Raw genomic sequence first — 72,089 nt, forward strand, 5'->3', positions numbered from 1 at the left:
CTACACTGGATAATATTCTCTACTTTGTAAAATCTTCTGTAATTCATAGAATCCTACAGTGCAGAAGGAGGCCATTTGGCCCATCGAGTCGGCACCGACCACAATCCCACCCATGCTTCTCAGCGCCTATCCCCATAACCCTACTTATTTAACCTCCTAATCCCCCGACACTAAGGGGCAATTTAACATGGCCAATTAACCTAAGCAGCATGTCTTTGGACTGTGGGAGGAAACCGGAGCACTAGGAGGAAACCCACACAGATGTGGGGCGAATTTGCAAATTCCACACAGTGACCCAAGCCGGGAATTGAACCTGGGTCCCTGGCGCTGTGAGGCAGCAGTGCTAACCACTGTGCCATCATGCAGAGCATTACTGTGAGAGGAGTCAGCAGAAACTTTGTAGCTATATGAAAGTGTATATTGTCTGTTCATTGCACCTTTCCAGCATGTGTGAAGTGTCACATTTCGGGGAAAGGTGAAAGCAAAGGTAGTTATGTCTGAAAAAGTGGAAATATCTAGAACTTTTTAATTGATTGTAGCAGTCTACTTCTCAAAAGACTAACACTTCAGGACCTTTAATGTGAACAGCAATTGAATTTGCCCAGTGATTACTTAAGAGTCACTAGACTCCAGGCCTTAAAGACACTCACCTTAATCTTAATCACCAAATGATGAAGTCTGGGTTACATGGTTGTGATCCCCATAACCTCATAAAACAGCAAATAGTTCGATTTAATTCCAAGTATATGTAAAAGCTTTGAATTTGGCATGACAAATTAACAAGGGAAACCAAGTATTTTCCTGTCATGCTTCATGTTCTGTGCCATGTGAGATTCACTAGTAGTTAAAAAATTCTCCTTGATCCGAGCTTTTGCTTGATGCAAAACATTCCTCAGCTATCTAAGTTTATAGAAGTTCCTACTTTTCGTCATTTAATCTATACTGGAAATGCCGGTTTCAAAATGGATGCTTTCCACTGAATCGGCTTCGCTTCCCAGACAGCTTCCATCTTACTTTTCATTCTGGTGGCGTATTTTTTTCATAAAAATAGCTTTGAACTGATGATTGAATAGAAACATTTTTCAGTGTGTAAGTGGATCAAAGGAGGATACACATATATTTTAGACATCAGAAAGTAACATAGCATCGCAGCCTGGCACAAAAGGCAGATAAATTCATTTGTAGGCGACTCACTTTTAATTTTTCTTAGTATTCTTGTCCAGAGCCCAGTGTTTCTCTTTAAAATATTGATTCTTCTATTTGCAATTCAAATTCATCTGCATCAACCTATGGTTGTTGGACAGTTTTCACCATGGATCGCAACTCCCAAGACTGCTGATAAAACATTTGAAAAGTATTAACATTTCCATAAAAGAAGTGGGAACTGTGGCACAGTGGTGAGCACTGCTGCCTCTCAGTGCCAGGGACCGGGTTTAATTCCCGGCTTGGGTCACTATCTGTGCAGAGTCTGCACCATCTCCCCGTCTCTGCATGGGTTTCCTCCCACAGTCTGAAAGACGTGCTGGTTAGGTGCATTGACCATGCTAAATTCTCCCTCAGTGTACCCGAACAGGTGCCAGAGTGTAGGGGATCTTCATAGTAACTACATTGCAATGTTAATGTAAGCATACTTGTGACCCTAATAAATAAAGCCATGTTGTGTGCAGCACAAAAGCCCAAAACGTCGGAACAAACTGTGGCATTGTTGTGATGTGCAAGGTATTGATGCAGTGAAATTTGATTGTGCCAGCCCTCGACATGCTTATTCCCAACAAAATTAGCAGTTTGTCACTAGTGAATCCACCGAGCAGCTCAAGTGGCACATATTGGCAGCATTTTACAACTTTTTAAACTTAAAATATGAAATTTTAAAAGATTTTGGGGCTGTAACCAAGACAGTGTTTGCATTTTTATAGAAATTTCAAAAAGCTAATGTTTTTCTGGCAGTCAGAGGCCCGATGGCTCGAGCCATGTACTGGCATTTAAGATTTTTAAAATCCTGCTCTCAGTTTAAGAGCAATGCAGGTGGATAATATAGCCATGGTGTTTTTAGACCCTTCTTAAAAATGCTTGATAATGCTCCATTTTCAGTGCGATAACCTTATCACATTTATCTAAGAACTTACACTTTGAAGTGTCATCGCTCTTCTCAGGTTAAACGTAGCTGCTGTTTTGCACAAATCACAATCTTACAAACAGCCACTAGGTGTCCTAGGCTAGTTGGAACTTTAGGGGTTTTCAAAATGGAGTAATTGGATAAATCAAAATCGGTTAAATATGATCAAAGGTTGCAAGCCATTTGTAAAATGCTGCGAGAGGTTTGGTTCGATCTGAAACCTGGATGAACTGCAGTGGTAATGTTTAATGAGTAGAAAGAGCTTTTCTGATTGTTGCTCCTTTTATTAAGTTATGGGGAAAGCTGAAGGATCAGTGGCGAGAGAGGAATGGCATGGGCACGTAACGGCTTTATCAGTTGCTCCAGAATTTAGACGCTTGGGATTGGCAGCTAAACTAATGGAACTACTGGAGGAAATATCTGAAAGGTTGGTCTATCGATTTTAACAGTTAATATATATGAGATATAAGGCATCCATATTGCAATTGTCAGAAACTGATGAATACTTTGTGTCTTTCACTGTAGAAAGGGTGGATTCTTTGTGGATCTATTTGTCCGAGTATCCAATCAAGTAGCAGTCAACATGTACAAACAGCTTGGCTATAGTGTCTACCGAACGGTGATAGAATACTACTCAGCTAGCAATGGAGAACCTGATGAAGACGCTTATGGTATGATTGTGAATTTCTGTGGAATGTATTTTGATTTGATTTATTATTGTCACATGTATTAGTATGCAATGAAAAGTATTGTTTCTTGCACACTATACAGACAAAGCATACCATTCATAGAGAAGGAAACGAGAAATTGCAGAATGTAGTGTTACAGTCACAGCTAGGGTGTAGAGAAAGATCAACTTAGTGCGAGGTAGGTCCATTCAAAAGTCACATGGCAGCAGGGAAGAAGCTGTTCTTGAGTTGGTTAGTACGTGACCTCAGACTTTTGCATGCTTTTCCCAGCGGAGGAAGGTAGAAAAGAGAATGTCCAGCATGCGTGGGGTCCTTAATTGTATTGAAAATACAACACCGGTAACTCTGCAATGATTATGGAACAGATTATACATGTGGGCATTGCATAGATCAGTTTATTAGTTTAAAATGGGGTATGAAAAAAATCTGGATTTATCAGAGTCCATTTATGAAGCTTTCCATTTTCGTGAGGTTCCTTTTTCTTTCGATTGAGGCTACTTCTCTCACTCGCTAAGTTACAAGTGTGAAAGATAGTTGGAAGTTACCAGTAATGATGTCCCTTCCATAGGAAACAGCCACTAGGGGCGGCACAGTGGTTAGTACTGCTGCCTCACAGCGCCAGGGCCCAGGGGGTTTTCACAGTAACTTCATTGCAGTGTTAATGTAAGCCTACTTGTGACACTAATAAATAAACTTAAACAGGTAGAACTTTTGCTGCAGTTTGCAATTAAGAAAATATTTTTAACGACTTGTCAAGAAACCTGCATTTTTTTTAATAAGCACTTTTTTCTTTCTATAACAGATATGCGGAAAGCCTTATCAAGAGATACAGAGAAGAAATCAATAATACCCCTTCCTCACCCAGTCAGACCGGAAGATATCGAATAACTGTAAGCTGTGGCTCTTGGGCTGTTGTAAACTAAAAGAAAACTATTTTACTTTAACTGTTTTAATATGAGAATGCTGAGCAGAGTTGCAAGGTAAGTTTGAATGTTTTATAAAAAGGACAGAGTATTCCCCAGTGCGGATAAACGTTAAATTTATATTTTAAAAAGAGATTTGAGGCCCTGTATCCCACATTTGGTTTATAGTCCTAAGAGCCACAGCTTTATCGGGAAATGTTTGTTTGGCATTTTTTCCCCCAGCAAATAATAATTAGCCCTTGAAGTACATTATGTATATTTGTATGCAAAAAGATCTTGTATCTACATCGTAAGTGTTTGTGTAAAATTTGTTACTTTTGTGATATACGCGATCTGTTTGAATGCTAACCCTTTGAGTCTGTGTTTCTGTTTGGCTGAACAGTTGCAGGCAACTGCCTGTTGAGGAAGATGACAGTGTTTCTGGGACGCTGAGAGCGGAATTGAATTTGCCACACTGATGTTGCAAACAAGCGCTGTGAAGAACATCATTGCATTTATGTTAATCACTGGGAAAAGTACTATCTAATGGATTTATACTGATAATGCTGGTACTTTAAACTCTCAAGGTCTTGAGTATCTTTATGGAGTTTTTTTCTGCTATTAACTAGAAAGCAGAACAGAAAGCAGCAATTATTTTCATTTGCTGTTAGTCCAGCTATATCAGCCAATTCACCTGGGGGCTTGGGGGGGGGGGGGGGGCGGGGGAGTGGGAAGAGAAGATGAGAAAGTTCTATAGTCTTGGCAGTCCAACCTTTTTGATGGGTCACAGTGGGGATAGGGTTAAGAAGGGGGCAGAGAATCTCATATATTGATCCAAATCAGGAGTTATTCAAAAGTTTAATATTTGTTCAGTTTTAATGTGATATTCCCAAGGTGCTGCAATAAACTGTCAAGAAAAGTTTCAAGCAATCCTTTTAGTATAAAGTGTTGAGATCTTGTAATTATTCCACTCTCGTGGTGAAACAAAATCCTGAATTTCTGTGCCACACAAAGTTCTCGGTTGCAAAATGGGCAGGAAATGTTATGGGTCCATTTTAATTTTTGCATTCAAAAGAAAACCTCCCAGGACAGCGGGAGGAAACCGGAGCACCCAGAGGAAACCCACACAGACACAGGGAGAACGTGCAAACTCCACACAGACAGTGACCCAAGCTGGGAATCGAACCCGGGTCTCTGGCACTGTGAGGCAGCAGTGCTAACCACTGTGCCAAGGTGGATTCCCCCCCCCCCCCCCCCGCTCCCCCTCTGAGAACTAACACCTAACCACCCAAAGAGGAGTACCTCACCCCATAATCTGTAAAAGTGAGTGAGAAGTGGTACGATCTGCTCTTCAGCAATTTTTAATGGTTAAATCAAAATAACTCCCTGACTCTCTAAAATCAACAAGTAACACTTTATTTATCTAACAGTAAACAAGTTAACTAAACTATTAACAAACAGGTTTTCGTGGAATGTTGTTTAGACAAATACAATTCCCATTCATTAACAAAAGAATAGAATTTTAGTCACTCTCTAAATTACAACCAAGTTTGGCGTCTTCCAGAATATTCTGGGCTTTCTCTGTTGATTCTTCTATCTGGAACTTCTGTTGTCTTTGGTACCTTTTCTATCGAGATGAGGCTTTCTTTTAAGACATAAATGAGGCCATTAAAGCCAGTAGTTCTCTCTCTCAGCTGAAATAAGCTGTTACTCTGGCAAGTGGCAGTTTCTCTTTTGTACCAGTGCCTCCCTTCTTTTATACCTATGATGACATCAATATTTCCCACAATATGATTGGTCCTAGGTTGTCAAAAACATCAAATTTAATAGGTATCTAAGTGCCTATAACATTAAGAGCATTCAAATGGTTATTGGATAAACATATGGATGATATTGGAATAGTGTAGATTAGAGGGGCTTTAGATTGGTTCCACTGGTCGGCGCAACATCGAGGGCCGAAGGGCCTGTACTGCGCTGTTATGTTCTATGTTCTAATTCAAATTTGATTGGCTAAATTCAAAAGCCTGTTTGTTGTCTTGGTAAAACTGCTGCCTAGCCCTTCAATACAAATGTTTCAATCTGAGAAAAACTAAACACAAAAAAAGCACCACCTTTTAACATACAATCTTACAAATACCAATCTATAATTACTCTACCTGACTTCACAACACTAAATCATGTATATAGTAAGCGAGTGCCTTGACAGACTCTGAGCCTATTAATTGACTTGGAAACCAAATAGGTTATTTCCCCCAACTCAGAACCTACAGACAAGGGGACTTGTTCACAGTGAAGTGAACTACACAAGAGCAGTTCATGGGTGGATTATACATGGAGAGTGGAAGACAAGGTGAATTTCTAGGGACAGGGTCAGAGCTGGGATGGAGATATATTCTGGGAGGATCCACTTTTTTAAAATACATATACAGGAATCCTAAAATCCACCTTCATTACCTGAAGCAGAAGTGAATTTATAGAGTTTCACATTCCACAAGGAGCACTGGTTCTGACTGTCCTGATATACTGTCACACCACACTTGCCCCAATTCGACAGCTCAACCAGCTCCCTCCAAAGTTCATAGAATCCCTACAGTGCACAAGAGGCCATCCAGCCCATAGAGTCTGCACTGACTCTCTGACAGAGTATCTCACCCAGGGCCTAACCCCTGCCCTATTCGCCATGGCCAATGCACCTAACCCGCACATCTTTAGAGTGTGGGAGGAAACCAGAGCACCGAGAGGAAACCCACGCAGACATGGAGAGAATATGCAAAGTCCACACTGTTACCCTAGGCTGGAATTGAACCTGGGTCTTTGGTGCTGTGAGGCAGCAGTGCTAACCACTGTGCCACCGTTCAATTAATTCTCCTCCAACTCTGTACCTGGACTTAACCTGCTGTTTCCTTCACCTATGCTTCACCTTTTGTGTACATTAGAGAGAATGTTCAAAACCTTTTAACAAAATTTCAAGGACAACATACCTGTAAGACTTGTATTAAACTGACACTATTGTATCTGCTCCAACACTTGCCTCTATCAATCTCCCTCTGCTGGTGTGTCTGTATCACTGCACTCAGTCATGTCCATCTCCAACATTTGATGTTCCACAAAGCTTGTCTTGAAAACCATGCTTCCTATAATGTGGAAATAGAACCATAGAACATTACAGCTCAGAAACAGGCCTTTTGGCCCTTCTTGTCTGTGCCGAACCATTTTTCGCCTAGTCCCACTGACCTGCACTTGGACCATATCCCTCCACACCCCTCTCATCCATGAACCCGTCCAAGTTTTTCTTAAATGTTAAAAGTGACCCCGCATTTACCACTTTATCCGGCAGCTCATTCCACACTCCCACCACTCTGCGTGAAGAAGCCCCCCCCTAATATTCCCTTTAAACTTTTCTCCTTTCACCCTTAACCCATGCCCTCTGGTTTTTTTCTCCCCTAGCCTCAGCGGAAAAAGCCTGCTTGCATTCACTCTATCTATACCCATCAAAATCTTATACACCTCTATCAAATCTCCCCTCAATCTTCTACGCTCCAGGGAATAAAGTCCCAACCTATTCAATCTCTCTCTGTAACTCAGCTTCTCAAGTCCCGGCAACATCCTTGTGAACCTTCTCTGCACTCTTTCAACCTTATTTACATCCTTCCTGTAACTAGGTGACCAAAACTGTACATAATACTCCAAATTCGGCCTCACCAATGCCTTATATAACCTTACCATAACACTCTAACTTTTATACTCGATACTCCGATTTATAAAGGCCAATGTACCAAAGGCACTCTTTACGACCCTGTCCACCTGTGACGTCACTTTTAGGGAATTCTGTACCTGTATTCCCAGATCCCTCTGTTCAACTGCACTCTTCAGAGTCCTACCATTTACCCTGTACGTTCTTCTTTGGTTTGTCCTTCCAAAGTGCAATATCTCACACTTGTCTGCGTTAAATTCCATTTGCCATTTTCCAGCCCATTTTTCTAGTTGGTCCAAATCCCTCTGCAAGCTTTGAAAACCTTCCTCACTGTCCACTACACCTCCAATCTTTGTATCATCAGCAAACTTGCTGATCCAATTTACCACATTATCATCCAGATCATTGATATAGATGACAAACAACAATGGACCCAACACCGATCCCTGCGGCACACCACTAGTCACAGGCCTCCACTCAGAGAAGCAATCCTCCACAACCACTCTCTGGCTTCTTCCATTGAGCCAGTGTCTAATCCAATTTACTACCTCCCCATGTATACCTAGCGACTGAACCTTCCTAACTAACCTCCCATGAGGGACCTTGTCAAAGGCCTTGCTGAAATCCAGGTAGACAACATCCACCGCCTTCCCTTCATCCACTTTCCTGGTAACCTCTTCGAAAAACTCTAATAGATTGGTCAAACATGACCTACCACGCACAAAGCCATGTTGACTCTCCCTAATAAGTCCCTGTCTATCCAAATATTTGTAGATCCTATCCCTTATCACACCTTCCAATAACTTGCCCACCACCGACATCAAACTTACTGGCCTATAATTTCCCGGATTTCTTTTGGAACCTTTTTTAAACAACGGAACAACATGAGCCACCCTCCAATCATCCGGCACCTCCCCCGTGAATACTGACATTTTAAATATGTCGGCCAGGGCCCCTGCAAGTTCAACATCGAAGTAGACTTTGGGTTACATTGGGTCTTTTTAGTGAGAATTCTAGAATACGTCAAAATAATGAAAATTCTAGAAAAAGTTAAAATAGGAACTGAAAACGTAGACTGAGATTTCTATGGTTTATGATCTAGCTTTCAATTTTTGGCTGCTCAGGTAGAGCCCAAGCTGAGCATAGAGACAGTAGGTCTGATAACTTACTTACTGCCCTAAGACAAACTTAATTCCAGCCATTCTCTCCATTTACCAGGAAATCTGACGCTTGTGTGTCACTAATGGTCTGGGCTGTCTACTGCACACTGCCAGAGAGATAAACAGCGAAGCAAACAGTCTACTGGTTTATATAAACAGAACTATATTGGGATGGACTGACTATGCCATGTTCTGAGAAGCAGCTAAATAAAATCCAGAGCTCTAGCTTCAGCCTTTATATGCCAGATACTAGATTTCATAGAATCCCTCCAGTGCAGGAGGCAGCCATTTGGCCCATTGAGCCTGCACTGACAATAATCCCACCCAGTTCCTATCCCTGTAATCCCACGTATTTACCCCACTAATCCCCCCTGACAAGGGACAATTTTAGCATAGCCAATCAACCTAACCCATACATCTTTGGACTGTGGGAGGAAACCGAAGCACCCAGAGGAAACCCACGCAGACACGGGGAGAATGTGCAAACTCCAGTCACCTGAGGCTGGAATTGAACCCGGGTCCCTGGTGCAGTGAGGCAGCAGTGCTAATCACTGCGCCACCGTGCCACCTATTTCCTTCAGATGCATCTGGCAATTGGCAGCAACTTGGGACATGAGCCTTGGTGAAATGCTTTTAATGATATTGTCCCTTCAAACATGGAAAAGTCGGAAGAGTCAGATTCTGACTAGGGTATGACTAATTTTTATTTGAACATAACACCAAGGGAAAGGAGTATTTGCCAAGGTGATGTACACCAGGCCAGTCACAATTACTTGGAGCTGGAGAAAAGAAAGGAAGGTGGAATTTATCATCCAACAGTGTACTCTCTCCCTTGAGAACAAGGACAACCAAAGAGGAACTCTGCAACATAACATGGTTACAAATAACGATTTAAGGAGACTGTGAAACATTGCTAAAATGGATGATGACTCTGCTGATTGATAACGTTTCCTGGCCCTATTGACTGGCAATGTGATCACAGCATACTCCCACCTTCACAACAGTTTGCTGTTTCTTAGCGTACCCTTGGAATAAAGAAAGTAAGAATGACAGAAGTTTTAAGATGTCTGGTGGGAAATTAATACAAACCTTTTTCCAGAGGGTGGTAGGTATCTGGAAATCGCTGCCCGGATTAGTGGCTGAAATTGAACCCTCACCTCATTTAAAAGGTACCTGGATCTGCACCTGAAGTGCTGTAACCTGTAAGGTTCTGGACCAGGTGCTGGAAGGTGGGATTAGAATAGGCAGCTAGTTTTTCACCAGTGCAGACATGATGGGCTGAATGGTCTCTTAGTGCCTTAACTTTTCAACAGTTTTACCTGAACCTTGGAACATTGCTGACGTGGCCATTAACTGTCTCTTCTCTGTATCAGGGAGAAGGTGCTCCTGCTCTGAGGCTTCCTACACAGTCTGGGATAGGGATCCATTCAGCAAAAGTGAAAGCAGCACGATGGCACAGTGGTTAGCACTGCTGCCTCACAGCACCAGGGACTAGAGTTCAATTCCCGGCTTGGGTCACTCCCTGTGCGGAGTCTGCACGTTCTTCCCATGTCTGCGTGGGTTTCCTGCAGGTGCTCCGGTTTCCTCCCACAGTCCGAAAGACATACTGGTTAGGTGCATTGGCCATGCTAAATTCTCCCTCTGTGTACCCGAACAGGTGCCGGAGTGTGGCGACTAGGGGATTTTCACTAAAGCTTCGAGTATGGGGTAAGGATTCACAGCGTTAGTCACTTTTCAAAGCAGTCCAACATCCAGATTTAATTGATTGGGGACATTCTCATTCCAAATGGGAATGGCAGCATTATGGTTATGCTACTGGACTAGTAATTCAGAGGTCTAGGCATTATGTTCCTGAGACAGGAGTTCAAGTCCTAGCATGGTGGCCAGTCAAGTTTGAAGTACAGATGAATCAGTAGTCAGGTTTAGGACAGTTGTGGCAGCAAATGAGCCAGAGTTGTTTGAGAGACATCACCCAAAGACTTTCCAGCAAAAGTCCCTGCAATAGTGATTATAAATACTGATCAATTTCATCCGGGCTGTAGCTTACCATGATCTGTATGGTCCACTATATTGTATCAACATTTACAAGCAAAATATCATTTTATTTTTAAACAGGACTATTTATCTTGAGACACAGGCTGTCATCAGCTGGTTGACAGAGAATGCCTTAGTTATCAACTTTAGCAAAGTATTTAGCTTGGTAACTTATTCTGATCTCAACTGAGGATAGTGTAGGAGAGATCTTTACAATAGCACAAGAAATTGCAGAAAAACAAACCTTGGGTACAAAAACTTATTTAATAAGCACTTTGTAGACAGTTCTTTCTGGCTGTTCAAATACTGCATTAAAAAATTAGAAAAGGTCCTGAAATAAGTGGGAAAATGAAATATAACAGCAACACAGTGGGGAAGGCATCAGCAAAGATTGTCCAGTCATCAGGATTCAGTCTCATTCTCATCTGTCTCGTTGTCAGGGTTATCTTCTGGTTCTTTCTCATCACACAATTGCTTCTTCCAGAGCTTGGCCATAGCAAGCAGCTTGAGGTTTGGCTGATTTGCAGCATCTTCTGGGAAGATGTAATCGTAATACTCCTCCCAACCAGCATCTGTCTGTAAGTTGAGAAAATTATTGGAAAATGTTACTTGGCGAAACCACAACAATTTTAGGAGATATTCACAGTAACTTCATTGCAGTGTTAATGTAATCCTAACTGTGACACCAATAAATAAACTTCAAATTTGTTATCCTAAAGCCAGGAGTCCAAAGTAGTGAACCAACTTTTACATTTTTCTTGAAAAAGAGGTGAATTTCCCTAGCATTAAGCTTCCCTGCAACCCGAACTGGTTAAATTCCAATTGCAAAACAAGGTAGGTAAACAGCCTGTAAGATTTCAAGGGCATTTATTTTTTTTATTGGAAGTAAAGAATGTCTCATTCTAATGTTTAATTTTTCATCAGTCTTGTAATTCTACAATACTTCAGCCGATCTAGTCAAGGATATAGTTGGCTATTAGTTTATCAGCTATGAGTTTAAATTTCAAAGCTACTCCTTTATCACTAATTAATACAAGCAACTTTATGTATGCTTTGGAAAGCGTCCTTACCCCATCTTCTGCTTGAAGCTTTCTCCTCTTCTTGACACGTTCTGGCATGAGTTTCCGAACCCTATCTTGTGAAGACTCTGTGCCAAATTCTATCTCAAAGTCTCTCCAGGACTCCAAGAATATGAGCCGTTCTTCCTTTTCCTCGCAGTTCCGTAAAGATCTGTTGGCATCCTCATAGATCTGTCGGCATCGGGATATGCGTTCTGGCACATCCACAGAAAGCTCAAATTGAACATAACTAATCCATACCTATAGAAATTAAAAATAAAACATGCATTATCCTGCCAAAGGTGCAAGAGGATGGGAAACATTACTTCCATTCCCTCCAGTCCTACGGTGACATATGCCGAAATGTGAATGTGGGAAAGGTATCTATGTAGAAAATAACAGATAGTAGAGAATTGTAAAGTAATGTGGTAACCCTACAAGTGAGTTGAGATAGAATCAAATTCATAGAAGCTTCAATAGTAAACTTAATTACGAATATTCACCTGTGTCAGAAACTGAGATATTTGGTGGTTTTAATTTGACATTAGTGAGAGTTCCAATTATTGCTGTGCCCCTAACTTTATAAACATTCACCGAGACATTCTGATTAATTCTAATCGCCAAAAATTAATGTACTCAGAAATTCTGAAGTTGACACATAGGAATTACATTGTACAAAATGTTAACATAATTCGCATTTATAAAGTTTGTTACCCCAATCACCTTGGAGGGAGTGCAACAGTGGTTCACCAGTTTGATTCCTGGGATAAGGGGGTTTTGCAATCAAAAGAGATTGAGTAAAAATGTCCTATACTCCTTGGTGTTTAGAGGGATGAAAGCTGATCTCACTGGGAGGCCATTTCACTTGGCTAATAGTCTCGGGATAGTGGGTAGCCATTCCAGGCAGAGATATATCTTCATTCAGAGATTCATTCTCTACCACTGAGGGCAGTGTATAGTCAATCGTTGGGCATATACAAGACGGAGATCAATGGATTCTTGGAATCTAATGTAATCAAGGGATATGGGGATCAGATGGAAAAGTGGAGTTGAAGTCTAAAATCAGCCGAGACCTTAGTGAATGGCAGAGTCAGTTCTAGGAGCTGTATGGTCTATGTTCTTATAAAGTATGTCACAACTCTAGATAAGTATAATGTCTCTATGCATAAGTAGCGCACCTTGACATGCTGAGTACGTTGAAGTAAGCGTCTGTATAGGTTTCTTGTTCTTTCATATTCTTCCTGTTCAATTTCAAAGTCTATGTAGGACTTCCAGAGAACCTGAAAAGCATCACAGTTAACAAAATGACTCAACTTTTTCTTTTAAAATGTAAAACTTCTGGAAGTTGATAACATTCAAGATTGAGGGACCTCCAAAATGATGGGCTTTCAATGTATCTGGCATTCTTAGAGCCCAAAGCAAGACAAGGATTGAACTGGCTCAAGAGAAGCCTGCTAAATTGCTTAGCCCTGAGGCAAGATCTACAGATCTTCTCAGTCCTGTATCCCGAGTTATACTTGAGTTTGCTTTCTGAAGGCTGTTAGTGACTCCTAAAACAATGTTCGAGCATATTAGAATTTATTTCTGTGTTTTGCACCATTTTGTCAAAGTATAGACACGATGCTCCATTGCCCTGCATCCAAAATGAAAGGAGATCATACCCCTCAAAATCAGTGTAATATCTTTGGGAGTAACACTCTGAAGTAAAATTGATGAGGTAACAGAACTGGGGTTTTTATTAAGATACTCAATGTTTTGCATGACTCACAAATCAATCCTTATTATTTTTTCCCCATTCATTCATTGCCTTTTGCGAAAAAAAAACTTAAATACCACAATCCTGACTTTTATAATGGAAGAATTGCCTCCAGTAACTCAGTCACAGAACTTTTCCTTTTGTAAGAAAAAGTTTGCCCTCAGCACTTTTGGTTGCTACTATACAAAATTATTAGATTTTTGGTAAAGAAATACAAAATCAAAAAAATGAACTGGCATGCTCACCATCCTACAGAAATAGTATGTTATTTGCTTTTTAAAAACCAATATAAACGTACTCTGGAATAATCAGCTCTAATACAAATATGCCATTTCTGAAACCCATATTTTTAGATTAGTGCTAGTCATTTCAGCAGTTAAATTATGCCACAAATTAACTTAGCCCTATTTAAAGGACTAAGTTAGCAATCACAGCACAAAAATAACATTTTAATTCTATTTTCTATTAGTTTTATGGCAGGATCACACAAGTGCCAGGCAATGACCATCTCCAAAAAGAGAGAATCTAACCATTTCCCCATGACATTCAACAGCTTCATTGAATGCCCCACTACCAACATCCTGGGGGTTACCATTGACCAGAACTGAGCTGGAATAGCCAGATAAATACTGTGATTACAAGAGCAGGTCACAGGTTAGGAATCGTGCAGCAAATAATACACCCCCCGACTCCCTATAATCTGTCTATCATCTAAAAGCACATGTCAGGAATACTCTTTACTTGACTGCATGAGTACAGCTCCAGCAACACTCAGAAACCTTTACCCCATCCAGGACAAACCAGCCCACTTGATCGGCACCCCATCCACAAACATTCACTCCCTCCACCATCAGTGCATCATGGCAGCAGTGTGTACCAGTGTCCACAAGATGCACTGCAGGAACTCACCAAGGTTCCTCAGACAACGCCTTCCAAACCCACAACTACCACCTAGATGGACAAGAGCTACAGACACATGGGAACACCACCACCTGGAATTTTCTGTCCAAGTCACTCACCATGCTGACTTGGAAATATATTGCCATTCCTTCACTGTTGCTGGGTCAAAATTCTGGAACCCATTCCGAACAGCATTGTGGGTGTACCTACACCACGTGAACTGCTGCGGTTCAAGAAGCGGCTCACCACCACCTTCTCAAGGGCAACTAGGGATGGGCAACAAATGCTGGTCAGCCAGCGACGCCCATGTCCCATGAATGAATTTTTAAAAGCGCTAAGTATAAAGGACAGCAGCTGGCTGTATTTATCTTGGGTTTAAGGTTATCATGAGAGCCAAGCAAGGCCAGAGTGAACAGATGATTCCAGAGAGATAGCTGCATTACCGAAGTGGGTTGCTGCTTGATTGTTAAATATAGAACAATCTGAAATTACTACATTTTGAGAACAAGAATGAAAGGAATTATTGCCCATAGAGCAAAGGTCTGGTGGCACAGATACAGTAAGGGAAATGGGACTCTGGGGACTGGATATAAAATCACTAGGAGGATATTAAATGTGTATTAGACATTGGCCACAGTTGGAATATTGTGCACAGATCTGAATATGCTATTATTGGGAGAATTTTAAAGAGCCATGGAAAAAGTACAGTAAAAATTCACCAAAATAACACCATAAATGAAAGCTCTTTGTTTTAAAGATATAATTAAAGACTGGGATGTTTTCCCTCTGAAACAGAGTATATTTGGGAGATTAATAAAGCTTTTCAAGATTGTGCAAGGGAGAGTAAATACAGAAATTTGGGTTCCCTTGATCAAAAAATTAGAAATAGGAGGCATAAGAGTAACGATAGAAGATTATGGGGAAGTTGGAAGACTTTGAGATGTTAATTAGAATATGTAATGCTTTACCATAAGTGTTACTGATGTTGAGGGTGCAGAGATTTACCAGGATGCTGCCTGGCTTGGAGGGTCTGAGCAATGAGGGAAGATTGAAAAGACAAGGACTGTTTTCCTTGGAGCAGCAAAGGTTGAGAGGGGAGCTGATAGAGGCGGATAAGATTATGAGGGGCATGGATAGGGTGAATAGGAAGGCACTGTGTCCATCAATAGAGGGGTCAATAAACAGGAGGCATAGATTTAAGCAAAGAGGTAGAAGGCTATGAGGGGAGCTGAGGAGAAACCTTTTCACCCAGAGGGTGGTGGGAGTCTGAAATTCACTGCCTGATAAGGTGGTCGAGTCAGAGACTCTCGTAACATTAAAGTAATATTTAGACATTCACTTGTGCTGCCATAACCTCCAGGACTATGGGCCAAGCGCTGGAAAATGTGATTAGGGTAGTCAGATCTTTATGAGCGGCATGGACATAATGGGCCGAATGGCCTCCTTTTGTGCTATAAAAAAAAAATCAATAAATCTACGAATTTAAACCAGATTTGTATCTCAAAAGAAATACATATAACAAAAAGAGCAAAATGGAACTAGACTACTTGTTATAACATCCAATATTGGTAGAGCAGAAATTTCCTTGGATTAAATCCCTGTCACATATCTCAGTTCCCTCCACCCTGCTCGCTATCCTAACCATCTGAGGCTAAATCAGACTGTTCACAACCTCAGCATTATATCTGATCCTGAACTGAGGTTCCTACCACACAGCTGCATCATTACTAACACTGCCTATTTCCGCCTCCAGAACATTGTTCAATTTTGTCCTGGTTTTAGCTTACCTGCTGCAGAAACCCTCATCCATGCCATTGTTACCTCCAGGATCGATTATTCTAATGCCCTCTTGCTCTGTCTCCCACATTCTACCCTCCATAAACCTGAGGTCATTCAAAACTTGCTGTTCATGGCCTAACTCGCACAAAGTCCTGCTTCATTATCATCCCTGTGCTTGCTGATATGCACTGGCTGCCAGTCAAACAAAGCCTCGAACTTAAAATTCTCATCTTTGTTTCCAAGTCATCCCATGACCCCGCTCCGTCCTATTTCTAATCTCCTGCCCAAAAGCCACCCGCCCCCAGATCTATGTTCCACCAATTCTGGCCTCAAAAGCATTCTTGATTTTAGTCAATCCATGACTAGCAGCTGTGTCCTCAGCTGCCCAGATTTTAATAGCTGAAATTCCTTCTCTTTCCCTCTCTGCCCCGCTTCCCTCTTCAAGAAGGAACGTGCTTGACAAGCTTTTGGTCGTCTGGCCTAATAATGGCTTATTTGTTAAAAATGTTATCTATACCGCTCCTGGAAAGTATCTTAGAATCATAGAATCCCTACAGAGCAGGAGGCCATTTGGCCCATCAAGTCTGCACCGACCACAATCCCATCCAGGCCCTATCCCCATAACCCCATGTATTTACACTGCTAATTTCCCTGACACTAAGGGTCAATTTAGCACGGCCAATCAGCCTAACCTGCACATCTTTGGACTGTGGGAGGAAACCAGAAGACCCAGAAGAAATCCACGCAGACACGGGGAGAACGTGCAAACTCCACACAGACAAGCCGGGAATCGAACCCGGGTCCCTGGCGCAGGGTAATCATTTCAGGATGATTCCTTATGTTAAACAGACTATACAAACACAAGTTGCTTTGCAGACACCTCCAGTTCAGGAGCTAGCACCAGGTCAATGGGCTGAATGTTCTCCTATTATGGTGCAATTGCTATGATTTGAAAAGTCATGAAATGAGATATAATCAACATGCTTGGAGCTAGCTGAAGTGGGAATGTTCAATGTATTGTTTGTTTAAAATCGGGACGGTGGCACAGTGGTTAGCACTGCTGCCTCACAGCGCCAGGGAACTGGGTTCAATTCCGGCCTCGGTTAAAAACACAGAATGCAATTTCTCCCACTCCACTTCAAAGAAGTGATACAAGGATTAGCTAGAGTAATGCAGCTGTCACCACATATCCTAAAGCTGATCGCTGTTTATTCTAAGTGTTGAGCAACCATCTGATTCCTAAATTAATGTCATCTTTAATCCCTTAAAGTCAACTGTTTGGTGTTGCAAGTAATGGACTTGTTACCAAATGTGTTGCACAATGCATGCAATCGTGCTTGCGAAACTTTTGAATGACACTGGAGGACTGACTAGATATCTTACCTCCGGCATATCTAGTCTAGGTTGGCCAATTGCCAGTTCGTAGATGGCACGCGCACGTTCAACATCACCAAGGATGGTCTCCAACTCGGCAAACTTAATCCAGGTAGTGCAGTTCTCTGGAGAAAACTCCAGGTATTTCTCGTAGAGTTTCCTACACCGGTCAAACTCACGAAGCTGGAGCTCTAGTTCAATGTACCCTTTGAACAGCTTGTTCTTTGGACATTTTCCGATGCCAGTGCCCTGAAAGTGCACAAGAAGAAAAATTCTAACCTAAATAATTGTGCATTAATGTAGTTTTTCTAGATTCAAAATAAGAAATCTGTTTCAGTTGGCAGGCTGTTTATAACAATAAAGGCAGGCCTCTCAGTCCAGCATCATCTGGCACGTTGGGGAAGATAGACCATTTTATAACAGCCTTCAGAAATGGGAGGGATACACATTCTCATTTGACACGAAAAGGAAAAACAAACAATTCCACAAACTTTGGAAGTCTAAAAAAAATACCGTCAATTAACACCCAGAAAGAGAAAATACCAAAGCTTTTAGTGAAGGGTTAAGTGTGAAGTGTTCCCCATCTGTTTTCTCTTTAGATACTAACTGACCTACTGTGCATTCCCACCATTTTCTGTTTTTGCTTTTGTTTAAACAGGGATGTCGTCCAATTGAACTAATGTTTGATCTAAGAGGATTCCAATGTCAGCACTTTTCCAATCATCTGGTGGCAATACTGGAATTAAAATAAAGAATCGTAGAAACTTAGAATCCCTACTGTGCAGAAGGAGGCCATTCAGTCCATTCAGACAGCAACAACACCAATCCCACCCAGGCCCTATCCACGTAACCCCATGTATTTATCCTGCTAATCCCCCTGACACTGAGGGGCAATTTAGCCTGGCCAATCAACCTAACCTGCACATCTTTGGAGTGTGGGGACACAGGGAGCATGTGCAAACTCGACATGGACAGTCACCCAAGGCTGGAATTGAACCTGGGTCCCTGGTGCTAGGAGACAGCAGTGTTAGCCACCATGCCGCCCTAATAATTTTCTTTTAACAGCCAGAGGAAACTGGGAAGGTGCGAAGTGCTTTTACTTAAATGCACCCTTTTCCATTTTAGTAACCTCTTCTTTTTAATTTCTACATTCTGATGCAGAGGGAAAAAAAGATGATATTTGATAATGGTAAAATGTTGTACTTTGCTTCATAGAAACATAAAAAATAGGAGGTGGTCATTCGGTCCTTCGAGCCGACTCTGCGATTCATTATGATCATCCAACTCAATAGCCTGATCCCACCTTCCCCCCATATCCTTTGATCCTGTTCACCAGCGACTCATCAGTTTAGTCCATTTATAGCATAGCCGGGCCGGGCAATAACCTCACAGGTTCAATTTCCATCTGTACTGAGTTAAGCTGATCCCAGTCAGGGCAGTAGTAATGCTGCTGGAATTAACCTCATTGTCCTCACATAGGGGTCAGGAAAATTAACCAGTATTACTTCCTCTATTTGCCATCCCTTAGCACCTGCTGTAAGTGTGCACAGATGTGTGGATATTAAGCAAGAATCAGATATTAAGCAGAATCAGATGCAGGTTTGATACCCCCTCTGGTGAACAGCCTATTGACACTCATATTGTGTTAGAGGGCGTCCGGTACCTCACAAAGGAATTCACGTCTTCAGAACAGCAAAGGACTAATTTAATGATATCAAGTAATACATTTGAAAAAAAAAAGTCAATCAATTGCCTTGGCACCTGGCTTCTGCTGTTAGCGGTCACATATTTGTTAAGACCTGCCCTGTGATAAACAGTGGTTCATAAAAAGAGCACAATGCAGCAACAAAAACAAACATGTAAGTTCTGGGAGTCTACATTAACCATAAGCTAATAAAGATATATTTCATTAAGTAAAAATGAATGAAGGTGAGAGTCGCTTACCAAAGCCCTCCTGGCCAGTGACAGGTTCTTCTGTCGAACTTCAAACTGTGCGTACAGCAGCCACAATTTAGCAAATGTGAACTAAAAACATAAGATGTTAAGATCGGAACGTGAGAGTCTATACTAAAAGAGTATTTCAAGTTACTCTAAATTACATTGGAGTGAGAGACAATCATTCTGGATCTGGAGCCTATTGTGTAACAACATTCACCACCTTTGACTAATGACTAATCTGCACTGAACAAATTTAGCAGAATAGTTCTGGTTACAATTATTTCAGAATTAAATAATCTTCCCATTATTTTTGCTTCACTAAAGCTTCCTCCATTACTTGAGATCAATATTGAATAATCTTCATGTAAAACAAGAACTTTTATTTTGTCAGCTCTATCCAAAGGGAGAACAGTAAGAATAAAAAGATGAGAAATACCAAATATTTATGGATGCTGTGCAACTTTCAAAGACTGCATTGCCAGTTGCAAATTTGAAAGGCCTTTTTTAAACCTCAGACCTAAATAAATCTGAAATATTTTATTTCAGAGTAAATCTGACACTACTTGCAGTAAATGCCTCCAAAGATGTGTGGGTTAGGTTGATTGGCATGCAAACTTGCCCCTTAGTTTCAAAGGTATTAGCAGGGTAAATCTGTGGGGTTACAGGGCCTGGTTGGGATTGTGGTCTCAATGAACCAAATGGCCTTCTTCTGCACTATAGGGATTCTATGATAAAACCAGGTACAGAGCAAAGAAAGAACAAACTTGCATTTTCATAATGCCATGGATAGGGTAGAGATGGAGAGATTCTTTCCACTTAGAAAGGAAACTAGAACTAGAGGGCACAGCCTCAAAATAAAGGGGGGTAAGTTTAGGACAGAGTTGAGGAGGAACTTCTTCTCTCAGAGGGTGGTGAATCTCTGGAATTCTCTGCCCACTGAAGTGGTGGAGGCTACCACGTTGAATATGTTTAAATCAGGGATAGATGGATTCCTGATCGGTAAGGGAATTAGGGGGTTATAGGGATCAGGCGGGTAAGTGGAACTGATCCACTTCAGATCAGCCATGATCTTATTGAATGGCGGGGCAGGCTCGAGGGGCTAGATGGCCAGTCCTGCTCCTATTTCTTATGTTCTTATTCAAGATCTTGGGTGTGCAACTTAGAATAATTGAAGTATTGATGCAGTCACTCTTGTAGAGAAATGTGGCAATCAACTTGTACAAAGAAGGATCCCATGAACAACAATAACTTTGAAAGCTAAACAATGGCCAGGGCACTGGGTGAACGCCCCTTCTCTGCTTTGAATAGTGCCATGGAATTTTTTACATCCAGCTGAGAGCTGTTTGGGGGCGGGAGGGGCCTTATAGCCTTGATTTAACCTCTGATTCACAAGAGGGCAGATCCTACATGCAGCACCCTCCTGATACTGCACAGAGGTCTCAGCCTGGATTACGTGCTGACATCCTGGAGACTGACCTACTGACTCAGACAAGAATGATACACAGGGCCAACACTAACACCAAGTAATTTCTGGAGAAAAATCTCCAGGCCTGTAGGGTTTCAGTGGCAAGGCAATGTAAAGGGTTACCTTAAGTCTGCAATGACTACTGGGTATAAGGAGGAAATCAACTGTGTGGATATCATACGTCAAAACTCATTTAGGTCCAATTTAAGCAAGGCCACAGAATTACTATCATCAGTTCAGGACTGCACAGTTATACCTTCTTATGAGGGACGAGTTCCAAGCATGCTTGATACACTTGCCTAGTCTTCTCTGGATCCTGTTCAGGAAGAAATACTGAAGTTATGGAAAATATTTTCACAAATGCTAGAAGTACAAAAAATGATTTATTCCACAAAGGGCATCTGAGTCTAGACCAATTGTGAATTTGGAAACTGAGAATGATATATTTTTGTTAGCAAAGGTATTAAGGCAGATTTATGGAATTAAGTTGCAGATCATTTATGACTGGATCAATGGCAGAACAAGTCTTAAATGGCCTACTCCTGTTCCTATGTTTCCATGCATAGCCCATTGTCTGGAATGCATTACCCGAGTGTGCGGTGGAGGCAGGTTCAATCGAGGCATTCAAAAGGGAATCAGTGTTACCTGAAAAGGAGGAATGTGCAGAAGGTGAGGGAATGGCTCTAGGTGAACTGCTCTTTCGGAGAGCTGGTGCAGACACAATGGGTTGAATGGCCTCTTTCTGTGCTGTAAGATTTCTGAGAAATTAGAACTTAATTTTACCTCGAAAATCTTTCCAAGTCAACTGGTGAGACAGAGGCTGGAATTTTACCGCCTTGCCCGCCGCAGGAATTGGAGCGGGCGAGGTAAGGTCTGTTGACCTCAGATGGGATTTTATGGTTTTGGGATGAGCAAGGCCATAAAATCCCGCCCAGAGTGCGAAACTGATCTAGGCCAGCAGCAGATAATGATTTTGTAGCAAGCAGTGGGCCATTTTTTAAATTTCCATTGACTTGGAAAATATTGCCAAGATTTTTAATGTCAAACCAAGTAGAAGCAATAGATAGGAAAAGAAGTCACCCCCCAGAAAAAGAGTGTGAACTATTATTCTATGAACTTAGTTAGAAAGACAATTAGTCCTGGAGGAGATCAGCTGCTGATCCATTGAGTTTGTTTTGTGCTGCCAATTTCACCTCCCCAAGATCTTTTTTGACAGAAATCATGCAGTATTTAAAACTTTGCTCTAAAGTAGTCCTTCAGTTATCACAATATGGAGAGCGACACCATATTACAAGGCAGCCAACGTTACAAATTTCATTATTGCAGCTTATCAGATTGCCTTTAAGAGAAAAAGAAAGTTGGAAAAACTGCCTTCTTCAACCGTCGAAGTCCATGTATTGTAGGTACACCCACCGTGCTGTTAGGGAGTGAGTTCCAGGATTTTGACAAATTGAAGAAATGGTGATATGTCTCTAAGTCAGGATGGTGAATGGCTTGGAGTGGGGAACTTCCAGGTGGTAGTGTGTCTGCTGCCCTTGTCTTTCTAAATGGTAGTGGTCGCAGGTTTGGACAGTGTTGTCTAAGGAGCATTGGTGAATTCCTGTAGTGTATCTTGTAGATGGTACACACTGCTGACACTGTGCATCACTGATGGAGGGAGTAAACGTTTGTGGATAGAGTGCCAATCAAGCAGGCTGCTTTGCACTGGATGGGGTCAAACTTCTGATTGTCATTGGAGCTGGACTTCTCGAGACAAGGGAAGAGTATTCCATCACAGGCCTGACTTGTGCCTTATAGATTGTGTACAGGCTTTGGGGAGTCATGAGGTGAGTTACTCACCCCAGGATTTCCAGCCCTATGGCTAGTTCAGTTTCTGGTCAAAGGTAACCCCCAGGATCTTGATAGTGGGGAATGCAGTGATTGAATGTCAAAGAGAAATGGCCAGATCTCTTGCTGGAGATGGTCACTGCTTGGCACTTGTGTGGAGTTTCTCAGGAGGCCAAGGAACTTTGGCATGCCCGCTACGACTCTCACCAACCTTTACAGATGCACCATAGAAAGCATTCTTACTGGTTGTATCACACCTTGGTATGTCTCCTGCTCTGTCCAGGACCGCAAAAAACTACAAAGGGTCGTGAACGAAGCCCAGTCCATCACGCAAACCAGCCTCTCATCCACTGACTCTGTCTACACTTCCCGTTGCCTTGGAAAAACAGCGAGCATAATCAAGGACCCCATGAACCCTGGACATACTTTTCCATCTTCTTCCATCGGGAGAAAGATACAAAAGTCTGAAGACACATACCAACCGACTCAAGAACAGCTTCTTCCCTGCTGCCATCAGTGTTTTGAATGACCTACCTCGTATTAAGTTGATCTTTCTCTACACCCTAGCTATGACTGTTACATTCTGCACTCTCTCTCCTTTCCTTCTCTATGTACGGTATGCTTTGTCTGTATAGCACGCAAGAAACAAAACTTTTCACTGTACACTAATACATATAACAATAATAAATCAAATCATTACTTGTTACTTGCCAGCCCAAGCCTGGATATTGTCCAGGTTTAGTTGTATAATGGTGATCAACTTGTGCAATCATCAGAAAATGTCCTCATTTATTATGGAAGATTAAGCAGCTGAAGATTGTTGGGGCTAGGCCACTACCCTGAGGAACATTGACACATTGACATCTACAGAAGCCTTGTAGTCTCTGGAGACCAGATCACAGGAAAACGAGTGGGGAAATGCAGCTGTAATGTACCCGCACATAAAATGATTTGCCCCCATATTGAATAGTCTTAGCTGTACCTTTGCCTCCAGTTCTTCAAACAAAGCGTAGTTGATCCATAAGTAAATGTATCTCCTCCAATGCCGCTTTTCCTGAATGGGTGGTACGTTGGCTATTGCGCGCTCATACACTTCATGTACAGAATCAGGATCTCCGTCGCTTTCAACTAGTCGCAGGTAGTCAAACCAGGCATCATAATTATGTGGATTAGCCTGTCAGAAATATATACGATCTTAAAGTATTTAAATTACTTTGATGTGGAACTCAATATAAACTTATCACGATACCAATTTTTATTTTCATTCTGAAGAGCACTTTTGGTTCCCCTCACATACTGTCCACATAAACATGATTAGCTGTGCCATTAACTGTGCATCATTCCTATCCTTTGGATGCAAGCTAGATTTTTTCCTGTTCCCACCCTCCCCCCACCCTGCCCCCGCCATTAAACTGGCCACATTTCAGAAGAAAAAATGTTCAAGAGCCAGCACGCTGACAGCCTCCGAGCACAATAAGATTTCTTGATCTCAGCTGCCATGGTGCAGTGAGTTATTGAGTGCGATCACAAGTCTACTCATGCTAGTAGGCAGACATGACAGCGGCAGAGTTTTGTAGAAAGGGCATCCACTATATTGGCTGTATAGCATAATGTGAATAGAAAAATCAATAAAATGGCTATTAGAGAAAGGTTATTTGTATTAAGACACTGACTGCTTCAGAGGAACTTGACAATCCATAGCACTGTACTGCAAAAAAACTATATACGTAAAACGGATGAAACCTTAAGAAGAGAATTACATTTTAAAATGCATTAGTGCAAAATCTGGGACAGTATCGCATACATGATTTCTGGCACTGATATAAAGGATTCTCTACACCACCTAACCCACCCCACACACACTTGTCAGCCATCTTATTCTGCCAAAGCCATTATGTCTTTGCCCTTCCATACAACTGTTTAGTTTCTTGTCCATGCAATGTATCAGACCATATGTCATCACAGAAGCTTTAACTGATATCATGTTCCGCCTGCTGCTAGAACTATATTTTACAGAAGACACCTCCTGGAGAACAGTTAATACAGACAATCGGTGACTGAGTTGGAGCATTTTACATGCATTGGAGTTTCTTCAACTTCACAGTGCAGCAAGATTGGCTGAAGGGCGGCACAGTGGTTAGCACTGCTGCCTCACAGCGCCAGGGATCTGGGTTCAATTCCGGACTCGGGTCACTGTCTATGTGGAGTTTGTACATTCTCCCCGTGTCTGCCTGGGTTTCCTCCGGGTGCTCTGGTTTCCTCCCGCAGTCCAAAAATGTGCGGGTTAGGTTGATTGGCCATGCTAAATTAACCCTAGTGTCAGGGGGATTAGCAGGGTAAATATGTGGGGTTACGAGAATAGGGCCTGGGTGGGATTGTGGTCAGTGCAGACTAGAAGGGCTGAATGGCCTCCTTCTGCACTGTTTTTGAATCAAATTTAGTGGCACTAAAGGGATTCTATGACACGGGATTGACTCTTGAATAGTTACATGTCTAGAATGCCCCACATGTAAATCAATGTATTGACACTAGGATTGTTAACAAACTCAAACCAAATAATAGAGGACATTTTAAGCTGCACTTTAGTCAACACTGTCACGTTCACATGTTCCAAAAACATAACTATATCAGAACTTTGATTTTGCTCTTCATTTTTAGGAGAAAGGCTGTCTCGCTATCAAACACTTTGCACGATTCATTGCTTTATTTCTAATACACTGCATTGATACATGGAGCTATGAAGATTTATTGACCCCCAGGGTTTTGTGATCATCTCCAAACTGACGGTGCTCACAGCTGATCCTGAAGAAAATCTTTGAAGCATGGATTTCATCTTTCCCAAAGTTCATTTCAGTCTGGCACCAGCTAGAGAGGATCTCTGCTGACCAGCAACACTGATATAAAGCAGATTAAGCAGCTGGTCACAGCAAAGCATTCTCACAGACATGAAAACAGGGAACAGGATCTTACAGCCTCTCCCACCCGTCAGGATATTAGAGTCCTGTCAAACTAAATGGAGAGTTAAGTGACTCGCTGCCTCTGCCGATGGGAGATACACTATGCCACAGACATAAAATCCTGGCCAGGGAGCTGTAGGTGGATTTTTATTATTCACTTCTTATAGTTTTGTAGAAAGCTAAATAAAGATTTGGATATAAACACGGGAATTCGGTGAAAGCTGAAATGCCATAACCTTTTAAAAATATACATTTTAAAAATTCATTAAATTTTTAATCTTCGACAAATTTGACACTCCACAAATGTAAAATTAGGTTTATTGCAGCTGTTTTGCCACGAGTAAACATGATGAGTGCTGAGAAAACTAACACTTTAGATATAGTTCAGCAACTCCCATTAATAATTTTATTTATAAAAAAGGCAACAACAGAAAAAAATTAGCCGGAAGCCTTGAAATAAAGGCAGTATCTGTACACAGGACAGATGTTTCGGGTAAATGGTTCAGAGGCTTGGTCCATACCTAAACATTTAATTGTCTTGTCCCATTTTAGATGCTGCCTAACCTGTTATGTTGCCAACATTTTTACTGTTTTCAATTTTGGAAAGGCACGTGTATTATTTTGGCAAAACAGATCGAGAAAGATAAATCTTACCTTGACTTCCTCTTCGTACTGAAAGCGCCTTTTGCTGACAATAACATCTTCAATGCCTCTTCTGTCCCCAAACTTTTTCTCAAACACCGTGTAGTTTTTGAAGAGCTCTTGAGCCTTCTGTTTGGCAATTCTGTCAAGTGCATATTTGTAGATCACCCTCACTCGATCAAACTAGAAAAGAATACAGTCAGGATATGAAGTGAAAGTGCCACTAAATTTGATTCAAAAACAGCAGAGGTAGGAATAACATTGTTCAGCAGAGATCATACAGATCTTTCAAGGTTTGATCATTATAAAATGGCTTCTAATAATTATGTTGCATGGGTAAATTCACACACCCATTATATCTGTAAAAGTTACTTAAAAACAATAATGAAAATTGATACTACAAAAGGATGAAATAGTCGCACCACTCACAATACAGTGGACTATTTCAATCACAGCTTTCCTACTCCTCTACTGAAGGAATTGACATTTCTTACCGTAGAAGCTTTATGTCAATGGGTCTGCATTTCAGAAGGCATCACTGATTAACTATCAAGGTAACAATGCTGGCTGATCTCCCTCCTCCTACCAACACCATCCTGAATGCATCACCTAACTCAGCACGGAGCAAAGTTTGAATTATCCTGGATGGCACAGCCAGTCAAATACTGGACAAAGCAGTTATCCATTAAACCAGCTGTTGTGCAATTGTCTTTCTTGCCCCAGCATTTTATCTGACTGCAGCTTTCAGTATTCAGCTAAATAAAAGCCACATGCACTGTTCTCATGCATGGCAACTGATAATGTAACTGTTTGCAGTTGGCAGTTTTCACAATACTGGGAAGGATCCGTATAAACAGATGATACAGAATATGGTGGTTTACATTGTCATCACCTGGAGAATCTTGCTGCAGAAATCAAACGTATTTTAAAAATTCCACAGAGTACTAGAAGTATTTGTGTAATCGAATGTGACAGCACCTCACCAAACCAACTATTTTTTGCATGCAGCAAACTACCTATTATATTGGGCACAGTTTAAAGATGTGCAGGTTAAGTAGATTGCCATGCTAAATTGCCCCCGCTAAGTGCACGGTTATGGGGATCGGGCAGAAGGGAGGGCCTGGGTGGGATGCTCTATCAGACACAGTGCAGACTCAATGGGCTGAATGGCCTCTTTCTGCACTGTAGGGATTTTATGCTTCTTTGTTATATCTGCACGCCTTTCATCCATAAGCTTAGAATCCCTTCATTTATCGTGCTGCTTACAACCTTCTTGACTGAGTCATTTAGTGACTTAATCTCTTCACAAAAAAAATTAGCAAACTATACATTTGTGAGAAATCATCTGGAATAAACAAATAATAGTACGCACGCAAGTAGCAACAAAAATTGCTGCTGCTGATGCATCGTAATCAGCTTAACAAACCTTGTCTGAAACATGTGTAAATGCAATGCCAAAAAAAAAAGCTATTCCGAACTCAGCTTAAAATTTTAAAGCATGGCACACGCTTTGTGATATTCTGAAAGGAGAGCATTGGCAAACATTGGTTACTAATTTGACTGAAGAAAATTATGTCCAATTAAGGTCAGATACTGAATGAAATTAAAACTTTCACCATCACATCCCAGAATAATAATTTCTTCCAATTTGTTATCAATGATTTTTATTTTACATGCAACAATCAAACTCCAGCATTCTCCTGAATTTTTTTTTAAAATCACGCTATTCAAGCTTCAGAGAGAACACTTTAAAACAATTGTTAGCCATGGAAATTTCACAAATGCATTCCCTTTCACGATAGTAATTTCAAAAGCAACATTAAACTCTTCAGGCTGGCCAAGCGCCATCCTCACAATTAGATATTTGACCATTACTCACTCTCAAACCAAGCTCTGTCCCCCTTCTCCAGAGCGTAAATGCAGCAAAGGGTGACAATTCAATTTTCAAGTTTGCTGACGACACCACTGTAGTGGGTCAGATCTCAAACAATGATGAGACAGAGTATAGGAATGAGATAGAGAACCTGGTGAACTGGTGCGGCAACAATAATCTCGCCCTCAATGTCAACAAAACGAAGGAGATTGTCATCGACTTCAGGAAGTGTAAAGGAGAACACGTCCCTGTCTACATCAATGGGGACGAAGTAGAAAGGGTCGAGAGCTTCAAGCTTTTAGGTGTCCAGATCACCAGCAACCTGTCCTGGGACCCCATGCCGACAATATAGTTAAGAAAGCTCACCAACGCCTCTACTTTCTCAGAAGACTAAGGAAATTTGGCCTGTCAGCTACGACTCTCACCAACCTTTACAGATGTACCATAGAAAGCATTCTTTCTGGGTGTAACAAATCTTGGTATGGCTCCTGCTCTGCCCAAGGCCGCAAGGAACTACAAAAGGTCGTGAATGTTGCCCAATCCATCCTCCAATCCATTGACTCCATCTACGCTTCCCGCAGCCTCGGCAAAGCAGCCAGCATAATTAACAACCCCACCCACCCCAGACATTTTCTCTTCCACCTTTTTCTGTCGGGAAAAGGATACAAAAATCTGAGGTCACGAACCAACCGACTCAAGAACAGCTTCTTCCCTGCTGCTGTCAAGGCTTTTGAATGGGTTTACCTTGCATTAAGTTGAGCTTTCGCTACGCCCTAGCTATGACTGAAACACTACATTCTGCACTCTCTCGCTTCCTTCTCTATGAACAGTATGTTTTGTTTGTCTATAGCACGCAAGAAACAATATTTTTCACTGTATGTTAATACATGTGACAATAATAAATCAAATCAAACATACCCCGTTATTCCCTCTGCCCAACTGCCAGTGGAAGACCATATAATTTTGGAGCTATCAGAGGTTTACCCAAGTTTTCAACCATTGCAACCGAGTGGAAAATTGATGCCGACACTGACCAGGAGAAAGGATGTACATAAGAGTTATAAGTGTTGCATACACACAAAAAGAGATGGGAGAGAGAAAGGAGGGAGTGAAAGGCCCAGAAAATGGAAACCAAGGGGTAAATTTTCCAGTTCTGCCCACTATAGGAATTGTCGCAGGCAGAACAGAATATTTGACGGACTATTGAAAGGTCTGTTGACCTTGGGTGTAAATGTCTGGTCTAGGGGTGGGCGGGACTGGAAAATCCTGTCCTGTAGGAGAGGAATTCGGAGGAAGGAGATGACAAATAAAGGGAAGCACAGTGGGACTTAAAGAAGGAGAAATAAGATTCAGAGACAAAGGGAAAGATAAACTGAGGGGGAAATGGAGAGAAAAAATGATTGAATATAGATAAATAGAGCCAAAGAAAGACTATGGAAGAAGAGAGGGGATGCATCTATTTTTCTAAAAACATTCCATGTGTAATGTTATGGGAAATGAAGTTTAGATTATTTTCCACTTTAAACAGAATTGAGACTATTTGGACTCTCCCGCATATGTTTCGAATGCAAGGGTAAATATGGTCAGTTTCTCTGGAACAGTCTGGAAAACAAATAAGTAAATTAAATTAAATTCCATCATTTTCTTACTTCTTTCTGCTTTTCTTCAAATTTTGCAAATGCGACAAAGAGCTGTTCGTCCATATGGTCTTCTCCATAAAACTCCACTCCTCTTTCATATACTTTCCGTGCATGCCCCACGTAACCATGCTTTTCTTCAAACCGGGCATATTTAATCCAGTTCTTCACATCAGGATGGATAAAAACAAGTGTGGAGGAATTAAGGAGAACAAAACTATTTAAAAGGAATCCTGCCCACAAGTAGCTATAAAATCACTTTTTTGTTACTGCCCCTGATATAAAAGATCTGCTCCAACACCTTCAGCCATGGTGATATTTAGTTGCTTGCAAGGTGGTGGATAAAGGTTTTCCATTATGATGGGCCTGCTTTCCTAGCAATTCCTCCAGTGAAAATGCCTATCCCCGACATGCAGTGAAATGTCTTGACAGCATGGCAGAGCGCAGGCATTTATTATATGGGGGATCGTGAGCAAAAACTCACATCTTATCCAAAACTCTGCTTCTCAAGAAACCTTGTGATAACAGTATGATAAAAATGGGGAGAGTACCTTCAGTGTTAAATGCTCTAAATAACGTTTCGGTGCCTCTTTTCAAACTACATTAATTGATCAATGTAACGATTCCTTAGAATAAAATGCTCAAACCAATGTTCAACGTTCCACGGGTAATGTGTGAATGAAGCATGACAAACCGACCCGGTATTTCCCAAAAGGTTTCAGCAGAACTATAGTGTTAAAACTTTGCACCCAACCTACGCTGAAACAGCACTCCCCAGTACCCCAATGCAAAGACCAGATTATAAGTGTTTCCTAGATTTATATGAATAATGGCACAGACTTATGTCCAAAAAATTAGGTGCAGCACAGTCTCAGTCACCCAATATTGCTGCAACAGATTTCTGGAGTTTGACATCAATTTTCCTAACATTTTTCTCATTATATTTTTTTAATGAGTTCTACACTATACTTAACCAAGTCTCAGCACACCCAAAACATTCTGGACTCCCACCTCCCCACACACTCAGAAGGACTGCATTGGTCTCTCCAATGGGCATACTTTGGTTCTGCCTAATAATAGATGAGGAGAGACAGGAAGCAGTGAGAGTGAGGCACCATATCAGAAGATAACAGCAGTCTGAAATCACCTCCACAGCAATGTAACGGCTAAACAATTCCTTGGTGTTGTTCCCAATCTACTGGTGGTTATGTAAGCGGAAATAGAGTAAAAATCCCATCTGCACCCATAAACGAGGCTCCTTCAGCATTAATGAGGCCGTATTACTGGAAAAGAAAAGCAGCTCAGCAGAATTTCCAGCCAACATCTTCGACATGTGGAAAGTAACTGAACAAATCAGACTTTAACATGTTAAAAACGGCCTTTTTGCACGAGTGATGGGAGCTGACCATATTGACACCACACTGAATTTGTGGAAACTAGATATTGTTCCAGGACAGAACAATGTAGCTGCTGCATTCATAAATTTTAAAAATGAACTAGAAAAAGGTCCTGCTGGCGGTAAAACATCAGGGATCTCCAAACAATTTAGATTTCAAACCCAGATTTAATTGTGTTCCACATTTCCTTTTCCTTGCTTTTGGCAGTGCTAGCTGGAACATTAACTGAAACAGTACTGCTGCAATGAAGCATCAGTGTTTTTAATTTCATATTCCACACATGAAATCTCCTGAATTTATGAAACGGCAATAGACAAATGCACATTGAAACAAATTGGGCAACAGTAAATAGTGCTGCAGTTGAGCCTGTGTTACACCAGTTTTAAAAATTTAAGAAACCGAACTCGCCAAAAGGGATATGAATGTACTTTGACCAGCCTTCTAATCACAGCATGCACGCACATCAAACTCTATCTAATAGTGGTTGTACTGGCTGGAGGTGTAAATCTTTAGCAGCAATCCAATCATTGCAAGAACTGAATCTCAGATATGTCAGCTTTCCTGTTAGTCGTTGTGGAGATGAGCTTATCAAGGTTAAAGAACCTTACTTCTTTCTACAAATTACAATTTACAAGGATATACTTCTCATAAACCAGTCTGGCTCTTTCAATTTCCTTGTACCGTAGTTCGAAGTTGATATAGGAGTGCCAAGCTTGCTCATCAGGTTGCCATTGCATCCAGCGCTCAAAAACCTGTCGTCCTCCTGCAACATTCCCAAGCATCTCCTCCATGTAGGTGTATTTATACCTAGCAAAAGTAAATACAATACAGCCTAGTATGTACAAATGAACATAAGCATACCATTAGACCCATTCTGGGAACATTATGTACATATATCATAGTGGTGCAGTGGTAATATTACTGGACTACTTATCCAGAAGCCCAGGTTAATGCATTGGGGATATGGGTTCAAATCCCATCATGGCAGCTGGTGGAATTTAAATTCTGTTAATAAATTTGGAATGTAAAGTTAGTTTTGGTAATGTTAACCATGAAACCATCATCAATTACTGTAAAAATCCATTTGGTTCACTAGTGTTCTTTAGGGAAGGAAATCTGCCATCTGGAGTCATATGTAGGCCAGATACAGTAATGTGGTTGACTCTGAACTGCTCTCTCAAATGGCCTTGCAAACCTCTCAATTAAAGGGCAATTAGGGATGGGGAAACCATACCCCCATGACATTTCAGCAGTTTGCTAAGCGCTGAGTATGCAACCCACATTTCAAAGCTGGTTCTTTCCTATCTGTCTCATCATCAATTCAATCTCATGAGTTGGTTCAGAGTGGTGTTAACACAAACAATGGAACAGCTCACCTTCCTGGTTGCAGCTGATGTAGGTGGGAAAAAGAAGGAAAGGGATTCTTATCCTTTTAGAATGCAAAACCTCATGCTAATTCTTGGTTGAAATGAACTGGTATTTTTAGATTTTCCTGAACAAAAAAGGCTCTCTCTGTGGCAGGTACAGACTGGAATGCATCAAGTCCAAATACAAGAACAGATTTGGAAGTGTAACCAGAAATATTTACTCCCCTTAATAGCTCTCTTATTATACACTGAATATCAAGGATCAATACAACATGACTATTAAATCTATATTTGAAATATAATTTATATTCAAATACAAATATTAAAAATGTATGACAAAAATGAAACAAAAAGTAGTTAATCAACAGAACAAATAACTATTGTATGTGCTATTATCGATATTCATTCAAGTTTACTTTTTGAGGATGTATTATAATTACCAAGAAGTTGGTTAGAAGGAAAATAAGCCACCAATTTAAAACCAGAACTGTTTTGGAGGACCTTGTGTTCAAAAGGAAGTGTTTTAAATCATAATATTCATTTTTCAAAGGTCTTAGTCAATTAAATATTTAAAGTAACAGAAGATTGGGTTTGTTGACAATTCTATGCAAAGTCCAGCAGCGTACAGAATGTTTCGAATTGAAATGCAAAACCTTACCAAAACTGGTTGACCCTGGGCAGGATGGTAATTGCTCGATCCCAGATATTGCGGGCATGGTTAATCTGTCGATTCTTCATTTCCATTTCTGCGTACTTCAACCACAGGGTGACATTTCTGTGATCGACATCTAGTGCTCTCTCGTAAATGGAACGTGCTCTTGGTCAAGGATAAAAGAAACAAATTGAAGTCTTTAAAAAAAAATACTAATAAGAACAAAGAAAATTACAGCACAGGAACAGGCCCTTCGGCCCTCCAAGCCTGCACCGACCATGCTGCCCGACTTAACTAAAACCCCAATAATGTATCAATCATATTAAATTTCCTTAAAATAATTACCGCTGTATTTCTTTTAGGCTCTCCTCCCATTGTGCGTATTTGATCCAGTTGCTAATAACCGTTCGATTTTTCCGTATATTGTCTTCAAATGTCTATTTATTACAAGATGATACCAATTAAAAAATTGGAAACAACTTATGATTCAAGGGCAACGATTCGGATTTGTTAAACTAATCTGGTAAAGGAACAGGAAATGTAACTATTATAAAGCACCTACTTTTCTTTTTCTTAGCTTGTAGTCATTCAATTCCTCCTCATCTGTGATCTTTTGTGTGGGAGGTGGTGGAAGAAGTTCAAGTTCCCTCTCTTTTGCTTCTCTCAGGAGCTGTTCAGCTGTGATTTGTAATTCAGCAGGTGCTTTATTTTTCACCTATGGATAAAAATGAACCAAGTCAATTACGGTTCTTTTATAAACAGATAAACCTGATGGTCCATGCAAAAATGAAACAAAATCTTGCTATAACAAAAACGTAGCTTTAAGAAATGTTATGTTGAATCCAAGGTGGGACTTGGTTTAAGCTGCTACTGTTTTTCTCCAATACAACCCACGTTTTTGTGAATGTACTGAAATAATCATACTACTGGCCACATTTGAAAATTGAGTAAATTGAGCGCATATCAAGCAAACCATACATTGGAAACTAAATATAACTAACATTTGGAAAATACATTACAACAGTCTATTCCAAAACATATCATAGAATGGTCTGAAGGTGAAAGGAGAAACACAGAATATAAAAGCACTGTTCTCATATGCTGAGCAGATTTTTTCTGTAGATGCTGCATTTACATTCTACTCTTCCTATCCCTTAAATTCATGAGTGTAATGTTGAGGAGAGGAATAAGTAGGAACAATGAAATACTTATCTCAAGATTAAAATAAAATCTAGCATTATTGCTGCACGTTAGGTTCTCTATTTTCCTTCAGCATATGCCTTTGATGTCCAATGCCTCTTGCTTTCTTTGTAAGCAATCTGTTCAATACTCATCGTTACTGCCTCCCTGTTCTTGCAATGAGGATCAGGTAATAGTAGTGGTTAACATCAGTCTTCCCTGCACACTAAAACTAGTGCTTTATCACAGTAGGGAACAGGTTGATGTAATTTTGCATAAATTCCCTCCCTAAACCGCACTATTTTCTCTCCTCCTCAAAATACACCTTAAAACCAACCTTTGACCAAGCTTCTAGTCACCTATCCTAATATCTCACATGGCTTTCTATCAAATTCTGTTTGATAATACTACCATGAAGTACCTTGGCACATTCAACCACATTAAAGGCACTTATGAAGTGATGGCTGTAGGGTACAACAAAACAATTAAAACCTTGGATTACTATGCTAAGTCAACCAAGTTCAAATTATCAAAAGGCTGAAGCTTAACATGCAGGTCACCCCGTGAAAACAGCATACAGTTCACAGCACTCTGACAGGCCTTAACAGCAGAACAGAGGGCTTCAATGAGGCTGATCTGTGGTAAGGGAGACACTGTCTCTACTTAGAGGGTAAACAAACACTATTTCCAAATACAGCAGGAAATAGATTGATAGTTGTTTCGAACAAATGTCAAAGATATCCCTTGACACAAATGGTTAACAACAACTTGTATTTGTAGAGCATCTTTACATAATAAAACATCACAATGCGCTTCACAGGAGCATTAAAAGTAAACTGTGAGATTTTACCACATTAGAAAGTATTATGGATTACAAAAAATCCTTGGTCAAAGAGTTTCAAGGATCATCTTAAAGAGGAGAGAGGGGTGGGGAGGTTTAGGGAGCAAATCCTAGAATTAAGGGCTTAGGAAACTGAAGGCACAGCCACCAACAGTGAAGCACATTACATTAAGGATGCTCAAGAGGTGCCTATGCTCACCTTGGAAGAGATGGCACAGATCAGGAGGAACAAGGCCTTGGAAAGATTTGAAAGCAAGGTTGGGAATTTTGAAAATGGAGTATTGCTTAACCAGGAGCCCATTTAGATCAGCAAGCACAGGGGTGATGGATGAACAGGACTTTGTGTGAGCATGAGTGTGGTTGGCAGAGTCTTTTTTCACCTCAAATTTATGGAGGGTAGAATATGGGAGGGTCGTCAGAAGGGTGTTGCAATAGTCCCGAAGTAACAAAGTCCTGGACGAGGGTTTCAGCAGCAAGTGGGTTGTAATGGGATAGAATTGAGCCTTATTACAGAGTTGAAAATAGATGGCCTTAGTGATGGCGCAGAAAGAGAGGTGGAGATTCAGCTGGGAATCAAATATGATGCCAATATCAAGAGTTGGGATTAATTTCTGAAGATCAGATGATTAAAAAAAAAACAGATTTGTGAAATAGTGAGAAGACAGAAGGTGAGCATTTTGGAAGCAATGGTTCAAATGGGCTGAGGGATCTTAATTCAAAACTGTAGCCAAGATTTTGTGATCAGAGGTGAAGTAAGGATGCTAGCTGCTGACTTTAATGAAAATTGTGCACAAAGGTTTAGCAATCTTTGTGGTGGAGTTTTCCCTCTCTAGACAGCAATATCAATCTGGTACCAAGTTAAAGGGATGTCTTGCTGTTGCAGCAGCAGTGTTGTCAGCAAGCAGCCAATCACACTGAAGTATTCACTCAAAAACAGGAAGTTAAAAATGCTTAATATCTTTCAATTTTGAATGTTCAGACAGCAAATTAAATGAGAATCAGATGATAGAAGCTAAAATAAAGATAAACTCCTATTTTTGAAAAAGGTGAAAATTATGGAGAAATTCGATATTCCTAAAAATATAGAAGCAGCTTTTCAAGACTAGCAAGGGTGTCTAATGGAAATTTTAATTTAGTGCGACATTAAAAACCTAGTTATACTTCATTCAACATGGTGTAACTTTTTCTAAGGTTTTTACAGCCAGAATAACAATTTGAAGGGAAGTTACATCAGGTCACGATGCAGGACAAATCCAACCCAGACAATTACTGCCCCTTAAGTCTACCCTTGACCATCAGTAAAGTAAGGAAGGTGTTGTCAACACTACTCACAAGCTGCACTTACTCAGCAATTACCTTCTGAATGACGCTTAGAGAGGGTTCTCGCAGCACCACTCAGCTTCTGACCTCATTACAGCCTTAGTCTGAACATGGGCAAAAGAGCTGAATACCAGGTGAGATAAGAGTGACCGCCCTTGATATCAAGGCAGCATTTGACCGAGTATGACATCAAGGAGCTCTAACAAAATTGATGTCAATGGGAATCAGGGAGAAAACTCTCCACTGGTTGGAATCATGCCTATTACAGAGGAAGATGGTTGTGATGGTTGGAGATCAATTGTTTTAGTCCAGGGATATCACTGCAGGAGTTCCTCGGAATAGTTTCCTAGCCCAACCATCTTCAGCTGCTTCAATCAATGACCATCCCTTCACCATAAGGTCAGAAGTGGGATGTTCAATGATGATCGCACAATGTTTAGCACCATTCACAACACCTCAGATACTGAAGCAGTCCATATACAACAAGACCTGGACAGTCTTCAGGCTTGGGCTGATACGTGGCAAGTAACGGTCATGCCACACAAGTGCAAGGCAATGACCAAATCTAACAAAAAAGAATCGAACCATCTTCCCTTGACATTCAATAGCATTACCATCGCCAAACTTCCAACTATCAACATCCTGGCAGGAGGGTGGGAGGGCTACCACTGACACCATTGACCAGAAACTGAACTGGACCAGCCATGTAAATACAGTGGCTATAAGAGCAGGTTCAGAGGTTGGGAATTCTGCAGTGAGTAATTCGCTTCCTGACTCCCCAAACAATGCCTGTCCACCATCTCCAAGGCTCAAGTCAGGAGTGTGATGGAATACTCTCCACTTGCCTGGAGGAGTGCAGTTCCAACAACACTCAGCTTGACACCATCCAGGCTTGATTGGAAGCACATCCACGCCCAAAAAAACATTCACTCCCTCTGCCAGCAATACATAGTTGCAGCTGTGTGTGCCATCTACAAAATGCACTGCAGCAACTCAACAGGGCCTCTTCGACAGTACCTTCCAAACCTGCAAGCTCTACCACCTACAAAGACAGGGACAACAGATGCGTGGGAACACCACCACCTGTAAGTTCCATCCAAGCCTCACACCATCCTGAGATGGAACTGTATTGCCGTGACTGGGTCAAAATCCTGGAACTCCCTTTCTAACAGCACTGTGGGTGTACCTCCACCGCACAGCATACAGCAGTTCAAGAAAGTTTCTCATCGGCAATTGATGGGTAATAAATGCTGGCCTACCCAGTGATGCTCACACCTCATGAATGAATAAATACAAAAATTACGCAATGGAGTCTGCAGTCCGTAGGAACCTCTCCAGCACATTCAATGGAGCAGTGTAGGCTCATTGACAACAACTTCTGAAATTCTGCATTATTTTGCCCATGTGCAGACCGTCAAAATGCTGTCAGCTTCAATGGAATAATAGCAGAGGATGGGTATGGTTTCTTGTAATCTCATCAATATCGTAAAAATGCAAAGAGTAAAATGGAATAAAAGATATATTGCAAACCTATTTAAACAGATGGCATTGTGTTTACTTCTCAGTAGAGCTTTCCTTTTGGTCAGATGCATGTGACATGCATTGGAAACCCTTCATGACGCTTAATAATCTCCAAACCAAATCTCCTAGAGGAATTAACTGTTTGAATGAAGAAGAGTGCATATTTGATTCCTGGAAAAACAACACCTACTTACTCAAGTCCAGAAAACTTGAGCACAGGCATAAACCAGGAGTACAACCAACTAAACATGTCCAACAAATTGATACATTTTCCTACTGCTGGTCCAGCTAGCACCCCACCATTTGGATCTGGACCTCAGAATTATCTGAAGCAGAGGAGTATGGAACATCAGCAACTATTAGCCTCTCCAAAACCTCATCACGACAGGCATCTAACACATTCATAATATTGATTCTTAGATTAAATCTTCTGACAGCTATTCTCAATTCTGAGTTTCCTGAACAGCTACACAACAGACATGTTTCCAGTGTGGTGAAGGGATTTGTGTAAGACAACTTGCATTATGTTTCAACCATCTCAAGGTTCCAGTAGTAAGGCTTTACTTCACTTAAGTTACATCTTGATGTCCATGAAATGCGTGATACTTGGTCATTGTATTAACCAGCCCAATCTTTGAGTAAGGGAGATCTTGTAGTGCAGCAGATAGTGTCCCTATCACTGCGCCAGAAGCTCTGGGTTCAAGTCCCACCTCAGAACATGATGACCACAGAAGGTGAGTTCATAATGTGGCCAAACAGGTTGATCATCAGCCTGCAAATCTTCTAAATATGCCTGATGGAAGACAATAAGAATGGTTGAGTCCCTTGATCAGCCGTTATTCAGAAGGCATTGGCAAACCAATGGAAGTCACTGGTTGCCAATGTCCTCCTAGGGCCTGGTGGAGGAGAAGGAATTTTTTTGTGTTGTTGCAAAAATACTTGACTCATCTAAAATCCAAAAGACACACAACAAAACATTTCAATTTGTTATAGCAGTACAAATGTAATTATATTCACATTTTCTTCAGAAATCAAGATGCATTCGGAGGTGCTTCAGTTCAGTAATAAGAACATTGCAAACATTTGGGGCAGCATTGGGGCACAGTGATTAGCACTGGTGATTAGCATCAGGGACACTGGTTCAATTCCCACCTTGGGTGCTGTCTGTGTGGAGTTTCCTCATTGTGCCCCGGTTTCCTCCCTCAGTCCAAAGATGTTCAGATTAGGTGGACTGGCCATGCTAAATTGCCCCTTAGTGTCCCAAGATGTGTAAATTAGATGAATTAGCCATGGGAAATATGTGGGGTTACCGGGATGGGGCAGGGGAAAGGGCCTGGGTAAAGGTAATCAGTGGCAAGCACTGTCGCCTCAAAGCCAGGGACTGAAGTTCAATTCCCAGCTTGGGTCACTGTCTGTGCGGAGTCCACACATTCTCCCCATGTCTACATAGGTTTCTTCCGGTTTCCTCCCACAGTCCGAAAGACCTGCTGCTTAGGTGCATTGGCCGTGCTAAATTCTCCCTCAGTGTACCTGAACAGGTGCCGGAGTGTGGCTACTAGGAGATTTTCACAGTAATGTCATTGTTTATTGCAGTGTTAATGTAAGCCTACTTGTGACACTAATAAATAAACTTTAAACTCTTTGGCTGGGGAGGGGGGAGGGGGAGGGGGCGGAATGGTGGAAACTCGATGGGATAAATGGCCTCTTCTGTACTGTAGTGATTCTATTTTACAGAGTGCAGAAGGTAACAATTCTGTTCAAAATAAAAGCAAATTACTGATAATGCTGGAATCTGGACCAAAAGAGAAAATGCTGGAAAATTTCAGCAGGCTTGACAGCATCCGTAAGGAGAGAAAAGAGTTGACATTTCGAGTTCAGATGAGCCTTTGTCAAAGTTGAAAGGCATAGAAAGTGGGAGATATTTATACTGTGGGGTGAGGGAATGACAGATGAGTCTGTTCAAACAATTCTGTTCAAACTATGTACATCAGTTATGTTGCGTGCTGAGAGCACCCTGACTTTAACTCTCTGAGACTAAGACTCTGCTGCTGTGGCCCGGGAATAGATGTGTGTGTTTGGGGATGTCCACACTGACTGGGCCTCACTGGGCCCAGCACCGTTTGGCAGTGAGGCGGGAGTTACCTTCGCCACTTTAGGGATTCGCTGCTTTCCAGCCGCGGTCGACGCCATGCTTTCCTGCCGCGACGTCCTTCCTCCTCCCTTCAGTTATTTAAAGTCTATATCCGTTCCTGTGCGCGCCCCAAACAACAAAACCAGACCATCATCAGCCACCACTCCCAGCGAACATCCGGGCCGCTCAGCCTGACCTCCGACCCGCCGCTGCACCACGTGGTAGCGACGGCGGTTGCCACGGCACCGGAACGCCGCGTTGCTAAGACATCTTGTGGTTCTTCGGGCAGCAAGGCGGCTCAGGCGGCGCAGGTTTGTTTGTTTGGTGTTTTGGTTTATTTTTTAAAGAATTGGTTTGCTCTTTTTTTATCTCCGGGAAAGGGTAACTTTTTATTGTTTTGTGTGTAGAGAGAGAGGTTTAGTTAAATTCGTCTTTTCATTTCCCCCCACACACAAATATGAGCTTGTCAGACATGTTACAACCCCAGTGAACTATATATATTTATTTATTTGTTCACAGGATGTGGTTGTTGCTGGCTGGGCCAGCATTTATTGACTAACTGCCCTCCATTTCAGAGGGCATTTGATAGTTGGGCAGCACAGCAGCAAGCACTGCTGCCTCACAGCGCCAGGGACCCAGGTTCAATTTCTGACTTGGGTCACTGTCAGTTTAAGTTATGGAGGTGCTGGTGTTAGATTGAGGTGGACACACGTAAGAAGTCTCAAAACACCAGGTTGAAGTCCAACAGGTTTATTTGTATCATGAGCTTTTGGAGCACTGCTCCTTCATCAGTTGAGTGGAGAGGTGGGTTCACAAACGTGGCACATATAGACAGAGACTCAATTGCAAGATAATGGTTGGAATGCGAGTCTTTACAGGTAGGTTTAAGTTTATTTATTAGTGTCACGAGAAGACTTACATTAACACTGCAATGAAGCTACTGTGAAAATCCCCTGGTCTCCACACTCTGGCACCTGTTCGGGTACACCAAGGGAGAATTTAGCATGGCCAATTCGCCTAACTAGCACGTCTTTCAGACTGTGGGAGTAAACTGGAGCACCTGGAGGAAATCCATGCAGACGCGGGGAGAACGTGCAGGCTCCGCACAGACAGTGACCCAAGCCGTGAATTGAACCCAGATCCCTGGCGCTGTGCGGCAGCAATGCTAACAACTGTGCCACCATGCCACCCTACTGTGTGGAGTCTGCACGTTCTCCCCATTTTTGTGTGGGTTTCTTTCGGGTGCTCCGGTTTCCCCCCACAGTCCAAACGACGTGCTGGTTAGGTGCATTGGCCATATTAAATTCTCCCTCGCTGCACCCAAACAGGCACCAAATGTGACGACTAGAGGATTTTCACAGAAACTTCATTGCAGTGTTAATTTAAGCCTACTTATGACACTAATAAATACATGTTAAACATTGCTCAACATTGTACAAAATGGGCAATAAATCATATAGGGACAGCAAATTTCCTTCTCTAAAGGACATTAGTGAACCAGAGGGGTTTTTACAACAATGGCTTCATGGTCGCCATTAGACCTTTTAATTCCAGGTTTTTATTGAATTCAAACTTCACCATCTGCCATGATGGGATTTGAACCTGAATCCCCAGAGCAATTACTAGCCCAGTGACAATACCACTAGGCCATTGTCTCCCCCTGAATACACCCTGAGCGTGATCTTACCTGCTGTTCACGCCACACTCCTGCTGCACCAAAATCAGAGAATTTGGCGGCTAGTCAAATCTCCGTCCACTGCAACGGGATGAGCAAATCCTGCCGGCGTGAATGGTGGTAAGATTTCGGCCTCTGTTTCTCTCTCCACGGATGTTGCCAGACCTGCTGAGTTTATCCAGCATTTTCTGTTCTTATTACTGAAGGAATATATGATTTATTGCCCATTTTGTACAATGTTGAGCAACTTATTTCATGCATTAATCCTGTTCCTCCCCCACCTCCAAAAAAAAGTAATCTACTTTGTGCTGGACCACAGCTCAGTTTTGAGACAGCAATCTGTGAGACATGGTGACTGACTATAAGCACTTTTCAGAATTAGCAGAAGGCATTGCGTCCAGGTTAAGTCAGTCAGTGTCTTATAAATATAGAGAAAGGTTCAGGGTCAGGTGTGTCCTCTTTATTTGTGAGAGGGAGAGGCTATGACCTAGGTGGGCCAGTTATTTGACTTAAAAGATTGCAGAATTTTGGGCGTTAAATGAGATATGCGTAATTACCATACATGCACAAGTCTCCTCAATTTTTGACGTCCATCCGTCAAACTGTTTGTCCCAGTGAATCTCCACCTATAAAACTAGCCTTGCCAACTCACATATCCTCTATGCTTGTTCGGTGGATATCTTAAGGTAGCGGCCAGATTTTCAGGGGCAACAGGAATACAAGTTTTTTTTCTGATGTTCAATGGAATGCTTGACAAAAAAAATCTTAATTGAGACCTGCATTTTTGTTGATTTTTTAATGGCAATACATATAAACCACGTGAAATGTTGCAAAGCCTTTCTGATTGCAGGTGCTGTACCTGATGTGCATGCCCGATAATAAATTAGTTAACATTTATAATTTCATACTTAGGAAGCAATATAGAATCTGGGTTTGGTGCTTTTTGGCCTTTTGTTCACTCTGATTTATGTCCATTTTTACCCATTTAAAATATGAATGTATTCTAATGCGCTAGCAGACACATAAAAGATTTACAGCTAAATCAGTCTCTTTATTCCAACAATAATTCTTAAAAGTACAGGATTTCTGGTTATCCTTTCACCAAAAACTTATAGAATCAAAATTTCTTACTCTAGAAAAAGCTATATAAAGTTATCCATGTATAAAAATAGACTCAGGAATATAAATACATTTTTTGAAGCACCTGGTCTTGTGATTTGTTAATAGTCATGGAATATGAAAATCTAATTGGGAATTGGTTTTTCCTGAATTGAAAAGACAGGTTTAATCTAAAGGGCTCAATATTGTCTGAGGAGTAAACACTTTAACTGTTATAATTTCAAGATCTATAATCAAAGAAAACAGCTTCTAACTACCAGTCTTGTTCCATGACAAAGAGCTGGTTTAGGATTCATCTTTCATAGCAACACTCTAACTGTCCCTTCCATGTGTCTAAGTTTGTACAGTGACATGCCTACTGGTGTTAGACTGTGTAAAAATTCTGGCGGTTACAGATTATCATCTTCGTCTATAGAATCAACACTTGTGTATAGTTTTAATTCACCTGACATATTTTCTTCATTCAAATCAAGTGAATCTTCATTTTAGTACAAATAGCGTTTGAATAATAAAATGTATCAGATATTTGTCTTCCTTAATTTGCCACACTTCACCAATTCCATCATCTCATTCATTCCTCCCATGTCACCCCCTCCATCTCATGTAATCTCTCCCGTTCCCATGCCATCCTCGTCCTATTCCCTCCATCCCTCCCATGCTAGCTCCATTCCCTTCTTGTCATCCTCATCCCTCCCATCAATCCCTCATAGAAATGTCTCTAGCCATGGTAACTTTGATGTTGGGCTCCCCTTACTTTCTGCTGGTTTTGTTCTCCACCAACCTCCCCGCGTCCCCCCACAAAACACTCTGTGCCGCTGCAACCATTGGCCATTGGCAGTTGCACATGCAACATGGACTCCAATCCTCTGTGCACCATGTGTCCACTAAACTGACCAATCAAAACAGTCCAGACAAACAAAAAAATGTCTTATTGTTATAGATTGGGAGGTTACTTGGGTGTAACTTAATATTGGGTGTAACTCTGGGTTATGCTGAAATGGAAGGACTTGGCTTTAATGATTATTGTTGTTTACCATCCAACATTTTTCAGCCTATATTTTTTTCTGGAGTTAAGTCTACCCAAAAAATTCTTACTGAGCCAATCACACTGCTATTACCATATATTTTCTGGTGTACATGATAATCCTTTAGCCAGAGAAAAAGCTTTCTAGCTATTTTTTCAACAGACATCTCTTAAATCTAAGCTTTCACTCCTGTGATCTGCCACAACATCACGACCACAGTTGATCTGCATAATGCTTTCTTTTACTTTCAGTGACCATGACCATACAAACATCTGCATGGTTTCTGCTCTTCCAATTCAGAAAGTTAGAAATACGAGTATACTGGATGAATTGGTTATCCAATGTGGATTCTGTCTTGACTATCCTAAGGACTTAGATTATCCAGCTCTCTGTGCTGAGCATTCTTCCTACCTTTAGGTTATTTATCCTGGCAATACTAGGAACTTCTGGCTGAGAGAGAAATAGACCTAAGTACATTGCTACAATAATAGTCCAGTCATATCAATTTCAAACTCCTCTGCTTAATGGCAAACTGCCCTTAATGCCCCCTCCTTTCCACAGTGTAAGATTTCAAGTTTTTTTTCAGCTGTCTTAGCCTCCTCTTTCTTCTCCGGTATTCCTGCCAATCGTAGAGTAATTAAAAATTGGGGTTGTGCAAGAGGTGAGAATGTGAGGAGTGCAGAAATCTCAGAGGGTTGTGGGGCTGAGGAGGTTTTAAATAATAGGGATCGGTGTGGCCATGGCCATGGAGGAATTTGAAAACAAAGATGAAACTGGAAGCCAATGTAGCTTAATCAGCATAGCGGTGAGGGATGAACAGGAGGGCGCACATTAGTACATGGATACATAGTTTTGGATCAGCACAAATTTAGGGAGTATATCAGTGGGAGACAGATCAGGGGAGCATTGGACTGCATGTGCCTAGAAGTCACAAAGGCATGGATGAGGGTTTCAGCAGTAGCTGAGCTAAGAAGGGGGTCAGAAAAGGGTGATGTGACAGAGATGGAAGTAGAGAGTCTTGGTAATGGAGAGGATGTAGCTCATTTCAGCATCAAGTAGAACACCAAGGTTGCAATCAATCTGGTTCAACCTCAGACAGTGGCCAGGGCAAAGGGTGAAGTTGATGGCTATGAAACAAGATTTATGGCTGTAATTTTCCACATCCTGAAATGTCATATTAGCAGTGTGATGAAGGGTACAGTCTAACAGCTCAAAATGGGAATCCTTCTGAATTATCAGCATAATATCACTATGACCTGTAACCTAAATTGTTGAATACAATTAAATCAGTAGAGCAAAACTATTCCAAAAATACACCAAAGCATACCTTAGAATCATATCTGACTCTTGTGAAGCTGCTGCATGGGGCTTCGTACAAATACAAATACCAAGAGCAGCAGGATATAGGCAATAATTCGCAATCATAGAATCCTACAGTGCAGAAGGAGGCCAATTGGCCCATCGAGTCTGCACCGACCACAATCCCACCCAGACTCTATCTCCACAACCCCATGCAGTTACCCTAGTTCGTCCCCCTGACATTAAAGGGGCAATTTAGCATGGCCAGTACACCTAACCCGCACATCTTTGAAATGTGGGAAGAAGCCGGAGCACCCAGAGGAAACCCATGCAGACACAGGGAGAACGTGCAAACTCCACACAGACAGTGACCCAAGCCGGGAATCGAACCCTGGTCCCTGACACTGTGAGGCAGCAGTGCTAAACACTGTGCCACCGTGTCGTTCAATAGCCAGCATTTTACAGAAAATTAGTGGCAATTAGTGGCCAGGCATCTAGTAGGAATTGGAGGATCCATAACCACCTCCTTCCTTAGAGCAAAAGACAAGACTGATGTATTTTCAAGTGCCTGGCCATCAGTGCCAAGTGGATGATTCTACTTCATCTCCTTCCAAGATCCTCACTGTCATAGATACCAGTGTGCAGCCAATTCAATTTTCTCACCCAACATTGGAATAAGGTTAGATGTACTGAACACAGGAAAGGCTATGGATCCTGATAAGATCCTGGCTGTAGTTCTGAAGGCATATATGCTACAACTAACCACTCTCCTGGACAACTTGTTACAGTACAGCAATGACATCTTTGTAAGATTGCCAGATTTGGCTTAGCAACAAAAAAAATGCTATGTCTACTCTAACCAATTACTTTATGATCAATCTCCTGTCCATCATTAGTGAAGTGATGGAAGGTGTCATTGACCAACAGCTATTCATCAATTACCTGATCACCAATCAGGTTCAGTTTGGGTTCTGTCAGAACAGCCATGAATCTGACATGACACAAGGGCAGGTACCAGAGGATTGATGAAAATGATATAAAAGTAAAATGATCGGACGCCGGAAATTTGAAATAAAAATAGGAAACTTTGGAAGTGCTCAACAGATCTGGCAGCATCTGTAGAGAAAGAAACAGAGTTAATGTTTCGAGTCAAATAATCCCTTCTCCAGAGCTCTGAAGAAGTTATGTTATAAAGAAGACCCATGTTATCACTGTTGCTTCCTCATTACTTTCACATCCTAGAAAGTAATTAAAACCATTGGGAAGCACGATGATTACAAGAACTGATGTGGTCCATAGAGAAGGCACACCATCATTTTTTTAAAAACTCCATCCTTAAAGTTGCAAAGCCAATGCTCAGGATGGACCGGGCAAGCCCAAATCCATTCTTTGCTTGCTCCAAAAACCAAATTTAAATTCCAACTGAATTCAATTCATGGTCCCCATAAGAAAGACAAACAAGATCCAAGCTGACAAGATGAGGCATTGCACCCCATCTTGGGCTTGATCTAACGCTTGATCTTAGCCATCATCATCTCAAGATAACTAGAAATGAGCAATAATTTCTGGTGGTAACCATATTCTGAAATTAAATAAAATATACCAAACTGAAATTGACAATTTATATTGATTATGCACATTATGCCCAAACATTGTTCATAGAATCTCAAACCCATCATACAATCTGCATTGGATTGGGGGAGAAAATGTGGCAGCTGTTTTTGATCACCCTATCTGTTATCTCCTAAACATCTTTCAGGACAGTGTCCAATCTGCAGATGGAACCTGAAACATTAATAGTACTACACAGATGTTCTGCTGCTCAGACAGTTCATCTGATCTGATGGAGGGATGCTCCCACATCGAATGACAGGTCTCTGCTTCGAAGAGCATAAAAAGATTTAAATCTGTGTGAAGATGGCTTACCGAGCAGGCTTGTTGCTGGACCACAAACGTGCCCTGCTAGAAGATCATGTTCCAAAATACAGAAGCCCCACTTAAACAGATATCTCATTCAATGGTCAATTGACTCAGTAAAGCCTGCCTGGAAGCAAGGCCTTAAGCGGTGTAAGGTTCACATGCCTGTCAGATACCCAATACTGAAGAATAATATTATCATGCAGCAACTTCCAGAGAAGGCTCTATTCCCAAGCAGAAGAATCTCAGAGAAAAAGGCTTATTTCTTGGTAGATCTCCGTCTCCAAGCCTCAAAAAGGGAAAAAGATAGGCACTTCTTCTTCTCCCAAAAAGCAGACTGAGCTTGAGTTCTCTGTGTAAGCCTAGCTGTACCCAGTTATATGACCTTACCTGATAATCAACCTAATCAAGCCCCATTCTGCAATATCCCAGGGGAAAACACAAAACAACAGAACCCTGTATTAATTCCGATGAAAACGAACACTGCATCAATTGAGATCAATTATGTTGCTGCAGTAACAATACAGTGTTTCTGGATCCAGACAAAACAGCTCCAATAAAATAGAAGAGATTAGTAAACACAGCATAGAAACATGACTAAAATACATTTCTTAAAGCCCCAGTATTGTCATAATTTATTAAAATATAGAGAGATTTCATGAATTGATCTTGATTTGATTTATTATTGTCACATGCATTAGTATACAGTGAAAAGTACTGTTTCTTGCAAGCTATATGGACAAAGCATACTGTACATTGACAAGGAAAGGAGAGAGTGCAGAATGTAGTGTTACAGTCATAGCTAGGGCGCAGAGAAAGATCAACTTACTGTGAGGTAGGTCCATTCAAAAGTCTGATGGCACCAGGGAAGAAGCTGTTCTTGAGTCGATTGGTACGTGACCTCAGATGTTTGTATCTTTTTCCCAATGGAAGAAGGCGGAAGAGAGAATGTCCAGGGTCCGCTGGGTCCTTGATTATGCTGGCCGCTTTGCCGAGGCAGCGGGAAGTGAAGACAGAGTAATTGGATGGGAGGCTGGTTTGCGTGATGGACCGGGCCTCATTCACGACCCTTTGTAGTTTCTTGTGGCCTTGGACAGAGCAGGAGCCATACCAAGCTGTGATATAGCCAGAAAGAATGCTTTCTATGGTGCATCTGCAAAAGTAGGTGAGAGTCGTGGCTGACATGCCAAATTTGCTCAGTCTTCTGAGAAAGTAGAGGCGTTGGTGGGTTTCTTAACTATAGTGTTGGCATGGGGGGACCAGGACAGGTTGTTGGTGATCTAGATACCTAAAAACCTGAAGCTCTCGACCATTTCTACTTCATCCCCATTGATGTAGACAGTCAATGACTATCTCCTTCGTTTTGTTGACATTGACATTGCCCGTAGTGTTTGTGTAATAAATATAACAAGTGTATTATTTTTAATAAATCAATTAAAATGAGAGAGATGAAAAAAACCCTAAAATATAATAATGTTTTAGTACCATTAAACTTGACGTGAAACTGGTAAAGTCTTGTATTTTATTTACCTCCTTGAAATATAGTGATTATTATAACTGGGTTGGTTTAAAAGCTTTTGTATATACTTATCATATTCCTTCAATTTATACGATTGAGTACAAGTGACAGAAAATATTTTTCTGCCTAATTGTAACCTTGTGTAAATATCCTCATGAAATATTGTAATTTTCAGTTCCTTGCCTGTGCTCTCTTTTACAGAACAACAATGACGACTATATATGCTTCAGGTGGAGGAAGTCTAGTAATAAAGGTTCGGCGATCAGAATCTCAAGATGCTCCTCACATTATGGAACTGTTCAGCCCAAGTACAACAGCCATGTTTGGAAGAATTAATGTCATCTATCTGCTGTATGTATATGTAAAGAGTATCCACTAAGAAGGGCTTGGATAAGTAGTTTCCATGGAAGTATGCAGGGCTAATATATATGTTTCTTAGTAATTTATTTGCAATACTATAACTCTTCTAGATCTTTCCACATCCTGACGTTGCATAGGTCAGATTTTCATCTGCTTCTGTAGCTAATCCAGGGGTTTATAGTTTGAGGGGCATCGTACCAAATTAGTACAGCACCCGCCTCCCCCACACCGCTCCCCCCCCCCCCCCCCCCCCCCGCCCACCCAACACACACACACTCACTCAGACAAACTAAGAGGCAATTTAGTGTAGCCAATCCACCTAACCTGCATGCCTTTGGACTGTGGGAAGAAACCGGAGCACCCAGCAAAAACCACGCAGACACGGGAAGAATGTGCTAACTCCACACAGACAGACGCAAGGCTGGAATCAAACCTGGGTCCCTGGCGCTGTGAGGCAGCAGTGCTAACCACTGCATCATCGTGCCACTCCTAATACTACAAATATGAGGACACAAAGCTACCTATTGGAAATAATTACAGCTCACATTGACTGATCTGAATGTCCTTTAATCCTCATGCTGATAGTCCAGGGCTACACATTAAGATTAACAGGCATGCACCAATTTTGGAACTCACTTTGCCCTCTCACAGCACTATTTCCTGTAGCATTTTCCACTCTGATGGGTGGCCTGACAATTTATTGTAACATATAAATAGAAAATACTGCAGCAAGCAGAAAAAAAACCCAGCAGGTGTGAACGGTGACAAAGTCAGTACAGATAGAGTCAGGATGGAAGAACTGGGAGAATTATATATAGCACTCTTGCTGGAAGCAAATGCGAGGAAGTGTAATCAAGGTAGCTTTGGGAGTCATGGAGCTATGGTGATATTGGTGGACAGATTATCCACAAATATTGAGATAGAGAATCAGAGAATCATGGTCATAGAGTCATACACTGCAGAAGGATATCATTCGGCCCATTGAGTCTGCACCAACCACAATCCCACCCAGGCCCTATCCCAATAATCCCATGCATTTACCCTAGCTAGTCCCCCTAACACTAAGGGGCAATTTAGCATGGCCAACCCACCTAACCTGCACATCTTTGGACTGTGGGAGGAAACCGGAACACGGAGGAGAATGTACAAACTCCACACAGACAGTGACCCAAGCCGAGAATCGAACCCAGGTCCCTGGTGCTGTGAGGCAGCAGTACTAGAAGTTGAGGAAGGAAAGGGAAGAGCTGGTGTTTGACCATGTGAAGGCGGGGAAGGGCAGGGATTGGAAGAAAAGTTGATGTGAGTTAGTTTGGGGCAAGTGGAAGGGCCACCAGCACAGTCATCAAGGTGCTGGAAGAAAAGATGAAGCCCTGCCGGTGGGGGAGTGGAAGTGTAAAGGGACTGGAGGACCATGATGAAATCTATTGCTGGGTTCCACTCAGTGGTTCTCCAAAGCCACTAAACATGCAAGAAACCAGCTCAATTTGCAATTTTCTTCTACTTTCCCATAGGCAGGTATTTCACCTTGCTTAACTTCTTTCTGGTCATTTTGAAATTAAGAACTTGCTGTGTTCCTACGTCTCCCTACAAGTCTCTACCATTATTTATATAATATTTATGCATGTATATATATATATTAAATTACAATGTCATTGTATTAAAATTTCATCCTCTTCATTTTCAATGGACACTTTAAAAACCAGCCAACAATACCCCTCAGGAGTACGGTGGAACCTGCTTCTTCTGGCTACATGTGAAAGTTTTTAAAGATCCACGTACTTATTAGTGGCTGCACATTAGGTCACACCTGCAGCAAGAAAATCTAAGTGGAACAAGCCCAAGATTCATAATAGATAAGCCCATTTTCAGTAAGGGTTTTAAACAAATGACATTAGGCCCCTCATTGACATATACATGGGACTAACTGTCTGCTTTAGGCAGGTGCCAGGAGCACCACATGTGCTTCGCCATGTTTTAGGCATTTTTGTGATGGGCATAAATACTCATGGCAATATTTGAAGCAGAACAGGTGTCCAGGACAGTATCTACTCTCAACCAACAACAGCAAAGTAGTCTATATGGACATTATCTCTTTACTGTGTGTGGAACCTTACTCTGTGCAAACTGGCTGTGTTTCTTATATTACAATAGTGACTACACTTCTAAAGTGTTTCATTTGCTGTAAAGTGCTTTGGAATGTCCTGAGGACAAGAAAGGCACTCATGTTTTCTTTAATGCTTTTGTTTTATTTCTCTGCACGTTTAGCGAAAGGGCAAATCTATCTGTGACTGTAGAAACTGAGAAGAATGAAGTTATAGCTCATGCGGCCTTCTTAGATTATCCAAATGTTGAGGCCATTGAACAAAACGATTGGGAACCCTGGCTGCATACGTACGGTCCTAGTTCAAAATGCACAGTGAGTAGAAACCAGAAATTACTCAATATTTATGAATATTAAATATTATGCATACCTGATTAATACACTGTTTTCATTTTTACAATAAATATGTTTCCTGCTAAGGTTGTTATTGACCTGGATTTTGCAATGAGCAGTGAAGCAAAGGTGCTTGCCACTGACCGCAAAGAAAACTGCCCTCAAAGATCTATCAATTACTAAGGAGTGACTTTCCTCTTTCCCAGTAGTAGTTTAAATCTAGTGCCAAGTCAAAGAGATGTCTTGATGGCAGCAGCAGTATTATCACTAAGCCGATAAGCGACTAATTACATTGTAATACTCACACAGCAAACCAAGTAATTAAAAACACTCAATCGCCGGAAATCTACCACCTGGCCCGCCACAGAATCGGAGCGGGCGAGAGTCCGACAATGGAAATCTCCGTTGACCTTGGGCGGGTATTTCTGTCTCGCTCGAGCGAAGCCGTAAAATCCCACCCAATATCCTTATCCTTTAATTAGGTTTTCAAGAGAAAAATAAATGATTGTGATTGGATGAAAATAGAAGCTAAAATAAAGATAAACATACTTAAAAAACAAAAATATGTATTTTTAATATTTGAATATTTTTTATCCATATGGAGAATTTTGACATTCTGCAAATTGAAATGATCTCTTCAGGGCCAGTAAGGGTGTTTAGCAGGAATTACAAAGTTAGTATGCCATTGCAAAACCCAGTTAATCCTTATTCAAAAAGTTGTAGCTTTGCAAAGGTTTTTCAGTGAACTTAAGCATAAGAGTCAAAGTTCTCATCAATTTTCATTGACCTAGCAATCTCTGGATCCCTCTGGAAAATCGATGATTGTGATTACTTGATTTTCATGTTATTGACTGGAATTTTCCTGTCCCACCCGCCACGGGAATTGTGGTTGGGGGGGGCGGGGGGAGCAAACCATGCAAAGGTCCATTGATCTCGGCAGAATTTTCCAGTTTTGGCGCAAGTGTGGCCAGAAATTCCCGCCCATTTTGTTACTGAAGGCTCTCTTACCTCTGTCTTCCCAACCTGCAATCTCCCATTCCCCTGTATCACTTTCTTCTTTCTTTTCGGTCCTTATCCCTCCTTTTACACTGCTTCTACCTCTTCCCCTCCTTTCTTGTCTTTTACTCTGAATGGCCTGTATCCTATCCTTCTGTGCTCCTCTTTGCCACTGTGCTCCTCCTCTCCTTTTTCACTCCTTCATGTACCTCAGTTCTCTGTTCCTCTCTGTACGCCTTTACCCTCCCTCATCTTCATCCACCTTTTCTATTCCCCCCTTCCCTTCCCCCTCCAAAACCATAATATAACAAACACTATGTGGTGTGAAGACTGTGATTTCACTTTAATTTGTGACTGTATATTGTGAATTGTGTATTTTGTAGCCATGAGTAGAGGAATGTTATTTTCCATATGTTTCCTGCAGATTGTTGAAAGTTTGTTTTTACAGAAAACAATTACATTTATCTGTTCTCTGGTTTCTAATATGTAGGTATTGTAGGCTACATTTTGGACTCTGGATAAACTAAATGCCTTTCTCAAAGTATTTTATACTTTCTATAACCAATGTGTGTTTACATACTGCACAAATGTTTTTTTAATTTTGGCAGCCTTTGAACACTCTTTTTATGCACCTGCTTGTGGCAAAACCAGAAGTTGCAGCTGGTTGTGCTAAAGAGATAGTCAGGTAGGTTGTGTATTAGACAAATTTCTTAATTATAGATAATGTTTGCATTCCACTACATTTATATGCTTCGATACGATGCGAAAAATCTTTGCAAAGTCATCTGTTACTTTGAGAGAGTTGTTGATCAGATGTACCTTATCTCGGGGGTGGTTTGGAGCAGGAGGGAGGCAGTTTTGAAGTGAAGACAGATGGGGTCATACCAAAGATGAAAAGCAGTAAGAATACCTCAGAGATGGGGAATTTGAGAGATGAAGGGCAAGTGGGGAAATGCTTTGTCCATTCAAAACCACATTATTATTTCCTTCATTCTAACAAAAGATGCCACTTACTATTTAGTAGTAACCTGTGATCCTCACACTTTTGCTCAGAAAAATATAAAAGGATAAAGTGACCTTGCACAGATCACTTAAAAGTGGAAAGTGCATCTAGAGGAATTATTTAAAACTATTCTCCCAATACTTACGTGAAAATATAGAATCAAAATATTCAAAAACACTTGAATGGGAACACCATCACCTGCAAGTTCCCCTCCAAGCCACTCACCATCCTGATGTGGAAATATATCACCGTTCCTTCACAGTCGCTGGGTCTAAATCCTAGAATTCCCTCCCTAATGGCATTGTGAGTCAACCCACAGCACGTGAACTGCAGCGATTCAAAAAGGCAGCTCACCACCACCTTCTCAAAGGCAATTAGGCTTGGGCAATAAATGCTGGCCAGCCAGCAACGTCCATGTCCCATGAATGAATTAAAAAAAAGAATTCCTAACCCCACGGATGCCTGCCATATTTGATCTTTCTTCCCTTTAGGGCCATTCAGGTGACAATGGTAATGTGGAAATGCCAACTTCAATCCGAATGGCTCCAGTTTACTCGTGCTGGTTAAATTTGGCCAGCCTGAGAACTGCCCTGGGCATATCTAAGGTGATCTTGCAAAAGTCTGCAAATAGCTTGGTATCATGAGTTCAGCTCCCATCTAGTCTGAGGCTGCAGTCTACTTAAGATGTATGTCTCTAGTCAAGCCAGGCTGTGTCGTCTCACTGATGCTCTTAGGGTCATAGTGTCATAGAGTTTCACAGCACAGCAAGAGGCTCTTCGGCCCATTGTGCCTGTACCGGCCATCAAGTATGTATCTATTCTAATCCCATTTTCCAGCACTTGGTCTGTAGCTTTGAATGCCATGGTGTTTCAAGTGCTTATATAAATGCTTCTTAAACATTGTGAGAGTTCCCATCTCCACCCCCTCTCAGGCAGTGAGTTCCAGATTCCCACCTCTCTCTGGGCGAAAAGGTTTTTTCCTCAAATCCCTTCTAAATCGCCTGCCCCTTATCTTAAATAGAATCATGGAGTCATAGATATTTACAGCATGGAAACAGGCTCTTCGGCCCAACTTGTCCATGCCGCCCTTTTTTCTTAACGTCTAAGCGAATCTCAATTGCCTGCGTTTGGCCCATATCCCTCAATAGCCATTTTACTCATGTAACTGTCTAAACGCTCTTTAAAAGACAAAATTGTACCCGCCTCTACTACTACTTCTGGCAGCTTTTTCCAAACACTCACCACTCTCTGTGATAAAAAATTGCCCCTCTGGATCCTTTTGTATCTCTCCGCTCTCACCTTAAACCTATGCCCTCTAGTTTTAGACTTCCCTGCCTTTGGGAAAATATATTGACTATCTAGCTGATCTATGCCCCTCATTATTTTATAGACCTCTATAAGATCGCCCCTAAGCCTCCTATGCTCCAGAAAAAAAAGTTCCAGTCTATCCAGCCTCTCCTTATAACTCAAACCATCAAGTCCTGGTAGCATACTAGTAAATCTTTTCTGCACTCTTTCTAGTTTAATAATATCCTTTCTATAATAAGGTGACCAGAACTGTACACAGTATTCCAAGTGTGGCCTTATCAATGTCTTATACAACTTCAACAAGACGTCCCAACTCCTGTATTCAATGTTCTGACCAATGAAACCAAGCATGCCGAATTTCTTCTTCACCACTCTGTCCACCTGTGACTCCACTTTCAAGGAGCTATGAACATGTACCCCTAGATCTCATTGTTCTTTAACTCTCCCCAATGCCCTACCATTAACTGAGTAAGTCCTCCCCTGGTTCGATCTACCAAATGCATCACTTCATATTTACCTATATTAAACTCCATCTGCCATTTGTCAGCCCACTAGCCCAATTGATCAAGATCCCATTGCAATCCGAGATAACCTTCTTCACTGTCCACTACGCCACCAATCTTGGTGTCATCTGCAAACTTACTAACCATGTCTCCTAAATTCTCATCCAAAGCATTAATATAAATGACAAATAACAGTGGACCCAGCACCAATCCCTGAGGTACACTGCTGGTCACAGGCCTCCAGTTTGAAAAACAACCACCCTCTGTCTTCTGTCATTAAGATGTGGAAATGCCGGCGTTGGACTGGTGTAAGCACAGTAAGAAGTCTCACAACACCAGGTTAAGTCCAACAGGTTTATTTGGTAGCAAAAGCCACAAGCTTTCTGTCATCAAGCCAATTTTGTATCCATTTGGCTACCTCACCCTGGATCCCATGAGATTTAATCTAAATGCAACAACCTTCCATGCAAAGGCTTTGCTAAAGTCCATGTAGACAACATCAACTGCACTGCCCTCATCTGCCTTCTCGGTTACCCCTTCAAAAAATTCAAATCAAGTTTGTGAGACATGATTTTTCACTCACGAAGCCATGCTGACGGTCCAGATCCAAAGTCACCCCATCCTCTGTCATTGAGCTACAGTATGCAGTTGATGCTTGCACCTGCACACAGAGGCTGAGCTCCAAGCTATCGTCAACACATTCGCCGAGGTATATAAAAGCATGAGCCTTACACTAAACATCTTCAGGACAAAGGTCCTCTACCAACCTGCCCCAACCACACAGCACTGCCTCCCGGTTATCAAAATCTACAATGAGGCCTTGGACAATGTGGACCACTTTCCATACCTTGGGAATCCATTGTCAATTAGGGCAGAAATCGACAATGAGGTTTAACACTGCCTTCAGTGTACCTGTGCAGTTTTTGGTCACCTGATGAAGACAGTGTTTGAAGTTAAAGTTAAAAAGTTAAAGTTAAAGTTTTTTACTAGTCACAAGTAAGGCTTACCTTAACACTGCAATGAAGTTACTGTGAAATTCCTAAAGTTGCCACAATCCGACGCCTGTTAGGGTCAATGAAACTAACCAGCACGTCTTTCCCTCAAAAATCTCACCTCAAAACTTTCATCTCAAAACCCTGGACAAGGACCACTAGTGTTGCCTCCGCAGGATCCTACAAATCCACTGGCAGGATTGGCGCACCAACATCAGTATTCTTGCTCGGGTCAATGTCCCCAGCATCAAAGCATTGACCACACTCGATCAGCTCCACTGGGCAGGCCACATTGTCTGCATGCCTAACATGAGACACCCGAGACTCTACTCAGAGCTTTGACACGGCAAGTGCGTCCCAGGGAGATAGAGGAAATGATTCAAGGATCCTCAAGGCCTCCTTGAAAAAGTGGGGCATCTCCACTGACACCTGGAAATCCCTGACCCAAGACCATCCAAAGTGGAGAAAAAGCATCCGGGAAGGAGCTGAACACCTTGGGTTTCATCACTGAGAGCAAGCTGAAATGAACCGTCGACAGTGAGAGGAATGCACAGCAATCTGGGCACCTCACCCACCCACCCACTCTTCCAACCACAGTCTGTCCCACCTGTGATAGAGATTATGGGCGGGATTTTGCGGCCTCGCTCGTCCCGAAACCATAAAACCCCACTCAAGAGCAACAGACCTTTCTATGGTCTGCCCCTCGCCCGCTCCAATTCCCGCGGTGGGCGGGATGGTAAAATTCTGGCCTATATGTCACAATTTGGACTCCTCAGTTACCTAAGAACTCACTTTTAATGTGGCAGCAAGTCATCCACCTCTGAGGGATTGCCTACGAAGAGGAAGACAAATCTGTGCCACCCAGAGAATTAGTCCAGTGACGTTGTGCCACTGTCTCCCCCTAGGCTGTATAGACTGTCCCAGGCATGTCATTGCTGTGGGGTGACATTTTTTCACATTTACATTAGAAATCACTTTTTGTAGCAGGGTTGGGAAGAGGGGTGGGGAGCAGTACTAAGTCACATTTTTTGCCATGTGAACTGGTTAGGTTCTTAAGCATTACACTGGTTTAATTGTTTGCATGATTTACAAATTTTAGTCTCATGAAGGCTTCTTCATATTTAGATAAATGCTCCAGGTGTGGGTATTTGATTACTTGTCATTCCTTCAGGTTTTCCACTGACATTATGGCAGATGATCGAGATAGTCCTTATGTCTGATGTTGTAATGAGTAAAAGGCATTTGCTGATTCTTGTTCTTGAGCTTCATTGACCAATGGTTACCGAAATTAACAAAAGTTATTAATTTATTTCCAATACTGGTATAGGAGCGTCTTCAAAGTCATCCGAGAACTGCACTTTATAATCCTTGCAGTTCGAAAGAAAGTTGCCCTAGGTAAAAGATTATCTTTTGAAATGTTGGAGGTCTCATTCTTTATTTTTATATTTAAAAAATTTTATTCAGTCAAGCAAACCAAGTAATGATTTGTCTTATTTCGGCACCAGATCCTGCAGTATCTGTCCTGTTTGCACCCATGCCGCAATATAAGAAGGTGGATGGTGTGCCCTATTCGGCCTTCATCTGTTATAGAAAGGATTATGTTCCAGTTCTACATATTCGAAAAGCCAGGTAATGAAGCTACTGATATCTCCCCTGTAGTGACTGCCCTTTTTTTGCTATGATTTGCTGAAAGATATTAAAAATTTGAATTTAGTTACATTTTGAACTAACAGCGAGGTTAAGGAAAGAGTAAGCTTGTATTTTAGAATGCCCTGCGCAAGACATCAAGACATCCCAAAGCAATGCATGCTCAATAAAGCTCTTCTGATGTGTAGATGCCATTATGTAGCAAACGTCGCAGCTAATTTGTGGGAAGGAAAATGTCAGAAGAAGAAATGAGATAAGTAGCAGCATGGAATCCTTACAATGCAGAAGGAAGCCATTTGTCCCATCGAGCCTGCACCGACAACCATCCCAACCTGGGCCCTATCCTCATAACCCTAAGTATTTACCCTGCTAATCCCCTTGACACTGAGGGATAATTTATCATAGCCAAATCCCCCAAAAAGTCACATCCAATCTTTGGACTGTGGGAGGAAACCGGAGCACCCTGAGGAAACCCACGCAATCACGGGGAGAAAGTGCAGACTCCGCACAGACAGTGACCCGAGGCCAGAATTGAACCCGGGTTCCTGACGCTGTGAGGCAGCAGTGCTAACCACTGTGCCACCATGCCGCCAGTCATTCTGTTGCACTAGAGGTGGTAGAACAATAAATGTTGGCTGGGATCCTGGGAGAGCTCCTCTGTTTTTCAAAAAACACCGAGGGACTTTTTGTGTCCACCTGAGCAAGGAAACTAGGTTTCAGTTTAATTTCTCTTCCAAAAAAAAGTCACATCCAATCATGATGCACATGCTCACTATGCCATGAAGTGTGAGCCTACATTATGGGCATAATTTAATCTGAGTGAAGGGGCTATCACCAGCTGGTTGGAGAAACAGCAGGGGGCCCACATCACCTCAACTGGGGAAGGCCTGCTGGAATCAAGGGGGGAATTCTCTGGCCTCTGAGCTGGATATTTCTTGGTGGCGGGAGCCGGCGTGCTGTTCACTGGCAGCGGGATTCTCTGGTCCCGCCACTGTCAATGGGATTTCCCATTGATGTTACCCCACGCGAAACCCGCAGAAGGGGGTACGCTGTTGGCGGGACCCGTGAATCCTGCTGGTGTGAAAGGCCGAAGAATTGCCCCCCCCAAATGTCTGTCACTCACTTGAAGAGACAGTGTCGGGCCTTCTCTGGGATTTAGCAACCCTGAGGCGGAAATTCGACCCTCCCTAAGGGAGCTGCTGGCCAACAAGGGGCCAGCGGCTCTGCACTGCAGACAGCGCTATCAGTGGTGGTGGCAGCTGCCGGTAATGCACCCAGGGAGAGGTCCTGCTTTTCAATATTTGTTTCTCAGGTTTTACATTCGGCATTCTTAAAGGAAACCTTTTAATTATTTCATGTGACGTGGAAACAACTGTTGTGTGAATTTCATGATTATTGAGTAAAGTTGGCTACAACTATTATCAGAGACAAAATAAACTTTCATTTGGAAAGCTATAGGTTAATCAAGGAGCTCTGACGAAGGGTCATCCAGACTCGAAACCTTAGCTCTATTCTCTCTCCACAGATGCTGTCATACCTGCTGAGATTTTCCAGCATTTTTCTGTTTTTGAGCCAACGTGGATTTGTTTAAGGAAGGTTTTGTCTGAACAGCTTAATTAAATTCTTTGAGGAGGTAACAGAAGAGATTGATCAAGGTAGTGCAGTAGATGTACTTATAGATCAGAAGAACATATATCACAAACATAATGCCAAAAGGTTCATAGTAATCAGCTGTTGGTGAATATAAGGAACATTCAGGTATTTTCTTAAATCTTTGCGTATTAAATCCTGATGGGACATTGCCATAATTAATTCAAATGAAGTTTATTTTACAAATCTCTCCATGACCTTGCTCCTCTTTATCTCCATTCAGCTATGCTATATTTGAGGTGGGGTGCTGAATCGCATGTTTTCGTTTTAGCGTGTTTGTAAATTAGGGTGCGTTCTTGTGATGACTTCAGCCAGGCTAATGAGGTTGGCTTGCTGGAATATGAACTATCTGATGAGTCCTAATTATTGGTTAAATCAGGGAGCCTCACGCTCCCTATTTAAAGCAGGTGTGTCAGACTCCCAGCCTGCATTCAGCAGGGAGCAATTGGAGAGCTGGCTGTGTACAGATGTATGGTGTAAATAAAGTAATTTGGTGACGGGACTTTCGCCTCCGTGGAGTTATTACAGTTCTACAAATAGTGCTGCCTCAATTTTCATTTTAATGGCATTCCTATATATTCTCAGTCTTTTACAAACAGGTTGCAACTTTGCCGCTCCCCTCCACAACTCTTCTGCTCACCACAGCCCTCCCCCAATCCTCCAGCTCCCTTCTTCACTCCCTTGACCCTCCTGCTCACCAATTCCCTTTCCAGGCCAACTCGCCTGTTGCTCGTACATTCTCTCCCCCATCCTTGGGTGCTCCGGTTTCCTCCCACAGTCCGAAAGACGTGCTGGTTAGGTGCATTGGCCATGCTAAATTCTCCCTCAGTGAACCTGACCAGGCACTGGAGTATGGCGACTACGGGATTTTCACAGTAACTTCATTGCAGTGTTAATGTAAGCCTACTTGTGACACCAATAATAATAAATAAATCAATTCTCTCCCCCGAACCTCCTGCTCAGCTCCTCTCTCCAAATCTCTTGTTTGCTGCGCTATCCCACTCCCGAACCCTCGCTGCTATCTGCTTACCACCTCACTTTCTGTCCTTCTCCTGAGCCCTCACTGTGAGCATGAGTTTGAGAAAGTGGCTGCAAGAGGGTAGGAGAGAGTGAGGGAGCGAGGGGGGCTGCGAGTTGGAAGGAAGGGGCGGAAGCCATGAGTGGTAGATCGGGGGAAACAACGAGCGGTAGGATCGGGGAGGGAAACAGTGAGTGGAAGGGTTGGCGGAGGGAAGCAGGAGGATCAGGGAAATTGGCCAATGGGAGGTTCAGGAAGGGAAGTGGGGTGAGCAGGAAGGAGCCAGTTGGAGGTGGAAAGCAACTAATTGGAGGCAGGAAACAGTGAGCTGAAGCTAAATAAAACGCGAGTTATTAAAAGATAGAGGATTTTTGGGCCAGTTATGTTCAAGGCAGCCTTTAATATAAAAATGAAAGGTCAGGAACGTAACTTGTATGTTTTCTCATGCAAAAATGATTTTAATTTAGCACATTTTGGTTTAGTGTGGCATTTTAGGAACACGTTAGGAGTGTTAACTGGGGGATAGCTATAACTTCCTTCAGCCCAACAACCACCTAACATTTCTCATTCCAGCCTCTGAGCATCCCAGTTTTGATTGCTCTGCCATTGGCTATCATACTTTCATTTGCCAAGGCTAAGTTTTGGAGCTCTAAGCCTGTCTCCATTTGTGGTGATAGATGGTGTACCAATCTTCGTTGCAAGTTCATTTTGGTTTAGCATGCCTTTTTAGCAACATAATGGGAGAGCTAAATGAGGGATAACCGGAAACTGCTTCGGCCAACAATCATCCAACATATCTCATTCCAGCCTCTGAGCATTCCCAATTTTCATTGCCCAGATATTTACATTCATGCATTAATCTGGCATGGCTCTAAGCTTTGGAGCTCGGAGCTTGTCTCCATTTCTTTAGTCTTTAATACTGCTATTAGCACTCCCTTTGTCATATCCATGATAACTTTGTCAGCCTTTCCTGAGCTCCCATCTATCCCTGACCTTCTACTCTGCTTCATCTTCTCTGCCCCCACCCCCCTCCAAATTTATAAACCATTACATTTCTACCTTTCTTCAGCTCTGAAGAACAATCATATGAACTCAAAATGTTAACTCTGTTTCTCTCTCCACAGATGCTTCCAGACCTGCTGAATGTTTCCAGCATTTTCTGTTCATGGCTGGATCTTTCCACCATGGTGGGTTTTCCTGTGGTGGAGGCCGCTAGCGGGATCTTTTGGTCCTGCCAAAATCAATGGCAATTTGCTTGACTCGTCCATGCCATTGTCAGGGAACCTGTGATGGTGGGGGGGTGTGTGCCGGTGAGAAGGGCCCAAAATTTCGGTCCTTTGTTTCAGATTTCCAGCATCCCAAATATTTTGCTTCCAATCTAAGGTTTGGAATTTGAACCATTACCCTTTCTGGCTGTCTGCCCCTCTTTTATGATGCTCCTTACAATTTACCTCTTTAGTTCTCTGCCTTAATGTGTCTTTATTCAGCTCAGTGTCATAACTATAATATTCCTGTGAAGCGCCATTGGACCTTTTTTGTTGAAAGTGCTACATAGATCCAAGTTGTTGTTCTTGCAACTTGGACCATTAATCGTAACAGCAAGTAGGTCTATCAGGTCGGCGTCATTCGTCACTGAAATTACTAACCCTCTTAGAAGGTTTATTATCAACAGAAGGATCTTGATGCCTTCCATTAATTTCATCCAGTCTCATCTGTCTGCAGTCATCTGTCTGCAGTCTGTGGTATTGTCAAATCACAATTCTTTTTTGCCTTCCCATATACTGTATGCTTCCAAGAAACGTTGACTTGGAAAATGAGATTAAACCTTGTCACTAAGGGCCTGATTTTAACTTTGTAAATGGATGTGTTTTGAGTGAGTTAAAATTGGGCCTTATGATTCTACAGGTGAAAGACCATTCCTCTTACAACTTTTTGTATTATAGTCTGCCAAGGTGTTGAGGGACACCTTACCTTCTTCACTACTTACCGGGAATCACTGATTGTGTTGGTATCAAGCCCACGTTCCTGGCTTTGTGAATTTTTGAGTCAAAGAGCCAGCTCCCTAATTACTTAATTCATGTAGTGATCGGAATAGTTTGTGCACAAAATGTTGCTCTTCCTAAATTGAGCAGTTTACTTTCTTTAGTCTGTCTGCAGAGTTATAGGATTTTGAAGATCTTTTTTCTAGTTTTGGCCATCGGCCTACTTTACTCAAAGCATTATGATGTTTTTTGTGGTCCTTGTATACCATATAAAGCATCACTCTTCCTTTATCTTTTCTAACAGTGCTTTTTCTGATAAATCATTTGGACGTCAAGCAGCATTCTACTTGCTATTATTTGTTATTATTTTGTTGCTTTTGCCTGACATCTTTCCTTTTCTCTTCCATCCTTAACAGCACAAATGCAAAATCTCACTCATGTCAAAACCTTTCAGCGTTTGACCAAAGTGATGGAATATTCCACCCTTGAATACTGTTCCATCTCAGCAGTCGATGGCCATTTCATTTTAGTTCTGACAGTGAGTACTTGTCTGCCTGGTACTTACAGATGCTGAACTCTATGGTTAGTCTCTAAGCTCTGCTTCCATTTGCTACATTACCCTGTTAACAGGATTTTTGACACAACAAATCTTTATTCCTTTCCATGTTGTAAAGGTTATGCCATACACTCTCTGGAGATATCTTTAAAAATAATTTCATTGAATGTTTTAAAATGTCCACTTCAGCTTATTTGCAAGTATATTTTGTAAAAGTGTACACTAACACTATTCTATTAAAGTTAAGACCTACATATATACTTTATGAAGCCACTGAACAACTGGATTGCATAGTTCTTGGGGGGAAAAGGTGTATCGATGTATCCAGGTTTCTTAGCATTACTGCGCTGGGAGCAGTGTAGGTTGAGAGGTAGGTTTGATTGAGTTGGTTTGCTCTGCACATTCAGGTTATTAGTTAGGTAGCGGTAATGTGAGGGAGAATGAGAATGTTTTTTATCCTTATCCTCTTTGTTTTGTGTTGCTGTCTGGGGTGGGGGAGGGGAAGGCAATTGAGTGAATGTAGGGAAAGGGGGGAGGATTACAGGGAAGTCATGGGGTTGTACCATGAATCTCCAAGAACAGAACTCAGACTTGTACAAAAGTAATTTTATAGGCATTTAAAAAAAATACGTGTGGCAAAAGATTTGGAATGCTACGGCCGTTCACGCCGGCGGGCTTTTCCAATTCTGCTGCAGTGAACGAAGATTTGGCTGGGCGCCAAATTCTCCGACCTCGCTGCAGCGGGAGTGTGGTGTGAACAGCTGGTAAAATCATGCCCTTTGTCCTTTGTGCTCTTTGGGTTCATATTGTGATTATTCCAGCACCAAGCTGTAGAGGGCACTAAATACTATCCTAAAGAATACCACAGGAGTTGAATTCATGTTAACTGCATAGTTCAGTTAAAGTCCAAATCATAATACTGAACATGAGTTGGAGGGAAATTTGCTGCAGACAAATCATTTTAGTTTTGTATTTTGTAAGCTTGCCTTTGCATGTACCAAGTCCATCTTTGACAACATAGTACCAAACTCATAGCTACTCCACTGCGTACATCCGTTTATCTTTCTACCCATTATCCATCTCTCTTTTTTTTTAAATTGAACTGTAGCCTCCAGTGCATAAAATATTAATATGTACAAACATTCTGTGGAATTCACAGCCCTCATAAGGCAAATGCTGGCTTGGGCAGGGCCTAGGTTGGAACTCTGTAAGCTTGAAATTTCTAGTCCATGCCTTGTATAGGGAGTTGGACTATATGTGACAGACAACAGTTTGAGAAATTAGTTATATCAATATAGCGCATGTGGGACCCATTGCTGGGTCCAGGCCTAGTTAGCAAGCTGGATCCCAAAGTCTTGGACAATTTCCCTTTTATTGTTGGGGACCAATAGAAATATTGTTGATTCTGGGGGTGCAGGTGAGAGTTGGGGGTTGGGGGAGACTTGAAAAGATGCATAAGACAAGTAAGCACTGAGGAAGTGTGAAAAATGTCACTTGAGCCCAGTGGTCTCATGCGAGTAAAGCACACAATTAAACTGACTGCAGAAATAGTGGGGATCATTAATACAGGACATTGGCGGGTGTGATTCCAGCACAATTGGTGGGCTTAGAGCCAATGAAATTAAGGAGTTAGCATACTTACAGAAATCTAATGGGGGAGTTATGCACATCTGGACAGCAGTCACTTTTTTAGCTGCTGCAACTCCTGTTCTCTAACCTCTGTCCTGGTGTAGATGTCCCCGGCTTGAATTTGGGCTAACTCCACCAATCAAGGTTTCAGACAGAGAAAGTGTAAAAGGTTGAAGCAAAGTAACAAAAAAGATAATAAGCAGCCTACCAAAAGTTGTCAGAAGCTGGCTGAGCAGCCAAGGAAAGAGCAACAAACAGCCAGTGAAGGTACCAGCTTTGGAGGAATTCCCTGGAATAGTGAACTACAAAAGAAGCCGCCTCGTGCAACTTTCACACTGACCCACTAGAAATCTGAGAAAAAGCCCAAAAACTGAAGCTTTTACTCTCTCTTTCACAAGGGTGAGGAGGGATATATTCCAGCTTTGGCTGCTCAATTTCTCAAGAGGCATTGAATTGGCGATGGCACTACAGAGTCCAAGAGCATCACTAACTGTGTCTAGTGTGAGAGGGTCCAGGGGAGATTCACGAGAATGATCCCGGAAATGCAAAGCTTGACGTATGAGGAGCATTTGAGGACTCTGGATCTGTACTCGGTGGAGTTTAGAAGGATGAGGGGGGATCTAATCGAAACTTACAGAATACTGAAAGGCCTGGAGAGAGTGGACACGGGGAAGATGTTTCCGTTAGTAGGAGAGACTAGGATCCGAGCGCACAGCCTTAGAGTAAATGGATGGCCCTTTAGAACCAAGATGTGGAGGAATTTCTTTAGCCAGAGGGTGGCGAATCTATGGAATTCATTGCCACAGAAGGAGGCCAGGTCATTGAGTGTATTTAAGACAGAGATAGATAGGTTCTTGACTGGTAAAGGGTTCAAAGGTTACGGGGAAAAGGCAGGAGAATGGGGTTGAGAAACTTATCAGCCATGATTAAATGGTGGAGCAGACTCGATGGATGAATGGCCTTATTCAGCTCCTATATCTTATGGCCTACATAACCTCCTAGAATTCTTCGCCAAAGTATGATGCTACATTGTCAACTGTGCTAACTCTGTCCAGCATGTGCACAAAACTATCATCATTGAGGGTGCTACAAATATCCAGAAGGAACATCAAACATACGCAAAGATGACTGCAGCAGGAAGGTACAGAGATCACCACTACCAATAAAGGGTGTAATAAAGGAGCAGGAAGCAAGCTGGAATCCTAAAAAAAAACCTGTTCTCAATCCAGACTATGGCTGCTCGCTTTTTTTGGATTCGCTTTCAAACAATATATCGACAACACAAAAGATTTGCTTCCATTCATCAAGCAATTTGATAAGTCATTAGTGAGCCTCAATAGACCGCACTTAAGGCTGCAACAAATCAACTCTATCAAAATAAAAGCTTGTCAGTGATGGAAATAAACATGGGGTAGAGTTTCCGCTTTGAGTGCATTTGGGAATCTGGAGGCAAATCATGCTTGAAATGGAGCTGGTTTTCCAAGGTGAAGTTGTAGTACAAGTTTCCATTCACACTTAATTGCATAATCATAAATGTAAAATCTTTCATTAACTGTGCAAACATATTAAAAATATTAATTGATGTATTTAAGAATGATGTAATCTGCCACAGTTTTATTAATACAGCTCAAAATAGTTTAATCAAATAAAAAGCATTTTTAATAAGCGTCTAGTGTACTACCTGTGAAATCACTCAAAATGACTTATGAAAGAACTATCCTGGTCATTTTTGAATTTAATTGGTGTACACTAGTCAGTTTCTTAATAAACTCAATAGTTTTTATTGTTTAAAACTTTAAAAATATACTTCTGACTTCATGCTTAGCAAAGAAATAGTTTAATTTGCGCGCACTACCTTGTAAGATTGTTAACAGGAGTACATGGCAGAAACTCACCATGCCCATTATTTCATTTGGCGAGAGCGGCCAGTCATGTGGGCAGGGCTGACTTCCAGCCTAGTGATTTTTAAATTAGCATTAAAGATTAAAGAAACTCAATTGCCGCTTGATGTAACTTATGCTTAAAATTCTCCAGTCTTTTATGCTGGCTTGGCTGTTTTCTGGTGGAGGACACCATGACAAACAATGATAATTAGTAGGAACTCCAAGCCATCTAAGCTTTATAGGTACCTGGAATAAAATGGAGTGGCTAGCAAGAAAAACATTCTTCTCACTGTGATATGGGTCTCATTTACTGATAAAAAGGACTGATTTAGTCTACTGAACTATAGGATTGTTAGATTGGAGAGGAAAGGAGCAGTTGTCCAAATGCACTGCACCTAGTAATGCATCTGATGCTGCCTGTGGACGAGATTGTGTAGTTTACCTGGAATGAGGAATGTCACTAAAGATTCTGTCTGTATAGACGTAACACAGACTTTTCCACCATAGTACCTACTCAAAAGAAATCTATTTGGCAACAATATGCTAATTTTGGGGAGACTTCAATACAAAACACCCCATGTTGTGTGCCCCTCAATGCTGCACTCAAAAAGCTACTGAAAAAGAAACTTGTTTTTATATGGTGATCTCAGGATATCCCAAAGTGCTTCACAGCCAATGAAGTATTTTTGAAGGAGTGGTATGGTGTTTAGCACCACTGCCCCTTTGTGCCAGAGACCAAGGTTTGATTCTGGCATTGGGTAACTCTGTGGAGTTTGCACATTCTCCCTGTGTCTGCATGGGCTTCGAGTGCTCTGGTTTCTTCTCACAGTCTAAAGGTGTACAGGTTAAGTGGATTGGCCATGCTAAACTACCCCTTAGTGTAGGTTAGATGGATTAGGATGGCCTCCTTCTGCATTGGAGGGATTCTATGGAAGTGTTGTCACTCTGTTGTTAGGTTGCCTCAGAAGATATTAGGTGTCTTACTGGCTGAGGCAAAGATCTTTCCCTAAAAGTATTTTTGTTACATAACAAACAATATATAAGACATCATAACATGAGGACAGAGCTATTACTCACTCATCTCTTAGAGAGAGATGAGTGAGAAGAATCCGAATTACATCATTATGCACATAGCTCCATATGCACTTGATCAGTGCATGTGTGTCAGAATGAACCCTGTATTCGGCCTCCTGTCAAGTATCCCTACAGTATTATATACACACCCTCCTACACCTCCCTCCAAAGTCTATTTTGAAAGGCATGGCCTCCTTGGTGGTTTCACCGATCTCCCTGAAAGTGTGCGGAATTCTTTTCTGAGGTTTTTGCAGATCTATTCACTCTGAACTAATTTCCTGAGCACTGTCACTACTTGTTCCTCTTGTTAGTAGTTCTGCAGGCATGACATTCTCCTGAGGATCAGGGTATGCAGCCCATCCTGTTGGTTTCCTGTTCATTGAAATCACTCCTGTATCTTTGGATGATATATGTTTCTGTCTCGACCAGAGACCATCTTGGTTGTTATAATTTCTCTTTTGTGGTACCTTCTCACTGCTGGTCTCTAATCCACACCATCTCTCTTTTTTCAAGAGTATAAAGTTTGTGAGTCCTGTGTGGTTATATAATACATAGAGCTTATAACAGCTTCGGAGGTGAGGCCATGTAGCTTTTGCACCTGCATCCAGCGGGAATAACAAACCACAAGGATGAGAAATACTTTCCTTTTGAATTAAAATAGATCCATACCTAGGTGTTCCCATGACCTGGTTGGGAAAGCAGAGGGCAGAAGTGGCTCTTTACGTTTCTGTCTGTGAATGGCACAGTTGCCATCATAGAATCCCTGCAGTGCAGAAGAAGGCCATTAGGCCTATTGAGCCTGCACTGACAACAATCCCACTTAGGCCCTATCCCCGTAACCCATGTATGTACCCTGCTAACCAACCTGACACTAAGGGGCAATCAGCCTAACCTGCACATCTTTGGACTGTGGGAGGAAACCGGAGCACCAGGAGGAAACCCAGGCAGACACGGGGAGTGTGTGCAAACTCCACACAGGCAGTCACCCAAGGCTGGAATTGAACCCTGGTTCCCTGGAGCTGTGAAGCTAAGTGCTAACCACTGTGCCACCGTGCCGCCAATGGAGCTACTAGGAATATGCCATCCATCAAGGCAGTATGTGAATCTGCATACATTCTTTATTTTGCCTTTGAGCCTCCCAAAATTCTTGCAAGCTTCTCCTCTGTTGCTATCAAGTGGTTAAGGTCATGAAGGACTCAACTTCCCCAGTGAAAGTCTTATCTTCTTGTTCTGGGTAGTTGGTGGGTATCACTGACAGAGTGTTGGCCACAGTATGGTATTTTCCCTGTAGTAGCATTGTATTGCATGAGCCTCAATCCGAACCTCTGAAGTTGGGTGGTATTTTTGGTGGACAACAAAGTGATCAGTTTCAATCTTGAATTGTAGTCGAAGACTAATCTGAAAATTTTTCACATGTCCAAGTTGCCGCAAGGGCTTCTATCTCTATAACAGCAGAGCACTGTTCAGTCTCGGTTAAGGACCTTGATGCGCAATAGCCAGGTCTCCTATTCCATTGCTCTGGATTTGGAATAAAACAGCCCTCACACTGGTTGCTGACACATCCGCTGCTACAACAGTTGGATGTTCGGGACCACAGTGAGCTTGGATCATTGAAGATATCAATATTTTGTTGATTTGTTCAAGTGATTGCTGTTGATGCTCAATTCAGGACCATGCATGGTCTTGTTGCAAAAGTTGTCTTAGAGGTTCATTTACTGGAGGGAGGAATTTTCCCAGTTGGTTGACCATTCTCATAAACCTTTGTTGTTTTGTGATATTCTTGGGAGGCAGGAATTCTCTTGTGGCTTTTGTCTTCTGCGGGTCTGCAATGATTCCTGTTGCCTGTATAATATGGCCTAGGAGTTTTAGGTTCAGACCTGTACAGGTTTTTCTGCTCAGCAAAGAGCATTCCTGGTTCTGAATGACATATAGTGGGATTTTCAGTGCTCCCTGCAGCATGTTTCTTGCGTGGGTGGCGGCCTGCTGTTGGCTGGTGGCAAGGTCTTCCAGTCTCACCGCTGTCAAAAGTTTTCCCATTGAACCCGCTGCCAAGAAACCTGTGGTCGGGGGGGGGGGGGGGGGGGGGGGGGCGGGGGGGGGGGGGGGGGGGGGGGGGGGGGGGGGGGGGGGGGGGGGGGGGGGGGGGGGTGGGGCGGGGGGGGGCGGGGGGGGGGGTGGGGCGGGGGGGGCGGGGGGGGGGTGGGGCGGGGGGGGGGGGGGGGGGTGGGGGGGGGGGGGGGGTGGGGCGGGGGGGGCGGGGGGGGGGGTGGGGCGGGGGGGGCGGGGGGGGGTGGGGCGGGGGGGGGGGGGCGGGGGGGGGGCGGGGGGGGGTGGGGCGGGGGGGCGGGGGGGGCGGGTCGGGGGGGGGGGTGGGGCGGGGGGGGGGGTGGGGCGGGGGGGGGGGTGGGGCGGGGGGGGGTGGGGCGGGGGGGGGGGGTGGGGCGGGGGGGGGTGGGGCGGGGGGGGTGGGGCGGGGGGGGGGGGGGGGGCGGGGGGGGGGGGGGGGCGGGGGGGGGTGGGGCGGGGGGGGGGGTGGGGCGGGGGGGGGGGTGGGGGTGGGGGGGGGGGGGGGGGGGGGGGGCGGGGGGGGGGGGGTGGGGCGGGGGGGGTGGGGCGGGGGGGGTGGGGCGGGGGGGGGGGGGGGGGCGGGGGGGGGTGGGGCGGGGGGGGGGGTGGGGCGGGGGGGGGGGGTGGGGGTGGGGGCGGGGGGGGGGGGGCGGGGGGGGGGGGTGGGGCGGGGGGGGGGGGGGTGGGGGGGGGGGGGGGGGGGGTGGGGCGGGGGGGGGGGGGGGGGGGTGGGGCGGGGGGGGGGGGTGGGGCGGGGGGGGGGTGGGGCGGGGGGGGGGGGGGTGGGGCGGGGGGGGGGGGGGGGGGTGGGGCGGGGGGGGGGGGGGGTGGGGCGGGGGGGGGGGGCGGGGGGGTCATGTCAGCAGGACCAGAAGATCCCACTGCAGGCCAATGGCCTGAAAATCCCGCCCACGATGTCTCAGAGATCTTTCCATCTTTGTGTTTTAATGATGCATCAAGCTGACCTTTGGCATTTAGTTTGCTTCCTCCTGGATCTTGGAGTTGGATTGATGAAGGTTGCAGAGCAAATCTTTGCAGTCACTGAATTTTATCAGATGAAACCGAGACTCCATACCCATGGCACTGTGTGATTTGGGTGGGACACACTTTGTGTCTGTGGACAGCAGGGACATTGAAAAGTGGTGGTTCCTGCCCTTTTATTGTGCTTCTCTGGTTGCTGCTACCATGCACTTTCACTTTTGCACCAAACAAACTGAAGGGGCTGTTCCTGCGTGATTTCTCTCACCCCCTTATAAAGATTTTATTTTGCCTTTGCTCTTTGGCCTGCCCAGTCAACTGTACAGCTTTACTAAGTGTCAAATTTTCCCAAGATTGTAGAAAGTCGGACAGGACACTGATTCTTTCTCTTATCAAATAGTCTTTTAATGTTCTGAGCTCACAATTGTCAGTCAAACAGTAGCGATTATTTATGAATGAATTGATTCCTTCACCTGATCTTTGACCCTATTGATTAAATTTTGCCTTCTCATTCTGATGTTTCGATGGAGACTGAAGTATGAGTCAAAGGCACCGAAGACAGACTCGTAGGAGACTGTCTGCTCGTTCAGCCTCTGCCTGGTCAGTATGTTGTCTGCAAAGCTACCAACAACGTATAACAAGATACTAACTTGGTTCTTGTTATTCTTACTCTCAAGACCCCAATTTGTGGAGAGGCTGGGTAGCTTGAAACCAGAGGTCCAACCTGGGCCAGAACTCCTTCAGTGTGGCTGGCTAGGCAGGTGTTGAAGCAGCAGACTGGGCTTTGCAGCTTACGAAGGCATTATTAACTTCTTTAGCAAGCCAAAGGTATAGGCACGTGACCTTGCCTCTCCACAAGGCCTTCAAAGGGGATGTTTATCCATTGTCTGGAATTTGGCTGGTTCTTCAGAACTGCTAAATGTCCCTTCCATTATGGGTTTAAAGGAAGTTTGAGAGGTCTTTGTCTTAGTAGAATTTCTGTCTCCACTGTCAAGCCTGGGTTATCAAAAAGAAAAAGGCCTTCAGTGCAGCTCTCTTTGAAGTTGGGCTGTACAGTCCCCAGGTGATCATTAGTACTTCCTCAGAGATAACGAGGTGTGAGATTTCCAAAACTGCAAAATGGCTTCTTTTGTTCTGGAGTCAGAACAAATACTCACAGAGGGTCAGCCATTTCAATGCTCTTTATTCAACAAAGGTCCAGTTTTAAATTATAAAATAGGCACGAGGGTATATTTTTACAATGTGAG

General features: G+C 42.5%; 3 protein-coding genes across 3 annotated transcripts in view; 2 read left to right on the forward strand and 1 right to left on the reverse strand.

The window, feature by feature from the left end:
• naa20 (N-alpha-acetyltransferase 20, NatB catalytic subunit) overlaps positions 1-4,637 on the forward strand; it is an 11,593-nt gene extending 6,956 nt beyond the window's left edge. The window contains exons 4-6 of the mRNA XM_078230297.1: positions 2,408-2,543; positions 2,642-2,787; positions 3,608-4,637. Coding sequence (XP_078086423.1) covers positions 2,408-2,543; positions 2,642-2,787; positions 3,608-3,693 — 368 coding nt within the window. The 3' untranslated portion in view covers positions 3,694-4,637. The remainder of the gene's footprint in view (positions 1-2,407; positions 2,544-2,641; positions 2,788-3,607) is intronic.
• A 5,683-nt stretch (positions 4,638-10,320) lies between these two features.
• On the reverse strand, positions 10,321-40,399 carry crnkl1 (crooked neck pre-mRNA splicing factor 1). The gene is made up of 14 exons (XM_078230306.1): positions 40,221-40,399; positions 33,780-33,932; positions 33,563-33,654; positions 33,224-33,382; positions 31,839-32,005; positions 29,814-29,992; positions 26,304-26,474; positions 23,675-23,866; positions 21,122-21,181; positions 19,407-19,487; positions 17,472-17,711; positions 12,832-12,933; positions 11,666-11,914; positions 10,321-11,171 (listed from the first exon to the last, which is right to left on the reverse strand). The coding sequence occupies exons 1-14, from the start codon at positions 40,266-40,268 to the stop codon at positions 10,998-11,000; spliced, it is 2,067 nt and encodes a 688-aa protein (XP_078086432.1). The 5' UTR covers positions 40,269-40,399; the 3' UTR covers positions 10,321-10,997.
• Positions 40,400-48,971: 8,572 nt separating this feature from the next.
• cfap61 (cilia and flagella associated protein 61) overlaps positions 48,972-72,089 on the forward strand; it is a 176,389-nt gene continuing 153,271 nt past the window's right edge. The window contains exons 1-5 of the mRNA XM_078230494.1: positions 48,972-49,114; positions 51,389-51,539; positions 53,162-53,238; positions 57,686-57,753; positions 57,864-57,987. Of these exons, the coding sequence (XP_078086620.1) occupies positions 48,972-49,114; positions 51,389-51,539; positions 53,162-53,238; positions 57,686-57,753; positions 57,864-57,987 (563 nt within the window). The remainder of the gene's footprint in view (positions 49,115-51,388; positions 51,540-53,161; positions 53,239-57,685; positions 57,754-57,863; positions 57,988-72,089) is intronic.

The sequence above is a fragment of the Mustelus asterias genome, chromosome 15, assembly GCF_964213995.1.
Source record: "Mustelus asterias chromosome 15, sMusAst1.hap1.1, whole genome shotgun sequence".
In the NCBI taxonomy this organism is placed as follows: domain Eukaryota; kingdom Metazoa; phylum Chordata; class Chondrichthyes; order Carcharhiniformes; family Triakidae; genus Mustelus; species Mustelus asterias.

Bases quoted from the DNA above. Each gene is read 5' to 3' on its own strand.
- crnkl1 (XM_078230306.1), bottom strand. From the start codon at position 40,268: ATGGCGTCGACCGCGGCTGGAAAGCAGCGAATCCCTAAAGTGGCGAAG. The intron at 11,915-12,831 runs GTGCGCTACTTA...TAATTTCTATAG, and splicing joins AACGTACTCAGCATGTCAAG to GTATGGATTAGTTATGTTCA. The intron at 11,172-11,665 runs GTAAGGACGCTT...CTCAACTTACAG, and splicing joins AGCTTCAAGCAGAAGATGGG to ACAGATGCTGGTTGGGAGGA.